The sequence below is a fragment of the Vidua macroura genome, chromosome 1 (assembly GCF_024509145.1).
Source record: "Vidua macroura isolate BioBank_ID:100142 chromosome 1, ASM2450914v1, whole genome shotgun sequence".
NCBI classification, from domain to species: domain Eukaryota; kingdom Metazoa; phylum Chordata; class Aves; order Passeriformes; family Viduidae; genus Vidua; species Vidua macroura.
In genome coordinates, this window is record NC_071571.1 from 115,550,669 (window position 1) to 115,622,757 (window position 72,089).

The following is a 72,089-nucleotide window of genomic DNA, read 5'->3' on the forward strand; positions in this document are numbered from 1 at the left end:
TCAGGCTGAACAATCCCAATTCTCTCAGCCTGTCTTTGCAAGAGAGTCCTCTGATCATCTTTGTGATCCTTCCCTATACCTGTTCCAACAGGCCCATGTCTTTACTATGCTGAGAACCCCAGAGCTGGATCAGCACCCCAGGTGATGGCTCACACGTGGAGCAGAGTAGAGGGGCAGAATCACCTCCCTCACCCTGCTGGCCACAAGTCTTGGGATCCAGCCCAGAATATGGTTGGTTTTCCTGACCTGTGAGCACACATAGTCAGGTGTATGAAGAGGGTGTACAAGGAGAAGCATCTGAGTTCAAATCTGGTACTCAGATCAGACACAATCAGGCACAAGTGCCGAACACTTACACTTGTCTTTTTTCTTCACCTGGAAATCTCATTTAACATTTCCAAACGTCAACACCGCGAAGACTCGGGGGTTTCCTCAATGTCTAGCGCTAAGGGCCCCTAAGAGCAGAACGTTGCTGAAGCACGGGAGTGCTGGAACGCGGCTGGACCTGGACGTGCCCCCGCCACCCGCCGTCCCGTCCCGAGCCCCCGCCCCGCTCACCTGCCCGCGGCGGCGTTGCCGTCCCGGACCCCGCGGCTGAGCCCCGTCCCGGGATAAGCGCACCGCCACCCCCGCAGCCGGGACGAGGAGGCGGAGCTGCGCCTGGCAGGCACAGCAGGCTCCGCGCCCAGATCTCCATGTCATTCTTCAACGATAAAAATCCCGGGACGGGCGTCGGGAGGCCCGCCTGGGCGCGCTGGGATGGAGGAGCCGCTTCCCATCGCAGGGGAACGGGGGACGCCCTTCCCTTCTTGGAAGAAAGAAGGCTCCCTAGGACGTGCTTCCAGCCAATTCATGTCTGTGTTGATAAAGGAAACTTTTCGGCAGTGTCATTGACTGCTAAGTTGAGAAAATGCGCTGGTATTGCAAAGGAAGTAGCCCCTCTAAAAAGGTTAAGAGACTTGGGTGTCACACAGACTTGGGATATAATTAAAGCAGAACACAGAACATGCTAATATGGCTAAATTCAGCAGAGGAAATCTGAAATGTAATACATACCCTTATGTAGTACTGCTGTTCACCCTCTTATATCGTGGAGGTCTTATTTAAACTGATACAAAAAATAGGTATCAATTTTGAAGTTCAGGAAATAGTTAATCCAACCTGTTTAAGGCAGGTGATTGAATTTCATTGATTTGATTTGATGCAGAACAAGAAATGGGCTGCCATGAAGTAAAATGCAAGACTGCAGTACATTGCTTCCCCCATTGCAGTGCTGTAGCTGTGGTCCAGGGAAGGGGACACAAACCTGCAAAGAAACCATCCACCATTGATGCTTTTCTGTTGGCTTCTGTTTTTTATGGCACAAGACAGATTTGTCCAGTAATGCGTTTTCTTGTGAGGGAATAAAAGTCTTGATATTCCTTGCCTAGCATGAAGCAGCAAATCATTGGAAAAGTTGTTTTGCTAGTAGAGACTTTGATATAATGCAGATAGAAAGTATCTGAGAGGCAAAAGTACATTTAGATGATCAGTGCAGAGAGAAAAAATGTTGTATGTAACACTTATCAGCACTTACCAGCACTTACCAACACCAAATGTAGCTGAAATTATTTTGTTTTGTTTGCATGTGTTTTGTTTCCTTTTGTTTCCTTTTGTTCCATCATGTGTTTGCATGATGGTGTACTATCATCCAAAGAGTCTGGATGGAAATGCAAGAACTAAAACTACTATTGAAGAACAGAACTGGAATGAAACAGCAACATGATAATACGGATATTGAAAAACACATTGGAATAAATAGTACTGAATAGCATTGTGTGAAGAAAAAAAAAGAATTGCATTGCTATCTTTGCTTTTCCTTCTCATTATTTTCTTGAGAGTCATCTTGAAGAAAAAGTGGTATGAGGCTTTTTCAGAGTATTTTTAGGAATCTGATATGGGCTTCTATCAGAAGATTTGCATATGAAAGGAGATTTCTAATGGTAGACAAAACTACTCTGAGGAATCCATGACATTACATGAAATCAAAATTTAAGTATTTGGATCTCAGGGAGTGGGAAATTATAATAAATAGACACAAAATCAGCCTGGATTTTTTTAGGTGAAATAATGGTAAAAATTTTAGAAAGTTTCCAAAATTCCTACAGATACCTGGTGTACAATGTATATTATCATGACTATAAAGATTCTACTAGAATAGGAGCAAAAGGAACTGATTGGTGTAATAAACTGTGTCATGTGAATCAGAAGCATGTATTAAACTTCTGCTAAAATAAAAGTAGCAACCAAGGTGAGATAAATATAAAAAATTAATAGAGCTGAAAAAGTACTTTGCTCTAATTTTGAATTAATTTAATGAGATGGAGAATTGGCAGATTGATCATAAAGACGAAGGAGGAGAAATAATAAAACAGAATGAAAAATCAAGGTTCAGACATGGTAAGAATAGAACCAGTTCATTTTCTCAAGCTATGCAAGAACAGTGTCTATCAGATTTCATTCCAGGCCCAGTAGTAAGGAGTTTCTAGTAGCTTTGTGGAGTTTAGAATACCATGTGACCAAGAATAGCAAATTGAACACTTATATTTGAGAAATTAGGAATAATTACGAGTCTCCTGTATTCTGCACTACCCAATGTGTTCCAGACCAAAAATGTTAATAAAACAGGAGTTCAAGATGTAGAGAAATGGTAAACTCATTTCCTTTTCTAATTGTTAATGTTGCCAGGCAGTCTTGCCAATGGCATGAAGCTATGGGAAGAGTAAATATAACCTTAGGGCTTATCTTACAACGTTCCGGGTAGGATTACTGAAGTGTTACAGCTAACATTGAAGGCATGGCTGGAATCTCTGAAATATTTTATATAATTCTATTTCTTCCTTGTTTACATACATCAATTTAGATTGAAACAAGTACAGAAACCGGTCCAAAGAATGAGGCAGAGGCATGTGGCTTTTTTAACCTACCAAAATGAAATTTAAAATGGGATATGCCTATTGCTGTTAAATAATTTTGGGAGTAAGAATGTAAAAAAGTAACTCAGTTAAAGGTCAGTCAAAGCATAGAATAAATGAGAGTTAATGACAGTATAACTTTGGCACATTTTATATTCCAGTAAGTTTTCCAGCAAGAAAAACTGAAGTTATGAATCTGCTTACAAGAGAAGTAATAAAGTTTCTGCTGCTATTTGAAAGTTTCTACTGCTATTTGAAAGTTTCTACTGCTATTTGAAAGAAAATAAATAAGTTACAGAATTTGGCAGTCCCAGTCTGGTGTTGCTTGCATGACACTCCAGGTGAGTTGTGCTAAGAGCTGGCTCTCCTTCATCAAGGATGATTCCAGTAGAACATGGAATGATTAATCCTTTTAGTAGCTGGTCACAAGTGGTGTTCCCTAGGGCTCAGTACTGGGGCCTGTCCTTTTTAATACCTTCACAGATGACCTGGATGAGGGGATTGAGAGCACCTTCAGTCAGTTCACAGACAACACTAAGCTGGGCAGGAGTGTTGATCTGCTGGATAGTTGGAAGGCTCTGTAGAGAGACCTGGGCTGGCTGGATTTATCCCAAATACAAACAGAGGTTCAGAAACGTTTGGAGTAGTTGCACACTGTTTCTGGGGTTGCAACACCCACAGTACCTCAACAAAACCATGCACACATAGTTTCTCTGATAAATCAGTGCCATTCTGAGCAGAATAAACCAAGACCAGTGTGGTGTGAGCAGTCAAAATACTAGTGAAGGCCATAAGTGTACATCTTTTAGCAGGACTGAAGTGTATTTAATGTACTCGCCCTGTGTTGCTGTTACTGAGAGACACATATGCAAATAATACAGCTATTAACTATTGCATGCACCTGAATACATGGTTATTTTCTAAACTCATGTACATATAGATACAGTAGAGTATGGCCTTCTCTCATTAAACATTTTCCATTATGTAGAGTTGTAAGGCTCATGCCATGGCTGGACTCAGGTCTCCCCTTCAGAATAGTCTGATGGTCCCATTTCTCCTGACTGATAGTGCACCACTTCAAGCATTATAAACAGCATTCACCATCAAATCCCAAAATAAACATAGTAATATAATTTAGGTCCGGATTGTCAAGATTGTCAAGATCCTCCATTGTTGGATGACTTTGTTCTAGTTATTACTTCAGTTAAATATTGTAATAATAGCATTCTTTCTATTGCAAGCAGTTGAGTGGGTGTATATGTAGCAATTATCTAAGTGGGTAGAATTTGCACAGATGAAAATGAAGTAGATGAGCTGTAATATCAAGTGTGGGTGACATGCCTCCCTTTATACACCATTTCACCTTGCCCACGCAGGAGGTACACACCAAACAGGGCAGGCTTCGGAAGAGTTGGAAGGTCATAAAACCTTACTGGAGCTCAGGTTTTGCTGAATGGATCTGTTTAGGATGCTTTATGCTTCAGGAATTTAAGAGAAAAGTACTTGTTTTGGACATTTATGATACTGTAACTTCAAATATTCTGCCTAAAATAAAAATTTAAAGAATGTTTTCTTTTGCATAATTAAGAAAAGGTTATGTGAATTATAATCTTGACTAAGCCACAGCAGATAGGAAACACTAAAACCTATTTCAGGAGATTTTTGTTTTGGAGTTTTTTTAGGGGGATTTTGGAGTTTGTTTTGTTTTGTTTTTTTGTTTTTGAGAGAAACCACAGTTTTTCTCATAGGGGAATATATTTAAAGACAAATGAGAAAATATTGTAACATCATTTCAGATTGTGTGTGTGTTTAATTCTTCAATAAAACCAGAAAACTCAGCCTGAAATGAGACAAATGTCACCTGTAGGTTGACAAGGAGTCAGAAGCTGTAGTCAAGTTTCTTACTGAGGCAGTTTTCCTTATGGTAGCAAGTACAACAGATTAATGCCTCAATAACATACCTGGTCCAGTGTCACTAAAACATTAGAACCATCTCTTTAGTAAGCCACTGAACTGGAAAGGACTGGGTCATCTCAAGAGGGGATCAGATCCATCCTCTTGCTTATGGCAGTGCTGCCTGTGCCCGTGTCTTCATAGATGTTTGTCTGTATCAGCCTAAAAAACAATCCAGTGATGGATATTACCCCACAACCCTCCAACATAATAATTAATATTATTATTTTGTTATGAGTCTTCTGTAAAACAAACAGACATTTCAGGAGATAGAGGATTATCTGTTGGAAGGGACTGAAAGACGATAAATTAAAGCACTTTACTATTCCATTAAAATGAGTGGTAATCAGAGATACACATTTTCTGGGTTGCAATTTTAAATGCTCTTTGCATGAGACAAGAAAAAAAAATACTGCACGTAAAATACAGTAATCTTCAAAATTAAACAATAATAAATCATGATTTCAAGTAGTGTTGCAAAGGCAATGCTATTAGCTGAAAGGAACCTAAAAATGGGGAAAAAACTTAAGCTTATATTTTAATAATAAGAAAGTGAATCAAAAGCATCACACTTTCTTAATTAGACTGCCTTAAACCTTTTATCTCCCCTTCGTGTTTTTCAGTCTTCGTTTCCTTCTAGAAAAAGTGTCGATGTGCTTCTTGAATTTCTTTTTTTTCTGGATTTTCAATTTCTAGATTTTCAGTGATCAGCCACACATTGTACCACATCAAATAAGGATTTTTCAATACCTCTGTGACTAGTAATGAATTAATTAGCTGATTTACAACACAATGACTTTATTCTATCTTAGATTTACTGGTATCTAAGGTTACATTGTGTCATGTTTTAACCCCAGATGGCAACTAAGCACCACACCACTGCTGTTGACTCCACTCCCCAGCCTACAGGTAGGATGCAGAGGAGAAGCAGAAAAAGTTAAAACCTGTTGAGATAAGAACAGCTGAATAATTTAAATTAAGTAAATAATAATAATAATAATAATAATAATAATAATAATAATAATAATAATAATAACATCCATGAAAACTGAGTTAACAAGAAGAGATAGAGGAATAAAACACAAGACAGACAAGTGATGCCCACTACTGTTGCTCACCAGCTGCTGACCAATGCCCAGCCCATCCCTAAGCTGGGACTGGCCCCTTCCAGCCAACTCCCCCCAGTTTATACACTGAGCATGACACTATATGATATGGAACATCCCTTGGACCAGTTCAGGGCAGCTGTCCTGGCCAGTCCTCCTCCTGGCTTCCTGTGCACCTGCTCACTGGCAGAACATGGGAAACTGGGAAGTCCTTGGCTTGGGGTAAGCCCTCCTTAGCAACAACTAAGCAATCAGTGTGTTATCAACATCATTTGCATATTAAACCCAAAGCAAAAAACTGTACCAGCTACTAGGAAGAAAATTAACTATATCCCAGCCAAAACCAGGACACATTTGTAGCTGCAGTGGTCACTAATAAAATCTTGTTAAAACCCCAAGTTTTTAACTTTGTTAAAAAATTAATTCAACATGATTCTGAAATAGAGTCATTCAAGAAGGAAAAATGCCATCTTTTACATGTCTCAGAATAAAATCTGAATTTACTAGATCCACGGCAATGTGTTAAATCATGTTCACTTTACTTCATTCACTGTACCGCAGACATATTTAGACTGCTACTGATTCAACAGAGCAGGATCCTTGGTCCTCATCCACATTTGAACTCTTTTTTCTACTGCTCTAGCAGAGTGAGAACACCTGAAAAATCTATTTACTATTCATATATCTCTAGGGCTTCTTTACAGTCTTAGAATCTAAAATAAGGTATCTGTAAAAATATGTAGTTTATATTTTAAATACTGTTCATGTTATGAAAATGTAATCCATTTCAGATGCAGTTCATTTTGAAAATATGTACTGTATTTTCACACATATTCATTCCTATGCCAAACATGGGAATGTGCTTATGCTTGACCACCTCAGATCAAATAATCTGAATCGCAAAAATCCTTCTCATAATTTCTTCTGAGGGTATTTTGTAATAAATTTGCTTTGCTTTGCTTTGCTTTGCTTGGTTTGAGGATTGAACTAGTTTACTTTTTCTGTCTGGATAACTAGAGGGTTTCTTTCCAGAGTTCATGAAGTTCTTTCCTGGAAGCTATTTCTGGATATGGATTCTGAGCCACAGAACAGTCTATTCAAGTCATTGACCAGCAGGAGATAAAATGGTAGGATGCTCCCTTGATCTGGACAAATCACTTTGATGTGGTTGTGGTTGTTTCTTTTGCCCCTTGTTACAGTAATATTGATAGGAGCTAACAAATACTGGCCAAAGACATTGTCATCACTGCTTGCTGGCTGTGCCTATGAGAAAATTATGGCATCTTGGTCAATCCAATATGTTCTTACATGTTGTGATTAAAATTGTGCTTGATAATTTAGCATACATCTGAATGAAAAAGAAGTAAGAAAGTGACAGGAAAATTTCCCTGTCTTTTTCAGTGAGAAATCCCAAGACTTTGCCTTTTTCTTCCCAGCTTAGCACAGAACTCTGTGGTGCTCTTCTATTCCAAACTAGGGATGCCTTACATAAGGATCCATCTGCATTTGTAGAATGCTTTTTCTTTCCTTGTGAAACTATGGCTTATGATATGTATTTGACAAAATACATCAGATTCTCAGTTTAATGTGTTCTTGCCCCTTTCTACCTGCTGATTCTTAATAATTCTGAACTCTTTTACAACTGAAAGATCTACAATATTTCTGGGTCAGTAAAGAACTGTATCATTTGGTAGCTAATATGGTAATTAATTTAGGCCACAGCATGGCATTTCTATATTTCAATATTTCCACAAATATGTATGTATTTCCATATCAAATTACACAACTGTTTAAAGGGATTGGCCAACTTTTTCTCATCTGCAAAAGACTGTCACTTAGTAAAGACCTGATGTCAGTATTTGCAGCCTTCCTGTATTCACCTACTGAGCCCCTGGAAATTTATTCATCATTACAAGCATTCAGGAAGGTGTTTTTCCCAATGATAGCAGTTTCCATGAGGTTGGAAGAGATCAAGACTACTATGGCTGCTTTTTCAAATGTAGTATTCTTTTTTTGGTTGGGTACCTCTGAGACAAATTTTTCCCAGATGTTAAAATTTAATCAGAGAAATGATCTGTGCTCCTACCTAGACCTTGCCATTCTGAGGCTGAGGTTTATGCTGCAGATAGTAAGAAGGCCATCTCTTTTTCCCTTCTGCAACACAATTTTTTCCCAGGTGGACTGTGTATCCACAGAGCAGATTGCACCAAGGCTTGTTATGACACTGCTAAGGTGGACAGAAGTGCACTCTGTCCTCACAGCCCACAGCACCAGTGGTCAAGCTGTATCTGTGGCCCCAGTGTTCTGAGGATTTACTGCCATTCTCACACGGCCCATGTCTCACCTGTAATTTTCTGTAACTGCATCCACACTGCTTCTCACTACCCTGCCACTACTGAGCCCTCCAAAAGGACTTACTCTAGGGATAAAGCCTTCCTCATTCCTTATTTGCCTCCAGGATTATGAAACACATAACTCAGTAACTGTGAACAGCTCCTGAAATTCTCCCATGAAGTTATAATATGAACATAAACAGCCACAAAAAATTTAAAAGAGAATGTAACTACTCCCAGCTGCAATCCTTTAAAGTGCATTGCCTTTATGGATATGTGCTTCTTGCCATTCCTCCTTTCTCTTTCAGAATCTGCTAAGAATCTGGATTCTGAGATTCTGGCATCAGGAGAGAGTTTGGTTGATGCCAGAATTTTCCATCCCACAAACTCATGCAACAGGCATGGAGGGAGCAGGAGAGATTATGATCAATACATTTTAAGAGTAAAAACTCTCCAAGCTCTGCAGACTGGGCATGCCAGCATGCAAACCTGGTTCATACACTTTCAAGACTCTGTCTGCTTTGCTGCTGAGACTGCCTAACAGGTGGCATAGTCTGGCTAGCTCTTAATGCAGCAGCAGCTTTGATACAGGACAGACTCAGGACTGTCTCATGTCAAAAATAGTCTTAGCCTACTGACCTTTGATGGCCAAGGAAGTTTGTTAATCCCTAAGGAGTGAAATAATTAATTCTGGTGGGAGATTATAAAAATATCTATATGTTTTTAAATGCTCTGTTATTACCTCTGATTGTTAGGTAAAAGGCAAGTGCAGTCCCTCACAATCTGGTCACGGCATTACAGATTTAATCTTTAATTATTATCCTCTTTAATCTGCCACCCTAGGCTTTGTGACTGCCTGTGTGTTACATGACTCAATCTCCCAGCTGAGATCATACTTGTTTCCAGCCATCAGGGGTACTGGTAGTCCACATAACTCTAAATCTAAAACCTGAAATGGCAAACAAAATACCATTGCTCCTGGTAAGAGGTTCTTATTCCTGTTATCCTCAGGTAGGAAGCTACTGAAATTTTTACCATTTTTATTTGCAAATATGTGGTTGAATTAATGAGTTGAACAGTACCTGAAAAAAAAATATGTCCTTTTAAAGGTACTCTTTAAAATAGAGAATATTTGCTGAGCAGTGTGTGCAGTTAAGTGCAGCTGTCATTATGCTGATGTTTTCTGTACCATCATGAGCTATAGCTAAATTGCTAGATAGCCTACTGAGTTAACAGGACTTTCAGAAGTTCTGCCTTCTAGTTATAAAGTCCAAAGACCCTCAACCAAACACTTGTCTCCTATACCCTGTAGGGCTTTCAGTACAGTGTCTTTGAATCATTCGCCCAACAAGGCAATTCTGCTAAATGTGCTCTGGAAGTAGTCAATAAGAAGCAAAAACAATATTTGTGTTGATTTTTCTTTTCTTGGTTTTCTTGCCTCAGTGGTGTGCCTCCATACAACAATACCTCAGTGAAAAAGCATCTCCTGACCTTCACAAATGTGGTCAGTATGAGAAACTCCTTAAAGTCAGGGAGTTTTTTGAGATTCAAGATCCCTTTTTATCCTGCTCAGAACTGACCAGGCTCATTAGAGTAAAAGTGAGAGAACAAATCACTAATTGATTGCACATCTGTGGTTAAGACCATTTTTTAAAACAAATAAAACTGTAATTTACCTAGACACTATAACCCATAAAGGAGATATTAAAGTATAACTTCATAAACAGTTTAATCACAGTTATAACAAATAATTAACTCTTGCATTAACACCACCCAGATGTGGAAATAATATTATTAATCATCCTGGGTAGTGCTTGTAAATAACCTTGCATAACAGTTGACATTATATAGAGCCTTTCTGCATCAAAATTTTCCTTTATGTATTTTATATGTCTAGATACAGACTGAGGTTTTGGGGGTTGTTCCTTTTCTAATAAGAATTTCATTAAAATCCCTATTTAAAACCAAGTTTTAGAATAAGAACAATGGTGTTAAAAGGATTTTTACTTCCTTTAGTGTCTTGATACATCTGCACCCACTTGCACCAACTAACATGGGATCCCTATGAAAGGAAAATTATGCCTTGTTCATCTACAAAAGAGATCAGCTAATGTTATAGTATTCAGCCTGAGATTGGCAACTTGTGAAATTACATTAGAAAATCTTAACATCCTTTCTCTTTAGCCCTTGTTTGTATAAGTCATTTGTGCTTGGCACCAGATGCAGCAAGGGTAGCCTGACTCACATCTAGAGCTGGAAAAATCTCGTAAGGGGGTTGCTCCCAGCATAAATGGAGATTTTGAGGGAAGCTGGAGGCAGTTTGAATAAAATTCATTATCAACTGGACATCTGCTAGGTTAGAAAATTGTGTTCTATTGACATGCTCCTATTACTGTGTCAAGTTTGTAGGAGTCCCTCAGGCACTTCCAAAAGTTATGCATATGATGACTGCCACTTTTCTCAATCAGTTATGAAAACAAACCTTAATTTTGGAGGGTAAAATGTCTTTTTCATCTCTGACAATGTATACCTCATGGCTACAAAAGGATCGCCAAGATTTGAAAAAAAAATAGCCAGGTGGTCTGAAACTTTGAAAAAGCCCTGCTGAGACTCATAGCATCCTGATATCAGAACATCCACCCTATTATTGTCCTACCAAATTATCACATCACATCCAAATTATGAGCAGGTTGACATAAAATCCTGTGGAATTCTTGTAAACAAAACAAAACCAAAAAAACCAACAACAACTACAAAACCACACAAAACAAAAAACACAAATAAACAAACAAAATCAACCCAAAAACAAAACAAAAAAACACAACCTAAGGTATTTAAAACTATAAAAATACAGTGCAGAGATCCAAGAGGTCATCCTGTCTATCCCTGCTCTAAAGGAAGTTCAGCCATCTCTCATTTCTCTGAAAGACAGTCATTTCACATGCATTCTAGAGGGGTCAGGATTCAACTCCATGACTTCCCCTGTAAGATCTAGGATCTGCCACTAGACCCCATTAACTGAAAGTATTTCCCTTTATTACCGTACATGCAAGAAGGCTTTTGTAGTTCTTCAGTATCAGCACCTTGGCTGGCAAAATATTACCCTAAATATAACTGGTTTGATTTAGTAAAAGCATATTTTAAAGTTGCTCTTTGACCACCAGTTCTGTGTTGATTTCACAGATTTTTCCGACAAGATTGGTAATTTCCTGATTAATAGCATAGCCATAACACAAAGTTGCTTTGTTTCATTCTTTTCCCCAGAATGATTAATCCTGATTTCTAGTTTGGGGAATTTTTTTTTCCAGTCTTCTTTGTGATTTTAATTGTTTTGTCTACGGCATTTTGGATAGATAGTATTGACTTCTTGAGGTACATGTTCATGAAGCCTCCACGGATGCCCTTGTGGACCTTCATGCAGCTCCTCTAAGTGTCAAGACACTGATCTCAGTCTTTGTGTTCCTAGAAAGTAAAAAGCACTCCAGAAGGTAAGTGGCATCAGACTTTGCAAAATGGACAACACATAGCTTAAAATATTTTTGAGACCATGAGATTTTTGAGACCATCCTGAGATCATGGCAGTTTCTCAAGCAAGGATTGTAATAGAAAACAACTGATAGACTGACCTTACACTCCTTTTGATAAGCTGGTAGAACAGAAACCAAGTGAATGGTTGCATTTTGCATGGATATTTCTTCTCCAACATGTAATTTCTTATCAGAAGTGTGAACACAGTTCCCTAGGTTTTCACAAACTAAATCTGGAATGCATTGTTAACTGGTTTTAATGAAATGCAATTCTAGAACACCTTTTTTTTTTTTAATCTTCTGTAAATTCACATCCTCACTTCTCACACTATTATCTTTCTTTAGCAGTTAAGTGCACGAACAAAACTAATTTCTACTGAACATATCTTTTAAGTTCTGTAATCATTATTTCTTATACTGGCACACTGTGAGGTCACCACATACACCTCCACCTTCTTTTGCTTTCTTTCTTGAAGAACACAGTTTTAATTTTTTTCTCTCTTTCTTGTAACTTAATGATAATGAATTTAGTGCCAAATACTTTTTGTCATTTTTCTTCTCATTAAATAGTAGTAAAGATTAATTGCTTAATAAAAGCAAACACAGACAATTTACTCAGGACTACAGATCAGAGTTTTGAATAAATAAATGCAAACAGAAATAAAAGCTAGCAACTTTTTTTTTTTTTTTTAAAGTGGGCATTTTTAACCTTTGGCAAAAAATTGATCTGGCTGATTTTTTTCCTTCTCAAAGAATATATGTAAGGCAAGTGATTCTTCCTTGGCTTTCCTTTTATACTATTCCTTGGTCTGTAGAGAAACTGCAAGAGACATGAGGCTGCCTGATTCCTCAGAACTGCTTCAAAGTCCAATGCCTCCTGTTCACAGGGGACCTGGGTCACTCTTTCCAGAGAACCGAGATCCAGAACTACAGCTAGTGATTTTCTTTACCCAGGCAAGAGCAGAAATGTCTCTGATAGAATGCTTTTATCTCATCCAATCTTATTCAGATGAGAAAAAGTTTTATAGCTAGTCCAGAGTAGGCGTCTCTTTGACAGCCCCTTAGTATTGTAACATTCTCTATTCAAATTCACTTTTATTCAAATTTAAGCCAAATTGCATACTTTATTGAAAAAAATATCAAAATTTTATCTGTTTTGAAGAGTTGAAAAGCTAGAGGGATAAAATTGATATACACTGTAATTTCATCTCTACTTCTCTTACTCCTTAAAATATCAACTCTTTTAATAATCCATTATCTTTTTCTGGCTAACTACTGCATTAACTACTCCTAATTCTTTTTTCAAATATCTCCCATTTGATTGTCCAGGTATTTTGAGGGACTCAGAATAGTAGTTCACAACTTGTGGATACTGGTAGCTAATTCAAGCAGGAGGTGAGTCAGTAATCAAGCATGGTTGGTTCACTAGGTGACAGCCTTCTTGAGAAATGCAAGATGTCCAACAGGTAGGCTGTATGTCCAAATCAAATTTGCTTTGTTGCAACATCTTTCCCTCCAGCCTTCCCAGTGATTAAGTTATCTTGGCCTGTTTTGTCAAGGAGAGCTGGATCAAACAAATCTAAATGCATAAAATTAGGTGGGATCAATATTTCTGTCTTTCTGTTTCATTTCCATGGTGTTCAGCAGAAATGAAACTTGTACTTTCCAGGGGTAAAAAAAGAGCCATTAGTGTTCAGAATAAAACTCTAATAGGAAGAAGTTACTCGACTCCTGTTTGCAATATAAAAACACAGAACTGAAAAGTTCTGTATGAATCCAGTCTCTAGAAAATTCTGGAACAGGCTACTCAAGAAGCCCATAAAGCATCTACTCTGCTTGCAATGGCACATGATGCTTCCACATCAGCTAGCTTAAGAATTTTAATAGGAGGTCAAGAACCATAGCAATTAAGTGTCACAGGACTAGAACAGGACAGATTAAGGGAGTTGTCAATGACAGACTTATCTGCAACAAGAAGGAATTTGTTGAAGAAAACTCACAGATGGTGGGAAAAATCTGTTGTCCCTGCCAGACTGACTTAAGGAAAGATTCTTTGTTGACTGCAATTCTGGCCAAAGGTGCCAATGCTGAATGTGTAAGGAGTATTCACTAGAAATACACCTGGCAGTTTTAATGTCAATAGAAACACAGAGACATTTTGTCCTGCAAGCCCAGGGTTAGGAAAGAGGTGGAAAGATTAAGAAAGAGGCAGGAAGAACCTTTTGTTCTACTCCAAAGACAAGCAGCAGAAACAGACACATAGATCAATATGTTTGAATTCTCTTACTTTAGAGAATGTAGAAATGTAAATGAAAGTCCCTTTTTCTTACTCCTTCAGAGGCAGTCCCACATGCAATATATAAGAACTTAATTTTCTCCCTGAGAATTTTCTATATAATCTTTTCAAAATGTTTCAAATTCAGTTTTAAACCCCTTTAGGTTTTTCACATTCAGGACATTATTCCAGAACCATGTTTTCTGATACTCTTTCCAAATTACATTTATTTATTACCAAGATAAGCATTTTATCTTGTGACAACACTGCCCTTTAATTGAAACAAATCTCCTTTATGCTTTCCATGTGATGTTTTGTTTTTTTTTTTTTTCTTTATTTTATCTAGGTCAAAGAAAGGGTCATATACTTTAAGCAGATGAAATTCAATTCCTCACCCTTCTTTCTGTTTTATCTCAGCGGGTCTGGTGATAACCAGTCTGGCTACAACTTTCACTTTGACCTGTATGTTGCTATTTGATTTTTGTTATCAATTTGCCTGTATATCTCAGGGCAGATTTTGGGGCAACTTGGTCTATATTTGGTTAGAACATATTTCTTGAAAGCAAGATAAAATCTCACCCGATTCTTTCCCAGCTACTCACCAGCAGTGTGTTCTGTGCGCTCTCCCTGTTCCCTTTCTTCTTCAGGGTCTGTTTTACCCTAGGTGTAAGACCTAATAAGTATCTAAAAAACACAGAGCTGTGAACCCAGTTATGATAAGTACCAGATAATCACAAAAAAAAAAAAGGTCTGCACCTGATCCAGACAGCAAGTGGAAGGCATTCTCAGAGAAAGCAGCAGGGCAAGTAATAACAGAAATAGACATGTCAGTAGGGCAAATTGCACTATGTATTGTTTCTACCTAAGTTAAATCACAAGTTTAAAGCAGAGAAAACCAAAGGAAATGGCTGTAAGCAAAAAGTGTAGAAATGCTGGAATTCTTACCTCTGGCAGAAGTGGCTACAGGGTGTAACGTCAGGCTGGTTTAGGTAACCACACCACAAAAAAATTAAGTCAAAATTAGATCTGATTGCCAAGACAGGATATGGCCAGCTCCTCCAGTGTTAATGGAGTTTCATTTTAATAGTAAGATTATAAGGGAAAGGCTTGTCTTTGAGGCACAGCTCCCTGGCCCTGAGCTTATCCTGGTGCACTCCCACCTGGAGGTGCAATGAGACTGTCATTCCGCACCATATTATCTTGAAGTTTAGGCAATGTTTGTCCCTAAGAGACCAGCCTCCTGCATATGTTTCTTAACAACAGAGCGCATACATTTTTAGTATCAAGATTCCTATCTGTCAATGAAATTTTGAAATGTCATTAGGGAGGTACTTTTCCTTCCGGCAACATTAGTTCTATTTTATTTTATTCTCTATATTAATTTCTCAAAATTTTGGAATGAAGAAGTTCCAAATCAGTTCTAGAGCCAATTCCTTGAATAATTCACATAGATTAAGTAACCACACAGCTCATTTTACTGATAAATTAGAACAACTGAAAATTGTTTGTGATCACTTGCAAAGTGCTTTTGAAGGAAGTTACATTTGACTCATAATAAAAAAAAAAAAAAAGATCCTGGCATTATCATTGGTGGTTGTTTGAAATCATTAGCTGAATGTTTACTGGCATTTAGGAGAAGGCAGAGAGAAATGTGGTTGGGGTTTATTGTGCCATAAGGGCAGCAGGAAAGGTGAGCAGAGAACTCTTCATCAGCCCTGCAGCACAGGAACTAAGGCAAGCTCAATGAAACTAGTAGGAGATTGGTTTAAACAAAGATAAAAGGAAATACTTGATTACACAGCAGACACCGGACTTCTGGAATTCCCTATCAAAGAAGCTCATAAAGGCAGAGTTATCAATGAGTTCAAAAAGGGTTTTGACAAAGTCATGAATAACTGGTCCTTTAACAGGACAGGCAGAAATGTACCCTGTAACACTCCTAATATTTTTGCATGCTGCAGAAATACACAGGTAAAAGAGAACATGGCCAGACTCACATGGTCTTCCTAAATAGCATCAGCTATTGCCTCTCTCAGAGCATATTGGGCTAACTGGAATTTCTGCTCTATTGTAGTACCGAATGTCTAACATTCTTAAGAAAAAGAATTGTTTGTACCCTCTTCTGGATGCACTTGATAGATGTTAATAAGTACAATTTCCCTTCCTGGCATTAAAGAAAATCTTTGTGTGTAAGATAACATAAATTGACTGGTCTACTTTTTAGAGATATTGACTGAAACGGAGTGAAAATAGAATAGAATAGAATAGAATAGAATAGAATAGAATAGAATAGAATAGAATAGAAGTAAATTAGCTATTCTTGATAGTTGTATACTATAAGCATTAAATACTAAATTACTTGAGATATATTCATAGAAGAATTGATAAAGAAAGGATAAAAGCCCAAACAAAACCCAGTTTTGGTCCTAGGGCAGAACTGTAAAAAGGATGGACATGCCAGGTGTAACAGTTGAGATGGAGATACACATAAAATTAAGTATTACTAGATTATCTATGCTTCATCCTGAAATAGCAGTCCAATTACATATCTGATAAGCAGGCTGATAAATAATCAAACATACAAAATTGATAGAGATTAGTGGCACTGTGCCAAAATGTGCAGTGTGAATCTGCTTTGTTTGCAAAATAAAAAAAAGTCTCCTGTAATTCTACAGAAAAGTGGGCTCACAGGATCTTAAACCAACAGGTTATTTCATGTAGGGGCATGGCATGGTTCTAAGATGACATCTATTTGCAAAAGGCAAATACCGATGTCATGCAGACATATGCTCACACTGTAAAAGAGAAGTCTGTTTTGCTCTCTTGAAGAATCACAAGGCAGAATTTGCAGTTTTCCAACCAATCCAACCACTGAGATGGATGAGAGACTGTCTCATGCACATACAGCAGATTATAGAGACTCTCACTCTTTAGGTTTGGTCATATTTCACCATTTACAGAAAGATTTTAGGAACAGTAAATATACAGCTCAAAAATTACCCAGCAATTATTTATTGGTTAACAAAAAGCATGAATAGCTGGGACTACCATACAACACTGTTGCTCACCATTTTCTTTCAATTTCCTAATTTTTTCCTTGCTATTTTCTGTTGTTCAGTTACTAGCAATTACCAACTCAATAATTACACTTTGCCTGTCTTGCTACTTTTTTCATCTTACGTGGCTATTGCTCAGGTCTTGCAGCTCAAAAATAATCTTCTCAAAGCTCTATGTCACCAATGTAAGGCACCAAACTGGAGTTGAGGTCACAGAGAGCTGAACCTGAGTCCTTGGGCTGAGTTACATCTCCTGTCTGGGTCATTCTTTGAGTAAGTTGTCTCTGAACTCTTTCTTCTGCCAAGGCTGTGCTGTCCCCTGTTCCTTTGCACAATTCTTAAAACCTGTATTTGCCTTTTCTGCTTGTACACAGAAGTGTAGCATGATTTAATTACTGTGTATGAAATCCGTTTGTCATGCTGATGTAAAAGGTTATTTAAAATGGTGCTCACCTTTGCTTGCAAATCTGACATCAAATGCTTGTAAAAATAATTAAGTAATTAATTCTCCCAGTTGACAAGTCTGTGTCTGAATTGAGCATAAATGAAATACCAAACAGAAAAACAGGAAATGCATCCTCTGTATAGTGGTATGAAGGCTGGTGTCTGAATTTAGATTACAAATCAAGGCTCTAAACATTTTATTTACCACAGAAGTATTTTCCTAGTATCCTGCTGATAAAGTGGTCAGTTGTGGGGTGGCAGAGGCAGGCTATGTTAATGCAGAAATCAACCATAATCTATAAGAACAGCATCATGGTAATGAGCAATAAGCAAAGGTCCTTCCAGTGTGGTTTCTGCATCATGCTGTTCATAAATGGTCAGGTGCTCAGAATGCGAATTTCAAATCACAGCTTCAGGCAAGGTATCCTACAGTGTAACTCCTCACAACATGCTGAGGACACAGTAACTGAAAATATACATTAGTCAAGATTCAGTGGGCAGTCAAGAATTAAATATTTTTGCAATTATCATTGAGTCTTGGCACTCAAATATTTTAGAATGCCAATGTGGTCAACACTCTGTGAAGAAAAACCAAGAGCATAGCATATGGCATGCTTTGCTTGTGTAGTGTTCATTTTATTACAGAGGCCTAAAAGTTGTTGATTATAGTGCTCCTGTGACACTTATGTAGTTATTACAAGCCAATTCAATAACAGCTTTTTTAGCACCAGTTTGTGTAACTTATGAATACATGAATACATGCACCATGCTATCATCTGGAATTTAAATTCACACTTTAAAATAACACCAAAATAAACAAGTACATGAAGCAAGTAAGAATAATTCTGAAGTCAGAAAATTAAGATGAATATGAAATCGTCACAGGCTGAGCACAGGAAATTGTCCTAGAGTTACCCATTTTTATGATTAAGCTTTTAATTACACTTTGCAAAGAAGCTGCTTAAGAAATTTGCAGCTAAGACTGTATTTCTTTGTTGTTCTATGCACAGCATAGTATTTCTGCATACAATATAATCAAGTGCAGGAAGCTACTTCATATTAGAGGTACTAAAATTCATGGGTTTTTTTTGCTCTGGTCATCATTATTAAAGAGAAAGATGCATTGCACATTCATATCCACAGAGGAAGGTGGCAAAAAATTTACATTTTATTCAGAAATGGTAAAGGAAGACTCCTAATAAAGGAGCAATTCTAAAAGCAAAACACATACACAAAATTTGAAAATTCTTTATTAAGAAAAATGGCAAAAAAAGGCAATTTACCTACAGACAGTCCTTTTGTTTGTTTTCTAGGCAGCACTGTGACTGAAAGCCTCAGGCAAGATTGCATTTCCATTTTCAGCTCAAAAATTCAAGAATTCCCAGAGACTTCTGCAGCATCTTCTGAAGCTTACAAAGAAGCTTGAACAGTTACAGACTGCCTTGGATTGTTAAATTGTCTTGTATTTGTGACAAGCAAACATATCACAGGTGCAGAGGCTTTGGCCAGCTCAAAGAAATACTTTTTCCAGAACAATACCTAATGTACAATACCCTTGGAAGGTAATGTAATAAATAGATGATACCAGACCATCCATTTCCTTTTGTATAAAAGAATCTGTTACGAGATAACACCTCTTCATATTTAATTCCGAATAAAAAACAACCATAAAGATCAGGAAATGTTTTTATTCTTAAATAGCAAAGCTATTTTAAAACAAGTTGTAATCACTCATTACATATCGCTTAATAGTTTAAATAGCAATGATTGAAAGAACATTTCCACAGTTGTTCTTTCAAAACTGAAAGCCTATTTTCTGAGCTGTTGTCATTTAAAATAAGTATGAAAATACATATGTAACTATAAACCTGCACTAATATTAATTTGGAAATTCTATGTCAAAATTATTTTAAAGGCACTCTGCTAACAAAACCGAAGGGATGTTCTGAAGACGTTTATCTTGCAGCAGATTACAGCCCAGTGCACTGCAGGGTATTTCTTTGTCTTTAACTTCTGAACACCAAGTTCAAAGATGCACAGTTCTCCTGCAAGTGCTTTCTCAAAATGAATAAGTCAAAAGTCCTGGAAAGGAGGCCAGGACTGCGAACAGCGATTACAACTAAGAATGTCATTAATAAATAGTAGGATTTACTGTGCTAAGGCACAGGTATGAAGAAGTAAAAAAAAAAAAAGAAGTGAGAGGCAATAAAAGAACATGGCTAAGGCTTTGACAGGTAAAAGGTGCTGAGGTAAATGAATCTCACTGGGAACAGATAAGCAGCAGAAACTATGATCATTTCCCTGCAGTCACTTTGGTAACACCTGATATCATTCCACTATCAGAAAAGACATTGGCAAAACCCCTCCTGCTTGCAAAGGTTCACAAACTACCAGTGCTCTCGTACAGGCAGCCCTAATCCCATTGTCAACAGCGAGGGAGCTGAGTGAACTGCACAGTAAAAAATCACTTTCTAGGATTTTTTTTTTAAGTGCTAAAAATGAAGCACCTTTATGCACAGAACTGCTTTGAAAGGAAAAAATACTCATGAACTACTGTGCTATTTATCTGATGTCAGCTTTATATCTCTTCTTATTCTGGTCTTACTACTACAAGTAGTAATGATGCAAGGGTGGTATTTCCAGAACAGTCTGCTCATGTCTGATTTATTTTCGTTCTAAAAATCAGTTTGGTGCTCTAATCTCTCATCACTTCCATGGGAATCCCTGAAGATTAGCGGGATGTCACTTGCAGGCTTTTATATCAGCTATTGCACTTCCCTGATTCATAAAGATGTCACTGGCTTTAACTGAGACCATAGATTTACATGATACCTTACCCAGAGCATCCCACAGTACTTGCACACAGTGTGAAAGATCCTGATTTTTGTCTCAGACCTTTCCTCTACTTTAAAGTCTCTTATTTATGCACTTGAAGCTGTCTGTTGTGTGCCCAAGTGCCATGGCCCCTCGTTTTTCCCAGAAATCCTCCCATGTCCATCACTTTATCAGAGCCCTCTTGTACTCTGAAGCTGAGCCTCAGAAGGGAGGGAGAGGTCAAGAGGCCAGGAAGGAGATGCTCCCCCTTCAAGGCTGGTAACACCCTGTGTTGAGGGTGTTTCTGCTCAGATCCTTCCATCCTCCACTCTGGCCATTTCCACCATCTGCCACAAAGTTCAGGGGAGCAGCACTGGGGATCCTGATGAGACCTCCCTGCCCAGCCAGTCTCCCTGGTGCTGGCCTGGTTTCAGAATATATGTAATTCAAGTTTATCAGGAGACCTACAATAGCATACATGGCTTATTCTTTTTTTCTTTCCTCAGTTTTGGTTAACTACAGTTGGTCATGGCTAAAGAGACTGAGGTAACACCCCCTTTGGTTTGTCCCTTTATGTCACTTTTTTTTCTTACCAGAATTACTTTTATCCGTGAGTTTCATAAAAATATTTTAATCTAAAATATTTCTTATTTAGCATAATCTCATACAATGAGACTATGTCCCTGGGATTTTAACTGTGAGATGACTAGCTATGGAGTGACAGAGCCTTTTCCTCATGCTGGGCAAACCAGCAATAAAGTAGGAGTCACCAAGGATGTCTCCATGGTGAGTGATAGACCATGTGGTGTTTCTTCCACCCCACAAACACAAAGCTCCTCACCTCTCAAAACCATAAAATGTTATAATAGCAATTTTATAACAGTTGAGTTTCAAAGTAACAAAACCTCCTTGATGGACCTATCTTGAACAGTAACTCATTGTATGAGAGTGAAAACAGCATGTAAAGACAGGACACCCAAAACTGCCTGACCTGAGAGAAGGTTAGCCCAAACCAGGAAATGAATAATGACATTGTCTGCTCACTATAGGGATCTGTTGGATTAAGCAGCAACCAGAGGATTACCAACAGGCTTTTGAGAAAAGAGCTTGAGAAGGAAACTTGTGACTGTGGGGTGACATGGCAGAGGAAGACACTCAGCACAGCAGTTTGATCCCTGGCTCAGATGCTGCCAGGAGCCACCTCACTGCCATCATGTCCTGTATCCTCCTGGAATGAGGTGCAAGAGCAGAAGAACCCACAGCTTGGAGCCCATGGAGTTCCTTCTGTCCAGCACATGGACTAGCAGGCAGCAGAGACCTGCCTGGTACTCACAAAGACACAGGAACGCCGTCTCCAGCAGGAGAATATGCATGGCCACAAGAGAGGGGTGCACTTGTCATCCCCTGTCCTGTAAGAGAGAGGTGTGCACACCTAAGTATGCTCCTGTGGGACTAGAAATGGTGGAGATTAGGGAGTTTAGCAATTTATAGGTTTGTTTTAACATCCTGCAAGTGTTTTGCACTCTGGTTTATCTGTCAGCCTGTTGATATTGATCCAGAAGGTGAAGTTCACAGAGTGTCAGCTAATTATGTGTCATTAATAAATCAGTAAACCACTTAGATCCTGATCTGAGTTAAACCACTTAAGTGAAACAAGTCTTGTCTGCCACAGTCCCTGGCGTTAAAAAAGTCATATGCTATTAAAAACACAATGAGCAATTAGTTTAAGTACTCCTGAATTGCACTCAAGTTACAATAGGCCTTTAACTCAGATGATTGACTATTTCATTTCCTAGCAGAAATGTAGTTAGAAGTTAACATGCTTCTTCTTGATGATCTAATTATCTCAGAGACAGTTGCTGGCTATAGTCCTGTGCATTCCTGTGCCATTCCTCTCTTTATGTTGTCACCTTAATGTGAGCTTATATTACAGAAAGGAAATTTCCAAATAATTTCCAAATTACGTTTCAGTAGGTAGTCTCTTTTCACATGCATTGGTGTAATTTGCAGCCCAGGTGTTGAACCTGGGAAAATACCTCCCAGACAAACAGTCTCTAATTTCTCACAGTTGTCATGCTATAACTAAAGAAATTAAAAATAAATGATGAGCTGAGAGAGTGCAGAAAGAGCAGAATTAAATAAAAGTTTCCTGTTCAACAAAAGCAATGAAAAGTAAAATCTATGTTTGGATCCTCAAGTATGAGCTGAAAAACAAGAGACTTCAATGATTAATCCCAGAGAAACAACACATCCCCTAGAATTTTATTAAAGATATTAATCATGAAACACGGCAAATAAATTTAAAACATATATTTCAAATGTCCCATGAAAGAAATACACACATAATAATTATGAATTTAACAGAAAGAAAATAATAAAGCTACTGGCCACCTAAAGTTTTCAACCTAAAAAGAAGCTCTAGTAAGGGGCCAGCCCACCCAGGACATCCTTGCATCTGCAGATCAGGATCTCAGCAGGAACAAGCTCAGTTTCAGAGGAAGATCCCTGTATGGAATACTTTCTATGATGGAAGGACTAACTTAAACTCCTTTACTTGCAGATAGGCAAGGGCACATCCCTAATTTGCCACCCTGTTTCTTGGGCGGTTATATCCATCACATTCATTTTGTTACCCTGCAGTTACTTAAACCAGCAGGATCTTGTTTTGTGGTTAGTGGTGGCTGCTGAGGTGAAAATTAATGGTTTCTGAAAACACTTGCCTATGGCCATATGCTTTGTATTGTCTTTCTTTGACACTACTTTTCAGCCTGAAAGCATAAAAAGTCTTGCATTCTTCATGCAAAGTTGCTACTCACTCTTTAGATTAGAAACAATCTTTTCAGTGAGATGTAGATGTTATTAAGTATAATGGGTTTATGATTAAGGCTCTCATACAATGCTAAAAAATCCACAAACCCACAAGTAAAAGTTAATAACCAACAAGAAACATGAAGGTATAATTTTCAGAGCTATATTGGAAAACAGAGCTCCAATAAAGCACTATGAAACTTACTTATAGGAATATATATAAAAACCCAATTACATGATCAATATGCTTTATGATGAAAAATAATAAAAGCTACACATCTTCAAATTAATTTTTAAGGTGTGTCTGATGGATTCACAGTCCTTTTATGTGGCCTTCTTTGGCTTAAACTACATCAGCAGCACTTCCAAAGGTGCAAACGAATAGTAGCCATTTGTAAAATAAATTATCTGGCCCATTATCTAGCTAAAGCTACAGAACTGGATATGATTTAACTGTATTTACTACTCCCCCCCCACCCCCCCAAAAAAAAAAGGGAATAAAAAAAGTTAAACCCAAGACTACACTGAGCAGAAACAGAAGCATTAGGTTAACGGTGTCTGATAACTGGCAAAACCAAATAGGTACTGTTCCAATTAATTACAGTTCCCACATGATTCAAAGGTGCTTTGACAGCAGCAGGCACCATCAACTACTCATTTGGGCTGTGAAGACATGGAACCAGGGACAATCAAATCCACAGTACAAGTATTAAAAATGTTATCTGTTAGCTTTGCAGTCTTTCTGGCTTTTGCCTCCAAGTGTGAGCTAGAATATTCTTTATCTAGGATTTAAAGATGCCAGCAACAACCTGTGAGAACCCCCAGAGCTGCATCAAACCAGTTATCTATTCTGTGATAATTTCTCCACTCTGGTAAAATATCATATATGCTTATTTGACCTGGTTTGTGCAGAAAAAGAAACAGAAAAGATATCACAGAATGTGGAGCTGTGGCTGAAGTACCCTTTATTATTGTTTTCCAATAGATTTTCTCTTAAACACTTCTTCTTCTTAAACACTTCTGTTTTGCTCTGTGAAAATGAAGTAATTACTGTTTAACAGTATTATTGTTTCACTGTAATTACAAATACTGAATAACCCATCAATAGCTAAGGCAACCACAATGATTACAAGAACCTGCAGCTCCCACAGATTTGGCTAATAACACAATCTGAGTACAACTACAACAAATTAGAGGATTCTGCCCATTACTAGAAGGCTGAGACTTAAGGGGTCCTTAAAACGGCAATTAGGAAATAAAAAAATGCACTGTACAGTAAGAAACACACTTAAAAGAACCTGTCTGGATACCATGTCTGCTCTGTGTCTTTCTAAACATTTGCTTGGCTCATCTACCATTTAAAAATAATACCCAATCTATCTGGGATGGCTTCATGTTCAAGCTAGGATTTCCTTCATGAGGAAATGGCCTCAAATTGCACCAGGAGAGGTCTAGGTTGCATATAAGGAAAAAATTCTTCATGGAAAGGGCTGCCAAACATTGGAACAGGCTTCCCAGAGAAGTGGTTGAGTCACCATCCCTGGAGGTATTTCAAAGACTTGCAGATGTGGCACAATAGGACATGGTTTAGTGGTGGGCTTGGCAGTGTTAGGTTAATAGCTGAGCTCAATGACCTTTCCCAACCTAAATGAGTCTATGTATTTTGAAATAAAAGCAAAAGCTGAACAAAAATTAGAAACACAAATTTTTCAGGATGATCATAGTTTAATTCCCACTGAGAAAATATTGCCACATAAAATTACTTTCTCATGTGCCAGATCAGTCATATCTAAGTGTCAAAGGGGACTTTGACACACAAAAAAAAAACCCTTTATCACAGATGGTCACAAAATCATATGTAAAACAACCCTGACCTTGTGATTTGCATTTGTTTAGTGGACTCTTAATTTTTACCAAAAAAAAGTGTAAAGGAGATATTACTGTGAGACCTCTAATTCTGCAAGTGATGAATAGTATTTGGTTATTTGTACATTGGTCAATACCTTTTGAGAGGACTGGAGTGTCTCTGAAGATTAATCCAATTGTATGTCTTTCTTGTACATCTGCAACCGGTGAAGTGACATGTGATATACATGTGACATCTTCTCCTCTTTATTAGAGACTATTTTTAAGCTAAAACTCACTTAGCTTGCCATAATTTTTCATACAAGTTCCCCAGATGTCACCATTTGCCACCTTCTGGTCCACAGTTCATTGGAACAATGCCCCTTCAAGCCATCCTTTTTCTTATATGTGTGAAACTAAAGACTGAAAAGGTACAGAGGACCAGGAAGAAAAAATTCAAATACAAAGACCATTATAACTGGCATTTTGATCAGCCAGAACCAGGGCACAGGTTGCAGAAAGTTGTCCAGATACTTCAGCTGAATCAATTCTTTCAATATATGAATTACAGAGATTAGAGATTCTCATGTAGGGAATTCAGGTTTACCTATCCCTTCCTGCTAAGAGAGATGCAATGCATTGAGTTAAACACTCTCAGATATTTCTCTCATCCACAACATAAAGGTGGTAGAATCACTTGTCTTTAGAAGCATGTAAATTAGAAAATTTTACTCTGTTTAAATACTGTTCTTAATTTCTTAATCTTATCATCTGCTTATAAAGGGAGATGTTGATGAACTATTTGATTTTTTTATTATATTCAGATACATATCTAATCCAATAATTTACTTCAAGGCAACAGTGAACACTGTTTTCTGAGAGTTCATAAATAAATATATAAAAAGCTTCATCTTATCTTAGAAATACTTGCCTTATTTGTCCAACACTATTCTTACATGGTAAGGGAGAGGTGAATGTAAGGGTGGAGCTCAGAATGATTGAGCAGGTAAGAGTAACTGTGAGAATATTTTCCATTTTATAAGCATTGCATGTATTTGCTTTTGCTTTATTTTTAATAGCTAAGGATGTTATTCCCAGAATCCTTCATATTATCACTATTTGGTCATTATTTGTCATGGAGGCTAGCTTTGAAAAGGGATTTAAAAAGGAAATAATGAAATGCTTTAAAGCCAGTTGAGAGGCAAGGTCACCTTCTGAGAAGCACAGATAAAAGCAGCAAAGCCAGGATCACTGCAAAGGGGAAATCTTCACTATCACCTAAGAAATATTAAAAAAAAAAGAAAAAAAAAAAAACAAAAAAACAAACAATAGGTCCAAGAAGGGCTTTGAAGCTGAGCCCCAGGACTGTGTGTGTAAGCAAGGAGGAAGAAACAGAAATAGGTGGGGGAGTAGCAAATAAGCATTTCAGAATAGGATGCACCAGAGAGAAGCAAAGGTGGGCAGGGAAGGGCAGGTGTCCTGGGGAACAGGCTACAGCAATGCAGGTTGCTTTGGTGTCATCCACGAGGATCAGGCAAATCATGTCTAGTGGAAGAACATACCAACTCTGCACCAACTCAGTGTGAAGCAGTCCATTATCTTCCTGTAAATCAGGCTCCTTGTCAATAGCAAACTTTTACTACTTTCATTACATATGACTTTTTAAATCAGTAGAATCTCATCAGTGGAAATCTTTTAAGGATGGGTTATTTTACTTTAATTGAAACATTCTACTTGCCAGTGCAATCTAAAGTGAAACAAGTGTTGTCACATGCATTTTTCTGCTGGTATAAGTGCCACATTTTAAACTCATGTGTGCTAGAAATCACAACCCAAGTGCATTGCCCTGCCTAGGTCAGACCTACCAGTGCAGCCTTGGTCCAAAGTGGGTATCTCTAGTAGGGTAAAGTACAACAAGAAAAGGGAATAAGGGGGAAAAACAGGGGTATAGACCAGCTCCCAGAGGAGGAACGCTGGATGTGCCAGGGTTAGTCATCTTGGAAGAGATTATAAGAAAGATGACTGAGATCTATAAAATCCACCAGCACAGTAGCTGAATATGGATCAATTGCTACCTTCTTCTTCTTGTAAGGGAAGCATCATTTGAAGCTGGGAGAAGCCATGTTCAAAATGGAAAAGGTTCCTTCTCATGCAACAGCTGTGGGGTAAATGGGACAAGTATCATGAGAAGAAATCCACTGTCTTACTAAACAGGTAGAAAACATGCCAACAGCTGCAGGTGGCTGGGGAATGGGAGAGTATTAGGAGGCATTCCCACACAGGTTTAGCCTTACCTGATGGTGGCTGCCCCTGCAGGCTGCAGGATATTGGGCTGCAATATTATAAAAGAAGAGGCATCTTGTTCTTACACAATAGTGCAATTCACCGTATTTCACTAAAAATGTAGCATTGTTTCCTTAAGAAGAGGAGTATCATAATTCTCAAAATATTTTCTCATTCACAGTTCAACTTTTACGCACAGCATTTGGCTGTTGCTAAACAATTTGTGTTGAAAGGTTTTCGTTTTACTGCATCTTCCCTTTTGAAATATGAAGGTGCTATATCATCCTAATTGCAGACGCAGTTAGACCCACATGAATGCTAGAACTGGTGCAATCTTTCCCTGTATTTCTAAAGTATTTAATTACTGTAGTGATAGACATATTCAAGTCCTGACTAATGTTGGCATTTCATATTTTTGTTTATATCAGACGTAAGATGGTGGGTGATTCAGGATACAACTAAGATTTTTTTTTTCTGTAAATGGATGGAATTTGTTGTTGTAGTTGTGCTACTTTCACCTGAACATCCTTCTGCATCCGAACTCCTCTTTGCCTATCTTCTGTATGAAATGTCTTGTAAATCCTAAGGACATCTTGCACCCTCATGAGGCTGTACAGCCTTGTTGCCTAAAATACACGGATGCAAACAGAAAGAGACAGCAGAGCAGACAAACTGCACCCTTATCATGCATTGAATGCAGGTAACATAACACCCAGTATCCCAGCTTGTCGAAAACAAACACATTCCAGGGGGGCTGTTGTGCATTAGGAATGGTATTCTCTATTTTAGCACTACTGCAAAAAATTAACCCTGTCCTGCTTTTGAAAAGCAGAGCAGATATGAGGGCTACATTTCTTTCTCATACTCTTTCACTGTCCCATCAAGCAGGTTAGCAGGTAAGAAGAGATCCCAAAGTTTGTAATTTTTAAAGACCCTCCAACTCTGTCATCAGGTCTCTCAATGGTGTTTTCCCAGGTTATATCTTGAGCTATTGCCTGAAGCAAGACCCTACAGTAAAGAAATCTGTGAGCAAAACATGCTTATCTGTATCCCTGTGCCATATCACACATGGCTGCTTCCCAATGGTTTCCTCCCTCCCTACCCAACCTCGCCTCTAGAGCCTCATTCCGACCTTCCTACCTCACCCTGCCTCCTCCCAAGCCCCTTTTCTCTCCAGGCTTTGTTTTCATTCTGACTCCCTCTGCCCATCCTCTCCCCACGCTCACCGTTTTAAGCTCTCCTGTTATTTCTTTACTGTGAGAGTGGTGAGGCACTGGGGTGTCCCAGAGAAGTTGTGGATGCCCCATCCCTGGAAGTGTTCCAGGCCAGGCTAGATGGGGTTTTGAACAACCCGGTTTAGTAGAAAGTGTCCCTGTCCATGGCACAAGGGTTGGTACAAAGTGATTTTAAGGTCCGCTCCAACCCAAACCATTCTGTGATTCTGATTCTGCTCCAGTCACTATTCCAAAAACGCCTTGCTCACTTCTGTTTCCCACTCCAGATTTTGGCTGCCGTATCTTTTATTGCAGATTTTTGTTGCGATGCTCTTTCCCGCGCTCCTTTTTACCCTCTCTGAACCCCACCAGCACCCTCGTACCCCTCGTGCGGCGCCCGTGGAAGCGCAGGCACCGGCTCGGGGCGCCCTCCCGGCCGCAGCGGGGCGGGCGCGGGCAGCAGTTCCGGCGGAAGGCGGCGGCGGGGCCGGGCCCGGCGTGCGGAGCTTCCCGCGGCGATGGTGCAGGAGCCGGGCCCGAGGCTGGTGGCCGAGCTGCTGCTGCGGGCGGGGGCGGCCGGCGGCATCCTGTGCCTCTGCTCCCGCGCCTTCGTCGAGTGAGTAGCGCCGGGCGCGCCCCCGTGTCCTGGTCCCCGCGGCCGCGGAGCGTCCCGCTGGGGACGGGCGGGCAGGGCCGCGCTGCTGCGGCCAGGGGATGCGAGCGCAACAGGGGTTAGCACAAAAGCACCCCGACATGTTTATCACTCGTGAGGGGAGCAGAAAAGGGTGAGAGGAGCTCCGAGACGCCGATCCCTGGGCCGGGGCTCAGCGCGCCCTGCCGCCCCCTTCGCGCTCCCCATCCGCAGGGGAGCAGCCGGTTCCTCAGCGAGAGGAGGACCAGAAAATTTTATTGCGGAGTGTACTCCATAGCTGCAGCGTTTTCGGAACATCGCTCCTATGGGCTTTCCCGTCAGGTTTTATTAAAGTGTTGACTTTTCCAGGTGTTACTTTTTATTTGTTTCGCGTGTCTGGAGTTACAGGGCAGCCTGTGTGAGACGGGACCTGGAAAGGTCCCTTGGTCCAGCCTTTCATGGGAGTGGAGCCTAGAAGAGGTTAAGTACCCCATCAAGTATCATCTCGAAACGTCCAGTACTGGGGATTTTATTGCACCCCTGGGGAGGTTTTTTCCACTGAATGATTGCTTTTACTGTAAAAAAAAAGATTGTTTCTATGGTGACTTTCTGTGTCTGTGTCATTCTGTATTTTTACAGAGATCGAAAATTATATAAACTGGGATTAAAAGGATTTTATGTCAAAGATGGCAATGACAGTACAGGTAAGCTAATACAATGTACCATGTAGTGTGAGGTGCAGTCTCAAAGTAGTTATGTGTGGTTATTTAAGTTGTTCCTAGTTTTGTGTTTTTCAGTACTTTTGCTATGGGGGCAGAAGTGAATAATAACTTAGAACTTACATAGCTTTCAGGTTACCATAATATTGATGTAGAAGTTTGTGTCAAACCAAGTGCAGTGCTTATTCCTGTCCAGATAAACTTTACCAGCTCACATAATACTCATCTGGTGCATGGAACAGATTATATCTCATATCCCTGACCTGGTCTTAAATCATAATTTCAACTTAATTCAGTAATGGAGGGTCTGTGAATCCTAGATGTTTGTCTCCTCTGTCTCTCCTCCAGCCTAGGACATTAGCTGTTGCTAGTTAATCTGCTGAGCCAGAAGTAGAGAATTGCAATAGCACTGATGTGGAGAATAATGATTCACATATATACAATGAATCATGTGAGGAGGAGCAGAAAAGTAAGTCTCTCACTTGACATGCTTGTAATCTAGGAATTATCATGGTATACATTCTAACAAATGCAACACTACTCCATCTCCTGAATTCCTCATGTTTACCTACCTGGACATAATTATTTTGGTATCTTTTTTAATCACTGCTGTGTTGGTAGTTCCAGCAGCATAATATCTTGATTTGAAAGGAAGTCTGTGCAGAAACAGAAGCTGATAAATAATAGCACAGATTAGATTGAGGCAATGTGAGAGGAGTGCAAGAAGGAGATTGTAAACTATGTTTTTGTACATGTATGAGTGATTTGTAGTGAGAATAATCGGTTAAAAATGGAAAGGTCTCATGTTATGTGGTAATTCGGCAGTAAATATATCCTAAACAACCAAACCAAAAACCTTGAATGTTTCAGTATTATCAACTGAGTCAAGAGCTTTTGATTTCGTAATTTCCATCTATATACAGCTCCTACATTCTCAAAATATTTGTAATTTTATATACATATGTTTTTGCTCAACAATTTGATAGAAGTTCAAGCTTGCTGGGGAGGGCAGAGTCGGGCAAAGAGAAGGTTACAGAGGCTGTATGAGTACTGCTCAGCAGTAGCCAGAACATCAGTGTGCTGTCCACATTGTTTCAGCCACAAATCCCAAACACAGTGCCATAGAGACTGCTATAGAGAATGTTAACTCCTTTCCAGACAGACCCAGTCCAGTGCCTTGGCTGTTGAAGTTACATTTTGATTCCTCCTGATAGTTATGCAGAAATTGAGGTGTTTATGAGGAAGGTTTTTAAATGAGAAAGAAAGCATAAGAGGCAGTTCTGCTATCTTTTGTGTGCCATGCTGTGGCATTGAAGTGTCAAAACCAGATTATATTAATGAATGTATCATGTCAACAGGGGAAGAACAAGCATCTGAGGAGGAGAGCCATTGTCCCAATGTGAGATTAAAGGTGGATACTGATCATGCCCTGGACCTGGAAGAAGTTGAATTAGACTCAGAAGCTGAGCTTATGAAGAGTATGGGATTGCCTCTTCAGTTTGGTGGGCAGTCAGCCCACAGGGACTTTGGGGTAAATCTTTACTTGCTTTATTTGTTCAGTTTGTACTGTGTTCCCAGACCTAGGGACATGCTTCCTCTCAGTTATTTCTGAGATGGCAGTTCATGGAAATGTATCTGAGCTGCCTTTAAGCTGCCTGCATTGCATCCTGGTAACAGCATGCAGCACCTTGGTCTGTCCGGGTTGTAAAACCCCCCTGCCAGTTGGACTAAACAGGGTCAAGGCTCTGCTTTATGTGTCCATACCTATACTGCTCTCATGACTAGAGAAACCTGATTTAAAACATCTGTGATAAAACTGATGCGGCACATCAGGACAACTAGTACACTCCAGTCTGAGCATGTATTTTCACACTGTCTGCTTTAACCATTTAGATTTTGAGAGTAATGTAAACAGCTAGTTTTTCAAATCCCTCTTGCAGTTGATAAAGCCAGGCTGTTCCAAAAGGCAGGAATGAGGCTTTGGTGCTCTGCTTCCCATAGGGAGCATTTGGGCTTTAGGAGGGGCCTGAAATCTTCACAGATGACAAAAAGACAGTGCAATAGTCACAGTGTCCACTTTATGGAATACAGACCTCCCTGACAGTGAGACACAGCACTGCATGGTTCTGACCTGATTAATTTGTAAATAAATAGGAGAAACTTGTATGTGATTTTAATTGATAACTTGTAAATAGACCATATAGGCATCTAACTTCAAGCCCAAAGTATGTGTGCAATTTTTGTTGCTGTTTAGTAATATGCAAATAAGTTGAATGGGAAAATAATGCATTTTCTTAGTAGATTACTAGTAATCATTGTGCTTTGGACTGTGTATAATAACATCAGGGATGTGTATGAAAGATCAATGCCAGTTCTTCAGTTTTAACTTTTTTATAGTCCACCTTACACTTTTGTCAGTGTAACAAAACTAAAGATTGCACTTAATGGGGTGTACATTCACAATCCTTTGTCCACATGGGTTTTGTCATCACAGGAAGCCCCTCTGAAACAAGTGGAGTTGTAATTGATGAAACCAACAAGTTACCTTAGTGTTCCTTTCAGGAACAGGTTTCTGTCTTCTGTTCCACCAGATAACTGTAGTAGCCAAGTTTGTTGTAACGAGTGAAATGATTGTACTGCACAAATGAAAGGGCCACCTGTTTGAGCAGGAGGTTGTTTCCTTGTTTCCTATTTCTGTTAGCCAACTTGGAAATTATTATGGGATGGGAAAGATATTACTCCCCTCTTTTGAGTCACTCTCTTCAAGACATACAGAGATTCAGCTGCAGGATTTATAGAGTTTTTGAGTACAGACTGATGTCTCTTTTTGTGTACAGCATCCAAAGATAACAAGGATTTAACATTCTGTGAGGTTGAGCATTATGTTTGCTACCCTAATAAGACACTGGACAGTGTTTGCTGATTGGGCAGATACCAGGTAAAAGTAAGAGTCAGCCACCACAGCCCCATAAAACAAAACCTTGATGATACCAAGATAGTGTTTTGCTGTACAGTGTTTCTTGTTGATGATTATCCTTCTGAATCTTTAAGCTGCTAATGACTTCCCACTCAGCAGCCCCACTTCTATCATTATGCTTTTTTTGTATGTGTGTGTTTCTACAGACTTACTTACAGCTCTTCCTTACACCTTCCTCAGAAGTCTGAGGTCAGTTGAGGTTATGTAGCAGGGCCCTATCAGACCCAGAAACTCTACAGCCTTTTTGGGGAGAAAACTAACGGCAGGGTTGCAGTGAGAGTGGGGGTTCCAATGGAAACAGAAATGTGATTGGAGAGAGGACAAGATTGTGTATATGTTGTGGACTTCTAACTTTTCCATTATCTTTTAGGCAACAGAAAATTATAGAAAGAAAAATAACATGAAGATTGTGAAAAAGAAAAAGAAGAAGAAAAAAGAGTTACAGCAAAAACACGAGGATAAAAGAGGGAAAGAATGCCAGGACGAAGCTTGTGGTGGTTGTATCCAGCCCGTTTCTGGTGAGCTGGCCCTAGCTACAGAGCAATGTGAGATGAGCACCAAACCCCAGGCTGTAATTGAAGAGAACTGTGAAAATTCAGAAAGCCTTGCAAGTGAGACTTTAGCCAGTGACCTTAAGGAAAAATGGGAGAAGTACTGGAACGAGTACGGAGAGGGCCTTCTTTGGCAAAGTTGGTTGGAAAAGCACCAGGAGGTCTCATCGACTGAGGGCACCACAGCCTCTGAGCCTTGGAGGAGTCCAGATACTAAGGAAGAATGGGAGCAGCATTATAGTGAGCTGTACTGGTATTATTTGGAACAGTTTCAGTACTGGACAAGTCAGGGATGGACTACTGAGAGCTCACATGGTGACAAGGTGGAAATTAATGGGATTACACAGGAGACTGGTTTCTTGGAAGAAATGGGCTTAGTTAGCCCAGGACCTGAGGACAGTGAAGTGCTGAGCTTGGAGCTGTCTCCCTCCAACACCAGAAGTGACGAAGCACTCCCTTCAAGTGCTGAGCCCCACAGTGAAATAATCTCTGGGATCTGTAATTTAAATCTGAATTTGGAGGAAGTGGAGCAGAGCAGTGCTGCTCTAACAGTAGCCCACAAGGATCCTGAAGAACAGAGTTCATCTGACAGTGGAAGTCAGAAGGAGCCCTGTGATGGAGGAAGCAGAAAAAGGAGAGCATCTTGTGAAAATAAAAGTGTTAACCAGTCAGGTAATACAAAATCAGATAAAGTTGATTATCAGAATTCTCTAGTTATATTATCAGAATTCTCTAGTAGTTATATGTAAGAAACAAGGGTATGTCTGTATTATGGCATTTTTCAAAAGTCAATTAGGTATTTTGTGGAATGATTAAATACTCGATTCCTTTTTCTTCCCTCTGCTTCTTTGGATGATTTATCTTCTTTAACCTGTATATTGAATGTGTTCTTCAGCCAGAAATGGTTTTAACAGAACATGTATTCCATAAATCTTCAAATGTACTACAGATATTGGTGAGAGATGCCTGTTAGTGCATATTTAATTATTTATCTTAGTCTTGATACTGCAGCTGAGACTTAAGTCTGCTGCTAGTGACTTCCTAAGAGACGAAGAAGCAGATGTGGTCCCAGCTTGATCCTACAGTAGAGCTGGAATGGGAGAGGTGAAAAGAAGATCTCCTTTTGAAAAAGAAATGAGAGGACTGTTTAAATCTTCCCTTTCCAAATCTGTCTGAATATCTTTGCATAGCTAATGAGATAAAAAACAAATTTTACACACAAGGAGAAACTGTTTCAGATTTTGTATCTTGTAGGCATTTTATTTTTTTATGGAGAGATGAGACAATTTGAAGTTGGTCCTTCATAAGATTGTTAACACTACAGTGTAATACTGGAAGTTTTGTTAGTGTGTTGTCCCTCAAACAAAGACAAGTAAAGACGTGTGTTTGGCACTCTAACTAGCTGTAGTTGCAGGGGTACTTTGGGGACAGGAAGATAAGGAATTGATTTATGCAGAAGGAAAATATGCTGTATCTTTTTTTAGGTGTGCAGGAGTCATGTAGCTCAAATTCAAATGAAAAAAAGCAGTTGCTGCTTCCTGACCAAGATGAAGATGAGGATGAAGAGCCTCCTGAATACAGATGTGTCAAAGTCAAGAGAAGGCAAGTCGTGAAATTTACATGAGCTTTTTTCTCATGCGGTCCAGCTCCAGGAGCCTTCTGATTTATACTAACTATACCTTTGATTGAGGATGTTAGTTAAAATGTCAGTACAAAGCCATATAGTCTTCCATCACTACTTATTGCTTTGCCTCACAACAAGCAGTGGATATTTCCTCTTTTCCAGTGCTTTATGAAAACAATGTATGGCCTTGATTACTGTACAATGTGATGGTGCTATTCTTGTGCCACTGAATAAACAAGATAGTTAAATTGCATAGGGCAGCTTGCTTATTTAGGTCTAATTAGTATAGACAATACCAGAACAACAGTAAATAATCTGTATTGTTTAACTGTATTGAATACTGCCAGTAAAATGCTCAGAACTATGGCAGTCAGTAGTGACAGTATCTGCCTTGTCACAGTTTTTTTTCTTTCTTCTCTAAAAATATATAGTCTCAAAGATGGTGAGATGGCTCTTCCTCTCTAATAAATTTGCAGACTGAAATGTGAAGGAGTGGGTGGAATTGTTACCTGCTAATCATGTAGCTGTGTTTCCATTCTAGTATTTTGCTGTTGCCACAGCATTAATAATAGATAGTAATATAGATAACGTGATAGATGATGAAGATAACTTGGAAATAGGGTGGGCAAACACTGTCTTCATCATGTAGGGCTTACCATTAAGTATTTTAAGAGGTCATTTAGAATAGTTGGAATATTATAACCCCAGCAGAAGGGCATTTGTCCATAGAATTGGGTAAAAAAGCCAAACCAACCCAAAAATTCATGCACAAGAATAGAATGGTGTTATTTGCTTGGTTTGGTTTCAGCAGTGTGTGGAGGCACTTACTTGAAGCCCACATTTAAATGTCTTCAATTTGCAAGATTTTTAGTGGTATAGCTGTAAAATTATTGGTTTCTTCACAGTAAGTAACTTTGTCATCTGTATTTTTTCCTAGCCATGAGCTGGATGTGGATGAGAACCCAGTGGAAGATCCTGAGGAAACTTGCTCTGTGTTGGGTTTCAAGTGTGGCACAGGACAAAAGTAATTACTTATAAGGGATTGTGGGGCTTTTCATAGCAAGTCAGCCCTCTTGTTATTATAGAAATAGACCATTCATCTCCATTTCCTTTTTGTTAAACTTTAGAAGCTAAGTTCCAGAGTTAGTCTCTGGGAATCATTTATACAACTTAAAGTATCTTAGATGCTACACCTCAGTGTAAGACATAAGGTACTTTCAGTTGTATGAATGTTGAGTGGCTGGTCAGCTACTTAAATTATAGCATAAAGGCTCTGACAATGAATGGTCCTCTCAGTTTGGAATCCTGTGGGCTGAGATCACGATTTTTAACTGTTTCATATTGGAATGAAGTTCCTTTATACTTGTGAAATGTTGCCTTACTAGTAAAGTGTTGCCAGGTGTTGGCCAGTGAAATTTTTTTAGTTGGTTGTTTTTTTTAATTTCATTTGCCAGAAGGTAAAAGTAGCTATTCTGGAGGTTCTTGACAGCCACCAAAAAGATCTTCTATTCTTCTAATCAAGATTTTTTTTTTTTTCATTTCCTGTTCTTCAGGCTGGCCTGGGAAATTGTTTTAATCTAAAGTTACACAACTATTAGGAAAACAAAATCTAAAGCTAATGAAATTAAACATTTTCAAATCTTTTTTTTTTTAATTTTCATGAAGGTACAATGTTTTACAGCTACACCCAGTGACCTATTTTAAATGGAGCAATAAAAAAATACTTTAAGTCTAAATCATTTTTTTGTAAACATGAACATTCACGTTAAAGCTTCCAATTAACCAGCTAAGTCCTTATGTATGTATGTTTCTGTCTATCTGTCTATTTTCAGGTATGGTGGAATTCCAGATTTCACCCACCGAAGTGTGCAGTACTTGGAGAAAAAAGCAAAACTCAAGTCCAGATTCTTGGATATGCGTAAACCAAGGAAGAGCAAAAACACACACATCTTCTTTACAGAGAAATCTGAAATGACATGCAAAAAAAGCAAAACTTTGAAGAAGGTGTGTTTAGTTGTTAACACTTGTAATTAGTAGGTTTATCTGCTACCTTAGCTGTTGCTGTATTATGAAAACGAAAAAAAAAAATTGATTGCCCAGAGTAGATGGCATTTTCAAATGTCAATCCACTGCTCCTTTTTTCTTTTTTTTTTATTGTTTTCCCCCCCTCTTCTCTGCCTCCCACCAATGTGAAGAGTATTTAGATTAGGATGTCTATGGAAAGGCATTGGTGGACCCTGTCAAGAGGAATGTGAGCTTAAATGGCCAAGTTATGTGAAAGTTATTCCTAGTATCTGGGTGCACATAGCTTTAGAGGTGTGTGTAGGTTTCTGTTGTTACTAAAAGTATCTTTGATTGTAAATTCCATGTGAAGCCAGTTGTTAATGCTGGCATTTCAGCAGGAACAGAAAATCTTTGTGTAGATTAGTGTATTTCATGTAACTCCATTTTTTTTGTAATTTTGAAAGGGTTTTGCTTATACCTCTACCTGCATTTATTTTCATCTATAACTTTATGCAGGTTTTTCTTAAACTCAGAAATTGCTAAGAAGTGGAAACATTTGTTCACTGGAGATTTTACTTGCATCTTTCTAAAAATCTGAGGGCACAGATTTTAATGTTATTTCACCTTCCTCTGGGATGCTTACCATTCCCCAAAACCCAAATGCAAAGCACTGTTTTCTGGTGGTGGTGATGCCATGCATGTTTTATTGCACTCCTGTCACATTGCTATAATTTCTGATTGATTTTTGATTTTGTACCTGAGGCCAATATAGTTTGAGGGTAACTTTAATTATGTGAAGGAAAAAAAAGTTATGAATTTCCTCAGACTTCCAGGTAAGGAACTGCTCCAGGTCTAGAGCCACTCAGAGCAACAATATTGTAAAAAGGAGCATCTGCATTTGCCTTTGAGGAGTTTGGAGTGGTGTCTGTGCCTTGGTTAGGAGCTTATGTCGAACTCTCTGCTGTGCAGCAGAACCCTTTACCACCTGCACCATTTGGTACATCTTGAAGGTGAGGCAACAAATGTGTGAAGGTAATTTTACCTATTTATGCTAAAAAACTCTTCCCTGAGAGGCAGAGTACATCTCTGAATGCAGATTAGAAAAAGATAGTTTTGAAGTAGTAGACTTGGTCACCTGGGCTGTGGCAAGTGTGACTATTTAGATATGAGATGAGAATTATTTACTGTATTTATTAGTGGATCTTTTGGTTGGTTGGTTTTTTGATTCTCTTTTGGAGGTAGCTGGCATCTAGTTCCCAAAGGCAACTTGTTTCCAAATATTTTTAAAAGGAAGCATGGTTAAGGACTACTTAAATGTTTTGAGTCTGGATATTTTAGTGTTTTCAAAATACACGCGGTACAGAGTGCCTGCAGTGGCAGGTGCTTTTGAACTGTAAGGCTTTTAAGCTGTGCTCTGGATAACAGATCATCATCTGATCATCTGTGACATTTGACAATTGCAGGTGGAAATGTTCCTGAAGCAGGTTAGTAAACCTGAGGAGGAAGACACGTCCCAGACAGCCACCCCTCAGGGTAAAGCGGAGGCATCGTCTGTGAGCAGCAGTGACTCAGAGGGTCAGGAGGGTGTTGCTGCCACACTGAGAGTGACGCTGGATGCTGAAATCCAGGAGGCACCGTCTTCCAGTGCAGCCTGCACAGCACCTGGAGGGAATAAGCTTGAGGGGGAGGCACAGGACACTGCGGCCAGTGGCTCCAATGAGGAGGGGGCAGGGAGGCCCGAGCGTGGCGGTGGGCGGCAGCTTGTCCCTCTGGATATTCCTGATTATCTCCAGCCAGAGACGGAGGACATCAGCCAAGGTAAATCAGTTTCCTGCACACTGATGAAATGAATTGGCTGTAGACTTAATACTGCCTTCTCAAGTGACTGTGTTGTGCACTACTTACTTATTTTGTTAATTTGATGGGATTCATTAGGTCTAAGGGTATCGAAAGTAATTGAGAGCTGTGCTAGTGGAATTAGGTTATTTCTGGAATGCCAGAATCCCAGGTCTTGCCTTTAATGGTGACAGTGTTTCTTTATAGATGAACAGTCATTTTTTATCCTCGACATGGTATAACAGATCTGCAATTCATGCCTTTTTTTCCCTCTGCAAGGATGAGGGTGATTAAACCTCAGGTAGCTGCACAGACCATCAAGTTTTAGGTTCAAATGCACATTGCTGAGCTCTAGGGAACATCTGTTGTTAAAATTATTTTCTAGGATTTAAAAAAAATCAGTATTATGAACTTTTCTATTTAACATGAAACAAAGGAAAGCAGGATTATTCAGATTTTTGCGTATAATTTAGTCCTTCCTACAGTAGTTCGTTTATGTTAGATTCCTGGTGTGAAACTCTAGTCTAGATTGGTTTTTCTTCATTACTGATAAAAGGGCATTAAATTGGTCTCTGATCCACTTGTTTGCTTATTACATAGAGTTCATTGTCTCCAGTTGAAGATTCAGGCTCTTAAATAATGGGTGAACAGTGACGATTTTTAGGACTGTGACTAATGCCTTGAAATACAGGATGATATTTTTTAATTTAAAGCCTCTGATCTTGATAATCTGGCAAACAGTAACAAAGAACATTTAGGAGTGTTTTTAAATCTTAACACTCACCTACCAATTACATTCCCTAGCCTACAAGAACAGTGACTGTTAACTTTTGCAGTGTCTTCCAGCTGTAGATGAAAAAATTACTGTGAAGAAGAAGGAGACAAAAAGAAGAAGGAGGAATAAAAATGCACTGAGAACTATACCTCCTGAGATTGCTGCTGATCCTGAGCTTGTCAAGTACTGGGCACAACGCTACCGGCTCTTCTCTCGGTTTGATGAGGGAATTAAACTAGACAGAGGTGTGTTCAGTACTAAGTGTGCTAACTTGGTGGTATATCCGAGGATGTATCCAAATCTTTGGTCCTTCTTGCAGTTTATTACTAATTTTCTTAAAGGAGGAGCACTACTGAATGTGTGTTTGCACCCCTCCCCAGCAGGCAGGTGGAAGTCTTGGACTTCAGGAGTGCTTTTAGTGTGGGACATCCCTGTCTGCATTAGTCCTTATATTTGCTGAAGATCTTGCTGGACCCAAATTATACTTTGTCAGGACTTGTTCAGAAGCTCAGTGACATTTTTCTATTTCTATGTTTTATGAAATAATTTTGTGAAACTTTCAAGTATGCTGATGGATCTAGTTTCATTCTGTTTTGTTCTGACTTGCAGCAGTCACTTGCAAAGCAACTTTTTTCCGTGTTTACTTGCAAAGCACTTCAAATCATAAATTAATAGGTAAAAGAGGAGTTAGGATTACCAGACATTTTTTGTTGGTTGGGTTTGTAAGCCTTCCATTTCTAATGCTTTCCCTCATGAACTTGCAGATTAATTGGCAGACGAGACATTGTGGTGAAGAAAATTAAACGTTGGATATGAGAGAATATATTTCTGGTTTTATTTGCTACAGAGCATAATCATGATGTATAAAGTTTTTCATAGCTGTGCACGTGCACTTCTCCTTGATAAACTAGAATCCTCAGCACCAAGGTCGACAAAGCATGTACTGAGATCGAGGCATATCTGTTTGATTCAGTGAGACTTTGTTTGCTTAGCAAATCTCTGGACTGAGCAGAGTTTATCATCTTCAAAGCCGGTATTTCCTGGTGGAATGCACTAAGCCAAAATTCTTGGGATTAATGCTAAACCATCAGTTTTATGTGGGGCTTGGTTGTTTGTTTTTAAATTAAGTGACCTTGAAATAAGAGGTGAAAATACATTTCTTCCCCTTCCTCTGCAGAGGGCTGGTTTTCTGTTACTCCTGAGAAAATAGCTGAGCATATTGCTGTCCGTGTCAGTCAGTCGTTCAACTGCGACATCATAGTGGATGCCTTCTGTGGGGTTGGAGGAAATGCTATTCAGTTTGCATTGACCTCAAAAAGAGGTAAGTAGGTGTTGTAAACAGTGGATTAGTTTTGTTTCTTCAATCTTTTTCCTGACACTATTTGGGCATGTGCTCTGTTTGTTGATTTATTTTCTTTTTCGGTGCTTCTCTAGCAACAGCAGCTGTTTCCCTTCAAAAAGGACCAATAAATCTGCTTTTCTAAGTCAGAGTTGGATTTGTGTTGTACTAGTCAACGCTACTTTTGTGTGGCATAATACCTGGTCTGTCAGATACTCTGGAGATCACTGGTATAAGTGGACTATTGTCAAAGCTGCTGCTTTTCCCAGTTCTTAGTTGAAGTCTGTGTACTCAAAAACAGGTTCCATGTGAATAGTACTCAAAACACTGAATGGAATCACCTGCAGATTCTGCAGAAAAGTGATGATAACTTAATGTTAGTCTAATGCCAGCTAATGAAATTGTAGTGCAATGTTGAGAGTACTTCCTGTAAAAACATTTCCTGCTAGATACTCATACCAGTTTATCTAACTCTTCTGACTAATGTCTGAGCAAGACATATGGTAGTTTCTACTGCATTAAATTTGGCAGGCTATGATCCAATCTATACATGTCACTTGGCTTTTTGTATTTCCCAGCTAAATTTTAATTTCTGTTATTTTGTACTAATCTTGCATCATCCATCTCTCTTTGGCCGTGTTGGTTGGGGCTTTTTAAACTCCATTTTCAGAACTATGTGGCCAGCCTCAGATAAATGTTTCTCTTTAACAAAGAAGAGTACTTTTCTAATGGACACCATTGAAGTTGTCAGGTTCTTGCCAAACCTGGGGCAAGAGGGGCTTCCTCTCTTAGGCAGGCAGTGCCATGTCCAGTCCTTGAGCCGAGGTGCGGGGTGGTTGCAGCAGCGGTGTCTGACCGCAGTGACCTGCCGGTGGTTGGGCGCCATTCCCGCTTCCCATTAATCCCAGTGTTCGCCGTCTCTCGCGGGCAGTGATCGCCATCGACATCGATCCCGAGAAGCTGTGGCTGGCGCGGCACAACGCGGAGGTGTACGGCGTGGCCGAGCGCATCGACTTCCTGTGCGGGGACTTCATGGCGCTGGCAGCCGGCCTGCGCGCCGACGTGGTGTTCCTCAGCCCGCCCTGGGGGGGGCCCGACTACGCCACTGCCGAAATCTTCGACATCCAAACCATGATCTGCCCAGATGGATATCCTTTCCAAGTTACGCCGTGTGGTGGGCTTCTCTCTTTCCTCTCCTCCTCTCTTCCCGCGGGGTTTGCATGCTCAGTTGGCTGACTCAGTTGGCTCAGTGGATGACATGGCTGGCAGCTGGAGTTCCAGATGCAAACCATTTGTTTAGTCCTCTTCACCACCTAAATTTAAATATTATTACTTTTATTACCAAAAAAACCAGTGATGAGATTTTCCTGAAAGCAAAAAATCCATCAGTGAATTGAGTAGCTCTCAAAACATTAATTCAGCAGTTTTAACTCCTTTAAATTATTTTATTAAAATACCCCATAGCAATCAAATAGCCATGTGGTGTTTGTATAGATAGATAGATAGATAGAGATACATAGATAGATAACTAGTTGTGTGATCTATGACCTTGTCATTAATTCCACTTTTTAATTGATTCATAAAGGGAATATCTTATTTAAAATACCTTACTAAAACTGTTCTCAGTCATAGCACCTGCCTATGACTTGGGAAATCACAGAAGAGTGCAAGCAAAATATTAACTCTTTTAATTAATATCTAGAATTTCATACTAGCTTATTAACAGTGATACTGAGCACTCATTCATCTAGGAAGATATTAACATAATAGTTTCATCATATATGAAGTGTGGGGTTTCTTTTGTCACAGAATAATCTTAATTTGTTCCCTTTTTTTGCTAAAATGTAGCCATATTTGTATGACTAAGAAAATCTTCGTATGCATGCGTGAGATTCCACAAAATGGATTAAAAAACAAATGTAAACCAAATATACTAGCTACAAACTACATTCAGATTTGTCAAATACTTCTCTGTAGTTCAGTCAAACTTTCATGAAAAGTGAGTGTTGGGGTTTTTTCCTACTTTATGGGGAATAATGGTGAAATAGAGTTTCTGCATTTCAGAAAAGAAGCCTACTCACCTACTCAAAAGATTAACTGTAATTTAATTGCATAATAGCTGAAATTGAGACATACTTTCCAAATGAATCAATATAAAGAAACTTTTCCTTCCCCACTCTTGTTTTTTCCTTTACTGGCTTCTACGTTTGAAATTTTCAGGCTCTCCAAGAAGATCACCAACAATATTGTGTATTTTCTGCCTCGGAATGCTGATATTAACCAGGTGTGTTACTGGATGAGGTCTTGGTAATGAATAAAATGCTCAGCTGACTTAAAACATAAGTATTAGAAGCACATACATAAAACTTTTAAGTCTGTTCAGCTGAATGTGGGGTATTTGGGGTTTAATTTGATCCTTGTGTTAAGTGATTTCTGTGTTTGCAGTACTTTTGGTATATTTAGAAATGGGAGTATAAGATTATTTCCATGGTTTTGACACTGTTTCTTCTTAAAGCAACAGAATGGGGTTTCATGTAGAAGTTTCAAAGCCAATTGCCAGGCACATACATCATTATAAAAATATCCAAACCCAATATATTTTAACCAGCTCTCACTGTCTGATAAGTTGGTGAGTCCCAGACTTCATGGCTGTCAGTTTTCAAAGGAGTTGCAGGAAATCACAGCCTGCAGTCACTGCTCTCAAGGATGATACTGTTGATACTGTCCACACAGGTGTGTAGTTCCATATAGGCTGCTTGCATTGAAGTGATGCATGATAAACACAGAATTTGTGACACTCTGGGGTTTTTTGTATTAGAGATTTTTGGTAGAAGTTTTTTTTAAAGCAGTTACTAAATTCCCCTGAGTGTCTGGTTTAGTTTCCTCTGTGTATTTTCTATGTGAATTATGTCTTGTAGCTTTTTGGAAAGAAGGAAGAAGTTCTTACCTGCAAGATGCCACAGGACTTCCCAGGACTTTTTCCTGCTTTTCCAAAAACTGCATCTGACTTAGAGTAGCCAGGGCATGAAGCCATATGGTGGCTTGTGGAATTGTTGGTGGCAAACAGCTGGCTTGAGAAATAGGCTGAAATTCATGTGGCCTGAGTATTAGCAGACTCTCAGCCCATTGCTGTGCACAGTACCATTGCTTTAGCAGGTGAGGACTCAATTCCTTTTTGCTTTTCAGGCTGGTGAAATGTAAAATGAATCTTTGAACAGGGACCTTAATTTTAGGTAGAGTTTCTCTAATTACAGTGTTGTGTCTTAACGCTGCATTTTATCAAATATTTCGTTCCCATGATGAAGAGTGACCTTAGAGAGTTTTCTGCTCTACTCATGAGCACTTTTTACTGGCTTTCTAAATGGCCAAAGGCATCTACATTTCACTTGTGTTTCCACAAAAGTATGCAGGAGTACTCCCCACGGGCCTGCACTTTTTCCTTCAGAAGAGCTGAGCTCTTCTGGGTGATTAGGCAAGGTGTCCTGACATCTCTATGTCTTGGTGCAGTTGGCTCTGAATGATATTAATTACATCCATGGGTTTGGCTTAACACAGATGGCTGCAGAGTAACAGCTGTTGCTCAAAAACATGGCTCAGTTGTTGAAAGTTCATGGCTGAGGTCCTAGGTTCAGTTCAGTGTTCCAGGCTATGGGTTTCTCTTAGGAAGAGAAATCAGCTCCTTGTGCCTTTAGAAAGTGTCAGTATAAGAACAAAAAAAAAAAAAAAAAAAAAAAAAAAAAAAAACAAACAAAAAAAAAACCACAAACACCAAAAGGTTGATGATCTGAGAGGGGGAAAGAGAGTGTTAATCAATTCCACTGTTTAAGGAAGTGGACAAAGGCATGTCAAACATGACTGTTCCAACTATGACCTTGGTGAATATTCTGGTCCACAGAAGACTGTTATGGGTTTGACTACCAAAATTTCCAGGTGTATTTAAGAATGAAGTTTCTGGATTAACTGCCACTACACTTCTAGGGCTGTGAATCTCCAGCAAAATAAAAATTAATAATAATTTTCTAAAAAGCCCAGCAGTTAGAGGCAACCTTACAATAAAATTACTGTTTAACCATTAGTTAAGGTCGTTCAAATTTAGTGGAAAATTTGTAATTTTTATGGAAGATAGCTATCAGATCACTGTTAGATAGCAAACATAAGAGAGGGATCTAGGGATCCTGCTGCTGGAGTGAAAGCAGGGTGGTAGCTGACCTTGACCTAGCTGTGTCAGAGGACTTGGTGTTCATTGCCTTATTGGTGAACAAGATATCCAACCTTGGTCCACATGACTTTATTGCAAAACCAGCATTTATTACTTCTACAGGCATGGCCACGTTGCTGTAAAGTTGATCTTGTAGAGAAAAGTGGGATTCTTTGAATTCCCTTTAAAAAATCAATGGAGTTTAGGTCTCAGAAAAGTGAACTTTTGTACTTCTGCCTCGAGAGGGAGCAGTGAACCAGTGCAAGACGGTTGGTTCATTTACAAGAAATGTAAAAACATTTCCCTGAATTGCATCAAATCTCCTTGTTTACAAACATGTTAGGAAATTTGTAATGTATGCAGGTTGAATTAATCTTTAACAATATTCTTTCTAGCTAGGAATAATGAGGAATAATAATTATGTGTGTGGACATACATTAAAAAATATGTATGTTTATTACTGCCTGTAATTATGTAGTTCATAAATGTAACTTACAAAGTGTTTATCAAGTTGTGCTCTGCCTCATTGGGCAGAATGAGAAGTGTGTACTCACCTCTGGGAAATGAAGTCATCCCAGGTAGTTCAATCTCTTTCACAGACTCTTTTCTGTACCAGATAATACTTCTGCAAATGTTAATATTTGCAGCAAAGGAGGAGGAACCTGTAATTTGTTGCTGTAGGACCTTCTTGCTAATGGTGGAATCTGTTTTTTTCATCTCATTGTAGAAATTGTACACAGTTACTGTTGGTCTCTCACTGGTGCTCAGAATGTTGTCAGGATGCATGATGGCTCCCTCCAATAGACTGGTGAGCCTGAAATGTTGGTGACCTGGTCTGTTGTGAGACAGATAACCGCATCAACATCTTTACCAGCCTAGACAGGTTTGGGATATGGAGCAATGGGGAATTGGGAGTTTATTACTTACCCTGCTTGTGTGTGGTTAGCAGCTCAGATACTGGATTGTGCCTTAGTGATTGTTTAAAATGTAAACATTTTTTGAAGACAGGCATACTGTTGTTTGTGGTAGTTATGTCTCATTTTGTCAAATTGTGCTGTTATCAGAGCTTTTGCTGTCCTAAATGTTGGTGTCTCAGACCTGGCTTATATTTCAAGTACTGCCAGAATACAGGAATTACTTTTTGTTTCTTGTCTAGTGTAGAGTGGTTCCATGAGCCTAGAATTAAGCAGTGTTCTGGACCTTGATAGTCCTATAAAACATATACATTATGCTGGTACTCTTCTTTTTTTTTCTGTTATCTTTGTTTCCACCTCATCTCCATCAATCACTTTGAGAAAATCGTGAGTTAGACGCTGAGGCCTTGTTCTGTCTGCAACATACTGCCTGGATGGAAAAAATGTTTGCTGTCTTTCTGTCTGTGAAGGTCCAGTTGTTAAAAATGACTGCTCAATGAAGGGAGTGTAAAGATGGGTAAAACCCATTTATTTATTTGAATTCTTTCTTTTAGCTGTGATTGTAAATGGAGAGTAGCCAAATAGGACTTGCCAAGCAGAGTCATCTTTATTTAGGAGTAAACAGAACAATGAGCAAAGCAGGGAATGAAAGGCCAGGAAAGGAACAGAGGTTGATTTGGTAGTATTTTTAAGGTGCTTGGGTATTAGGGGAGTTGGCAGGTAAAAGACCATGGGTTGATGTGTTTTGCAGGCTGATAATTTCTAAGGGAATGTAATTGCATACACTTCAGCTGTGACTATTGTGTTAATAACAACAGCTTTTAAGCAGCCCACTTTAAACTCATGTGTGTTCTCTGTCCTTGATAAAAGAGAAAGCCAGAAGTTACCCACAGCATACACCAAGCCAGAGTGATACCTCTGAATGTGAGTCTTCCTAAAGGTCATACTGCTTGCATTCTGAATTGTAGTTTGCCTGCACAAAGTAAGAAAAAAATAAATAAACGTCTGGCCTGTTAAAGGGTGGCAGCACCACTGTGATGGTGTCATAATTCACATGCATACCTGTACATTTTCAAAAATGCTGCCTGAGAGCATTTTATTTTATTATGTTCAGCATAAAGAATACCTTTTTCTTCTTTTTCAAGTGGGTTGGGTTTTGTTCTCCTTAGATTTCAGATTGGTGCAGGGGGAGGGGATTCTTCATTTTAGTAGTATTCTATACAATTAATTGATTCACAGTATCCTTGTGTGACTGCATATCAAGTCAAAAAACTTATATTTCTCATACCTCAGAAAAGTTTCTAGGAGGGGAGAAAAGAATATGATACATTTTTTGTCCACGGTTATGTTAGTTGGTGGCTGGAACAGATAGGAAGTTACTTTACTAAACGAGTTTCAGTATGATTTTAAAAATGTAGAAAAACCCCTAAGACCAGTAGGAAAGCCTTCACAATCAAAAGTACACTTGAAGAATGTAAGGAAGTTTGCACCTCAAGCAACTCGTGCTCCTGAAATAATCTTGTATGTTTTTTTCCCTTTTCATCTTTTCTGATGTCTCCTTTTCAAACCTGTTGGCTACTTTTTTTGGTATGTTTTGGCTGTGGCTGTAGCTGTGAACTCTTTTTAGCAGTAGTCACTGAATTGAAGGATGAAGGTGAGAGGTGAGAGGGATGCAGGGAGGTATTAACTGAAGCTGCAACCTGTACCTCTGCCTAAGGACAGCAGCACAGCAAAGGAGGTAATATCTGCCCACCCAATTTAATGTAGGTTTGGGCTAAAGAATAAACCAGGGTAAGGAGAGTTGCCAGCAGGGAATTATTGTATGTACACAAGAAAGTGCAAAATAAAGACATTTTGGACTAGTCAAGTTTTTAAAAGAAATTAAGAAGCCTTTCTGTATTCATTGTTGTAGTGCACTGCAAAAACAGGAGATGTTTGTCGGTATCTCTAAAAATAGCTGAGCACCTTTGTTTTTCTCAAAGCATCGTTCCTCAATCTGCTGTTATTTTTAGAGGGTGTCCCTCTGCCAGGCCAGACCCTTTTGAAGCTTGGTTTGTGGCAGCCTTCCCTCACTACACTTGTCAGGGCTGACTGAGCCCTACTGAGGAAAACTTGGCAACTCCTACGTAATTAAATTTGCAACCTCCAGCAATTTACAACGAAGTGTTGTCACAGAGGATTTACATTTCTCTCCTCTGTGTATCGGGTGGGTTAAAGAGTGTACAGTACCAGATCTGTCACAGCACAGCTTATTCCCATGTGTTTATTTAAATTTTTTTTCACCTTTGGGTTTATCAAATACCTTTAGTCATTGTTTGAAATTAATCATAGTTATCCTGGGTTTAACACTTAGACACCAGACACAGCATATGTAAATTTTCAGGTGTCCCTTGGTGGACACCACCCGTCAGTGTAGGGGCATCTTGTTTTACTTAGTCTTCTAAGAGAAACGTTTAGTAAACACTAGTGTTTAATATCAATACATTAGTCATACTTAGATATGCTAGTGACACAAACCGTGCCCAGACACTAATTTCAGTATTCTTATAGTGACTAATCCAATTAATATTTTAGAATACGTAAGTGACATCAGCTATAAGGTGCAAAGCCTCTTAATGCTTTTTGGAAGGGACATTCCAGCTGCTGTTTGTAAAAGATTAAAAGTTAACATCTTCCTAGAAAAACTATGGATCAACCCACAATGCTTTGTGGATTTCAAGTAAGGACAGATAAGTTGTAAAATTAACATTCCTGATCACTTGCCAATTTTAGATTCTTGTGCTATTTATAAGTCAGCCAGCCTCTGGTTTTTTACTTAAGTGGCAGGTTCCTCTCTGACAAGAACGCGGAGTGTTTTTCCTATCACCAGAGGTTGAAGGATGAAGAGACTGCTCACACTTTTGTTTTTGTTTGCAAAAACAAAAAAATTAAAAGGGAGAAAATCAAAACAGAAAAGTAAATGCTTTATTTAGATAAGTGTGGCAGTTTTCTGGACAAGTCAATAAGGGTTCAAAGTGTAGTTTAAATTAATCTGTTATTTTCTCTTGATAGTAGGCTGTTTTTTTACTCAGGATAAAATAGAGGAAGTTCAGCATGTTTATATTTAAACCTGCAGGCAGAGTCAAGTCTCAAGGGGCTTTAGAAGTGTTAGTAACACAGCTTGAACTCAAAGTTTCAGCTGCTAACATCATCTCGGCTTAAAGATCAGTTAAAATCTACTGCAGGCTTGTTGACCCTGATAACTTTACATCTTCCTGGGAAGTTTCCCTGCATGGCAAACTATAGAAATATTTTTCCTGCAGCAGCCTGGGAGAATGGCAGCATGGAGCAGAACTGGCTGTGGAGCATGAACCCCACCACAGGATAGATCCTCAGGGTCCAAAGTGGAGGGGAAAGAAGCAGACAATGTTCAGTTTTGGTGTTTGTCCTTCTGACTGTGCAGTCTCTCCTGCTGAGGAATTGATGGCCTGTAAGCTGTTATCCCTCAGAGGCATCCTGAGTGGGAACAGGAGAGGGGAGAGTATTGCATTCTCCAGTCCAAAATGCAAAGTCCTGTAATCATTAAGCATTAAAGGTGTGCAGCGGGCTCAGTCCAACAGAGCATGAATGGTGAAATTCTCACTCCAGTGATCATAAACACAAAGCTGGGACTGGTGGTGCCTGACAGGCTCCCCCAGCCTGCAGAGGCACCGCTGCCCCAGCCTTGCCCTCAGCACTGCCTGCAACTCCAGTGCATACAACAGCTTTTTCTTTGGTTGCAGTAGCAAAAACAATTAACTGTGGCCTTTTTTCATGAGTTTCTCTGTGTGTTTGGGGCTTGGTTTTGTTTGGGTTGTTCCCCTCCACCCTGCCACTCTTCAGAACAACCTTATTCTTCCTAATTCTAATTACTAAAATTGGTTTTACTCTTCCGCCAAAATTTGGGATGTGACATCTTTCAAGCACAGTTTACAGCTTGCTTTTTCCTACACTCGTGTGTCTCAAATGCCAAGTACCATGCAAACCAGAGTTTAGCATCTCTTGCTTCAGCACAGCATGTCAAGTTCTGAGGATTTCTCTTTGGCTCTGAAATCCTCTTGTTTTTATGATTTGGGTGAGGAGGATGTTTCAGTCACAAGCCACAAATTGCTTCTGTGAGTAAAAGGAGACAAAAAGAGGATCAGAGGCATTAACTGCCAAGGAACGTTTTCCACCAGTATTAACAGAGCAGAGATTTTTTTTTTTTTTTCTGATTGTGCTTTAGAAGGTTTGGGGTTTTGCCTCTTTTCCTGTACATTGAGTGGTTTATTTTTTATTCTTTGTTTTTCAGGTGGCTTCCTTAGCAGGACCAGGAGGGAAAGTTGAAATAGAACAAAATTTTCTCAATAACAAACTGAAGACAATAACAGCTTATTTTGGTGATCTAATAAGGCATGACATCTCCTGAACTCCATGTGGATTCTTCCAAATCCAGCCTTCTTGACTTCTGCTTTGCTTAAGCTTTTGTACAGCTGGCTGGTCAAAAATGACTTAAAGCCATTTTCCACTTTAATTTCTGTTTACAGAAATTTGTTCTGTTTATTGCTACTGTCAATAAATGTTTTATAATAATTTTGACAAAAGTGTCAACATAGGAAAGCTGTGAATGTATGAAGAAAGATCTTTATAAAATGCAGTCTTGCATGGTTCGAGCCCAACCCATGGAAGTGGGGTTCAGAATTTCTTTGTAACTCTCACATGTGCTACTTCTGTGCTTGCTCTGGTTTTGAGCACCCAGAGAGTCAAGAAAAAATAGCCTGAAAGCCACAGGAGCTGCTCTCTGTGCTTGAGAAGCAAAAGCATCTGAACATCAGGTGGAACTAGAGGGTCGGGTGCACCACAAGAGGTTAACCCCAGTCCACCTCTCTCACTCCCTGCTCTCTGAGAAACCTTTACAGGATGAAGGTTCACACGCTGATTCTAGCAAGTGCTCTGGCTTATTGCAGCTCGAAGAGAGAGCTGGCTGTATTTGAGTCTGGAGGTGGGACTCTACCCTCTGGGTATTGTAATTTTATTTTATATTTTATCTCCCTGGCATTCCTCTTCATTGTAAAGATATTTTGAAGAAACCTTCTGCCTGGAGGTTTGTATCAGTAAGCAGAGGGGTTTCTGTCCCCCTTCTTTTCTAGGCCTTTGGAATCCTCACACAGGCTTCAGGGAGGGCAGAAATAAGCCAGCTTTTCTTGGTGAGGGCTGTCTGCTCCCACTTAGAGTTTGGAGGGGAAGAGTGGCCTTTGTGCAGTTCTCCAAGTAGAAGAGGAAGCAGGTGAGAAATGCCTAGGGCATGGCTATGGTGCTCTCACTGAAATATTCTTATATTAAGTCCTCAAACTCAATTTCGAGCTTGTTTTTGATGTAAGAGTGTAGGAATAATAATTTCTAAGATAAATTAATTCTGCCTCTCCTCTGAGTGCAGCAGGATGCTGAAGGCAGCAGAAACTAAGCACTAAACCACACATCAGTGCTATCCAAGAAAACTAGAATAACTGTAGAATACCTGAGAATCTATTCTATATGTAGAATAAGAGAATCTATTTTCCCCATTAAGGAATGAAATCCAACTCTTCAAAACAGTTGAAGAGACCAAAGTGTTTATGTGTTTATGGATTGTTAAGACTCAGTGTGAGTTTGCAGTGCAGTAAAATAGCCCTTGGGAAATAGCTGTTTTCTAACTTTGCTGTCTTTCCAGAACCAGACAAGTGCTAAACTGTTACTGTCACATTCATGCTTCATGGAAAGTATTTTATGAAGATACTTTGGCTAATTTGGATCACTACTTTGCCACAGTGCTACAGCACTGTGCTAATGCTTGCTACAGCTACAGCAAGGAAGAAGTCTTGTGTTGGCTCTGCATCAATATTTAAAGGGAATTATTAAGGAAATAATATTTCTTAGAAGTTTCCTATTAGTTCGTTGGGGAATTTGGCAAGAGTGCTAATACTACAGGAGCTCTAAACCTACTGTGGCAGTGGCATGTGAATGTAATAATGCTGTTAGACTTTCACTACAAATTACAAACAAAAATCCAAGTCCATGAGGCTGAATGAAGGATACATTAATTTATACTGTGTATGTCGCAGTACTCTGTACACTAAAATTTTACTATATTTAGCTTATTGCTGCTTGTAGAAATACCCTTGTCTTATTACTTGGTCCTCTTTCTCTCCTTAAGGAGATGCTTTAGAAGCATTTTGAGATCTTGCTGATGCTACTCCTATAAAAGGAAGCTCTGACAGTGAAATGCCTGTGAATTTACTTTTACCTTCTGGAAAGTAGTTAGATTTTGTTCAGTGTCCAGTATACAAAATGTGGAAGCTAAAATATAAAAGGTACAACATTTACCCATTTGAATTTTTACTTCCAGTGTAATGAACTTAGTGGTAAAAAGGAATAATTTCTCAAAAGTCTCTGCTGAGCTCTGCAAGCACATGAAGTATCAAAAGCAGAAGAATATCTTTGTTCATAGCTGTTCCTCTGTCTAACCAAGAAGGACAAAAGGGGGTTTTTTGGTGTTTTGTTTTGGTTTTTTTTTTTTTAATTACAACTTGAAGTCAGAATACACTCTTCCGGGCTGTGATAAATGTTTGCCCTCACTTCCCACTTGCACAGAACTGGTGAAGTTCCCCAGGGCTTTGAATCTACCAGTCTGTTAAGCCTAAAGTACATCTGTGAGTACTTTTAGTTTTTTGTTAATAATTCAACCAACAAACTCTTCATGGAGGAGAGCTTCAGACATGACTTGTTATAAAATGTTATTTTGCTTTATATTGGAGAAAAAAAGTTAACATGGGCTAAGACACTGTTAAATTTCTGGACAGCTCATGGCCACTGTTTTAATACCCTTCCTGAATTTAGGTAGTATTTTGTAAATGATACATTGGGCAACAAAAAAGTTACATTCCTACTGTAAATACTCATAGAAGTTTGATCTTTTACCCATTCTAAGACACAAAATAAGCTGCAGGAAAAATGCAGATTTTTGCTTTCTAAGGACTAAATGCAGTAAACACATACTGAGTTCTACTTTCCAGTACGCTCTTGAGCCCTTAATCTCTTTAGGTTTATCTTAATTAAATCCAACATTGAATCAAGCCCATTAGTTTCTTTTTCTGGTGCGTGGCATGAAGAAAAGTGATACAAGATGAAGTTAGGTGATACAAGATGAAGTTAGGTGCATTGCAAGGCTGAAGCTTAATTGCGGGTTCAGGGGGACCTGGTGAGCAGAGCATCAGCAGGGCAGAGCAGCTACCTCTTCATGATAGGACATCGCTGTGCCCTTCTCTGAATGAGGCCCCATTAGTATTAAGAGATAAACTTAACTGTTCCATGGATTTTTCATGTACAAGTTTTAGAAAACCTTCCCCAAGTGTACTGTTTCTGAAATAACATCTGGGTCTATATGTGCAACTCAGAGGTTATATAAGCAAATTAATGTTACACCACAGTGACCATGGTAACATTTAGCAGAGGGAAACCCCGTAAATGGCAGAAGGAAAAAATTACTTGCAATAACTCATTGAACAAATCAGTAGAAAATTGGGTTATTTTCACTTGGTTTGCTCTCTCAGCTTTCATATGCCTCATAGTCACTTGTTTACTTTAATTGTCCTCTCCTCATACACAAACCTTCCCATCTCCAAATACCAAGAAAGGGGGCCAATCCTGTCACTTAATGATTTACTGCTGCTGGTGTAGCCTTTCCAACACAGGCATCTTAGTATTCCTGCCACTTTAATATCTTTGTGAGGTCCAGAATACCTATAAAAAGTTGATTTTCAGTGGTGAAGAAGTTATTTCTTTATGAAGACAGCAGAGATATCTTTGTAAGTGTGTGTGCAGTGGCAGAGGAGTAAATGCTGTAAAACCAGGCTTGAAATCAATTCAGACCCTGTCCTGTTTCAGCTGTCACACGATGAAGCTGTCGAGTGGCTCAGCCTGGTCCCTCTGGATGGAGTATTAGGAATATGCACACTCCAGCAAAGTACATGTAAGAGCAATGCTGTGTTGATTCAGTTAAATGAAATCCCCCAAACACCAAAATTAATTCATACCAAAATAAAACCCACCCAAAACCACAAAAAATGTCAAAATAACCTTATTACTTGGCAGGCTGCAGGGAGCTGCAGAAGCCATCAGTAGCTGAAAGGAATCAATAGGGCTGGCTAAAGCCAGCTGAAGTGAGGCTGGGCATTCACCTAGGCTCTGAAAATCTTAGCTGCACACATGCAGGGAGGAGGCAGGAGTGAAGGCTATCTGCAAACAGGACTTGTCCCCCACAGGGTCAGGCCTTGATTTCTGCCTCTACTCAGCATGGTCCTGTGGTCCTGTGGTATATCTTAGCAATGCCAAGGGTTTTGATGGTGCCTGTTGATGCTGAGAGCAGGGCTACTGCCCAGGGCAGAGGTGTGGGGAGCAGCAGCCCTGGGAGCCCTGGCAGCTCTGCTCAAGGGTTTCCTCACGCAGGGGAATTCCCAGTCGAGCTGTGCACACAACTCTGCAAAACACTCCCTGCAACACCCCTGCAGCCTAAGGGGTCAGCCCTGGATTTCTCCACATAGAGACCCAAGGATCGGTGTCTTTTTAGCATGTGTCGCAACAGAGTGTCAGGGAGTGTGGTTTTGCTGCCAGCCCCTTGTGGACCCTTCTTCAAGTCTCATGCAAATATATTTTCTGAGTTCTTGCTTTCCACACATCTCTGAGGTCTTGGCCGCCACCTTGCAAAGTTCCAAAACCAGAGCAAGTTTCAAGATGCTTCCCCAGCAGCTTTACTAAAAACCCAAAACATTGCTCTGGGTTTCTGGGTTCTCAGACTGCTGAGGAAAAAATATGCTGTTGGAGGCAGTCTGGGGTTGATGACAGCACAACTCTTCCTGTCTCTCTGTGTGCCTTTGCTCATTCTCTTCCTTTTTTTCAAGACTGTGCTTCAACCTTCTTGTGAAACTCCTGTGGTTTATTAGAGGAGTGCAGTGGCAGCAGCAGAGCTTTAGCACTGTGTAAATATGAGTACAGGGGCTCACAGAGCATCTTCAGTGTTTTGGAACTAATGAAATGCCTTTCCCTAGGATTTTATCCTAAAATCTGGCCAAAGAATGGACATCAGAGAGGATATGCCTCTGCATAATCATCCCAGGTTGCTGCAGGTTGAACAAACACTTTTATCACATCAGTGCACTACTACCTAGACCTCTGGGGGGTCTTTCACATTGTTGCAGTGTCAGATACAGTTATGGTAACAGTGGCAAGAGCTTTGGGGAAAGGCAGTATTGTGATCTGACAGCAAAACCTGTCCTAAGGTATTCATTAAATTGTTCCAGGCGCCAGGACAGCCTATGATTATGTCGAACAGGGGAGCAAATTGTACGCTCTGCTTTCCCGGTATGCACAAACTTAATCTGAAAGTCTGCCTGGGAAGGTTAAACACAGACAGCTTTGTTTAGGAGAACTCCAAACTGGCAGAGCCCATCACCCCAGAAGGTCACCTGTGGGGGACTGCGTGTGCCAAACGTCTGTGCTGCTGCAGGAATGTTTTCCATGGGTGCAGGTTGCAGCTGAGCTTGTCCAAGGGGTTCCCTCAGATGTCAGAACATTTGGATGTTCCCAGCAGATGCAATGCTATCTGTAGCTCAGGCTCTCATCTGTACTTCTGGAAAGTGGTCCCCAAAACAGAAGCTGGAGTTCCCCAGGGAGCAGCTGCGTGGGGAACTCTGGGCTCCTCCTGCAGGAGAAACCACACTCCAGGAAGTGTTTAGTGTGGGGTTTTGACACAGAAAGGGCCAGTTCTCACAACAGTCATGAGTCTTGTGGGAGTTCTAGACTTTAGACAAAATTTACCCACCAGGCTATTCCTTAACCCTGCCAGGAAGATGTGCTGGTAGAGTCAGGTTTGAGAACAACCCTTGTGGTCATGTAATGCAGAGTGGGACACCAACATGCAGGGGCTCCTGATGGCTCAAAGAGTGAGCCAAGTGCTGGGAACAGGACAGAGCAAAGGGCCCACAGGGCCATGTTCAGGCTGCAGAGCTGAATGCCATAGTGCCTGGGTTGTCACTTCCATATGACACAGTGCTTCTGACCACTTTTGCTTCTTACTGCCAAGTTTTATGACTTTCCTGGCAGTCTTTTTATTTTTTTTCTCCAGCTTGTAAGGAGTATTGTTAAAAAAAAAAAAAACCAACCTTCATCTAAAAATAAATCTATATTCCTTGCAGTTAAAAAAAAAAGGAAAAAAAAAAAAAAACAAAAAAATCCCAATAAAACAACTGACATAAAAACAAGACCTGCATGCATTATGATAGTTCAGAAATCAGATAAGAATGTCAAAAAAGGTCACTAATTTTAAATTGCTTTGTAGGCAGGTTCACCTCATGTTTTGGCCTGGGACATAGAGATAGCAGCTGACATAACTTTTCAGTATTTTGGGTTGACCACACTGCTTGTCCCTGCTGCTGCTCCAATTTATCAGCTTTGTTTAAAGATCAAAGCATTTAGTATAAACAAGTTGAAGTTGGAAACAGTCTGACTTCTTGCATGTTTATTTCCTCTGTTAATGAGAAGAATTACCTAATCCAAAATTGTTATTTTTTCTAAAAATTCAAAGAGGAGAAATAATTTTGTTGCTTTGCAAGTAGAAAAGCAGTTTAAAAATGGATGCAGAGGCTGCAGAACCAAGGCCTGCCAAGAAGGATCCAATCTGGCTCAATTGGCAGAATCAACAGTCCAGATAGCTAAGAAAAAAGAAAGAAAGAAAAAAAGAGCCATGCCAGCACAGAAGATGCAAAACCTCCTAGAAGCTTCATGATCTCAATTCAGTCCAGAAAAGGAACCAGCAAAGAGCAGCTGTTTGACAGCTATGAACCATGAGGGAAGTGAATGTGAGCATCTGGCCAGCTCAGAGCATGTTGAAAGACACGGTGAGTGACAGGGATTAGTGACCTGGGAAAACTTCCAGGGGAAGAAATTCCAAGGAGCACTGGATCCCATCTTGGCAGTCACCTGTTTGGGTGAGAAATAAAAAGAGCCAGAATTTACAGATCATAGTTTATCTGGTCCTGCAAAAAGTTTCATGGGTTTTAAGAGAGAAAGAAGCAGCAGATTGTTGTGCCCAGGGTTCTGCAAGTGCTTGAGGGATTGCCTGGGAGCAGACTTGGATTACTGCACAGTTTTTGCTTGTGCTAAAAATGCTGCTGCCCTGCACTGCTGCAGGACCATCGTCAGCAAAGAGGGATGGCAAAAATCCATGGTAATTTGCAGTTACTTAGATAAAGCAGAATTAAGGAAAGATCAAATTCCTGCTGGAGTCCAGGTTTTGTTAAGCAAACACTGCCTCTTCCTTTCCTCTCTTCATCTGTAATAAGAGTTTTTTATGACCTTTTGGGCTGTGAAGGTATCTTTATTTTTCATTTACTCAAGAAAAGGAATCAGATGACCTTGGTGACAGCTTTTGAGACCACATGCTGAGTGGCAATGCTAGGATCTTCACCAGCACTATCAATTTGCACATCTTATTGCTGAGGAAGTAAGTACACAGGCTGCTCCGTGCTGGCCACAGCAGGACTCTCAATCCCTGTAGCACACCAGGCAAACTGCACTTTAAAGAAAGATGCCACAGATGCTTCAACTGGTAGGCCTGGGAGCCAGCTGTCCGATGCTGGGGGTAAAGAATAACTGGCCAATGCAACCAGAAAGGCAGCAGGATGGTACCAGCTACCATATTTACAGCATCTGAAACACTTCAAGCTCCCAATGGGTCTCCAAGGAAAGCCAGGGGAAGGAGGCAGTGGAATGAGTGGCCAGCCCCCATCTAGGCAGGTAGCACCTACACTGTTCTTTCCTGGTTAGATCTTCATTAAAAACAGGTCAAAATGTGTCTGGGCCTTAGGTGATGTCACTTACCTTCTGGGGTGTGAGAACTTCGTGTTCTGACCACAGGAGAAAAGAGCAATGCTGCCGTTTGCTGCTTGCACTATAAAGTGGATTTGCCAAGAGCACGGGGGGCTAACGTGAAAGAGCTGCAAGTAAACAATTGTGTAGTAAGTAAGAAATGTATAAACATTTTTGAATTCATGACTTCTTGCTGATACCTAGTTATTCTAGCTGAATGCTTACTTGGTAGCATGAACGGTGTGAGCCCCAAAGCCCTTCCTTGTAGCCCAGGAGAGATTCTCAGTCTTCTCTCTGTCATGTTGCCTTCCTATGAGGGCAACACAGATTCCAATCCCAAAATCAGTGTCCAGCCATGTTGCAGAAGTTACTACAACAAGATCCATATAAGGAAGTCATGCAGCACCCTGGGAAGGGAACCTGCAGAGGAAAACAGCCAGTGCAGCCACACATCTCGGTGGTTTTACCACAGCCCAGCTGTAACTCGGTCCTGTGGGTAGCATGTGTGTTGATGGTTGGAGGAATCTCACTAAGTTTCCCTTGGCAGAAAATTGGACTGCATGCTCCAGGGACTGTGCTGCAGTGGGAGCCACAGTAAAGGGGGCAACCACAAAATTATTTTAAAAATGTGTTTGTGATCCAAATTAAACTACCAGGCTGGAGATACTAGAGATTACAGGTGCCTTGCCCAGTGCCTTAATTCAGTGCCTTATTCAGTGCCCTACCCAGCTCAGTATCCTGACACTTTCTAGCTGGGAGAACTGGAGGGCCAACTGCATTTAAAAAAAAAGGAAGAAAATCACTGCTAGCTATCTGTCCTTCTCCATATTTCTCTGTCTGTCTGTCTGTCTCTACAAGCAGCAACTGAACTCCTCTATTTTGCATATAAATATAATTTCATTTTTCTTTCACTTAAAATTTGGTTTGAGGTGGCTGATGTCAGCCTGGCTGGCAAACTATCAGTGTCTCATTCTCTAGGGAACAGCAGTCCCAGATGGGACTGTGCAAGCAGGCAAAGTCCATGTGGATGCAGAGCATCCTGCTCCAAGCTGTGAGGGCTGGTTTGAACCATCAAAAGGCAACTGGGAACTGGAGTAATGCTGGCATAGCCTGGGACAGGGAACACCCAAATCCTAGCTGCCTCCAAAATTATAATCCTTTCCTTTCCTTTCCTTTCCTTTCCTTTCCTTTCCTTTCCTTTCCTTTCCTTTTCCTTTTCCTTTTCCTTTTCCTTTTCCTTTTCCTTTTCCTTTTCCTTTTCCTTTTCCTTTTCCTTTTCCTTTTCCTTTTCCTTTTCCTTTTCCCTTTCCCTTTCCCTTTCCCTTTCCTTTCTATGGACTAAATATATGGGTCACCTCATGTGAGGGCTCCAGATATCCTTACAGGTGTTGGCTGAGAGATTAATTTGCTAATAAATATTATTCTGTTAATTATATACCTACCATGGGTTTTCCCAAAATACCAGATGCTGCTATGTGAACACCACAGTTATCTAGATAGGTTATCTCACACCCTGCCTCCCCCTCTTTCCCATTTGTCTCCATTTTGTGATGCCCCAAATGCCTGCAGATGCTGGCCATCCTTACTCCCATGGATGCTTGGGACAACAGAGTTTTGGAGCTGCAAGGTAGAAGGGGAGCTACGGGATGTAAGTCAGAAAAGAAATTATGCAACCCTTAGAAATGAATGACATAGAAGCAAGTAGGGCAAGACTGTTTTGAAATAGGAATTAATGATAATTGCATACATAGCTGGTTATGCATCCAGGTTGAGACGTACAGAGTGGGTGGGCTGCACTCAGCTGGGAGGAGTGGGGCATACAGCCAGCCCTGGACAATGTGTGTGTTTGTGTGCTTGGTGGCAAGCAAATCCGTCACCCTTTTCAGAGAGTAGTGCAAATGGGAGTGGGGTCTGCCAGATGGCAGACATCCGGAAAGGCACAGGGAGACAGCCCAGCGAGATCGCATCGTGCGTGGCAGTCAGCACACTGGGGCTGTCCACAGATGGAAATGTGCAAACTACAGCCCTGGGCAGAGCCTGGGGAACACTGACAAAGTCAGACCCCTACTGCCCAGACACCTCTGAGAAACTGAAAAATCAGGACGACAGTCCGGATCGACCTCATCTTCTAAGGTTGCACAAATCTGGAGGAAATGGCAAGCCTAGATGTGGCTGAGCTGATCTTGGTGCAGGGCACACAGAAGGGCTGTAGAAAGACAAACTGATTGCCAGCTCATTAGATCTGGAGCTAATTAGAGTCTGGATTATATTCTGCAGCATTTCCCTCTCTATAAACCTATCTATGCACCAGACAGAATAAAATTCCAAACTGAGAAAGCACAAGGAATGCAAATACGTTCCCTTTTCCACCCCCAGCCTCCTTTGCTAGTCACTCTCCCTCAGCAGCCACAGGATAAGGTATCCTAGAGCAGCTGAATGCCAATGTGGAATAGGGAGGGGGAATTTTTATGTAGCTGTTTTCTCAGTTGCATCATGCTACTACTCCCAAAAATGGAATTCCATGAAATGAAGACAAGAATGACTGGAAGGAAAGAAAGCTTTTTCTTTCTTTCTTTCTTTCTTTCTTTCTTTCTTTCTTTCTTTCTTTCTTTCTTTCTTTCTTTCCTTCTTTCTTTCTTTCTTTTTTCTTTTTTTTTTTTTTCTTGGTTTGTTTTTTTTTTCTCTAAAGTATCCACTCTGTATTTAGCTACGTTTCTTGCTTCTTTACAAAACCTTTTGTCTTTTTTTTCCTCTCAAGGCAGGCTGAGAAAATAGAGAGCAACATGGGACTCGTGCCTGTGTCCTTCTCCCCTGCCTGGCCTGCCTCAGCTCAGCACACAGGTGGGCAGGGATGAGCTGCAGCTCCCTGGGGACAGGGTATTTACTTGAGACTTCTAGCTTAAGCAACGAGCCTCTGTGCTACACACTGAATCACTGCTCTGTGTGATAAATTGGGCCAGTCTTTTAGCTTCACATGTCCTTTAGTTTTGTTCTTATCTCATAAGAGCCCAAATAAGAGAAGGCTGAGACATCTGTCTTGATCCAAGCAAAAACAGATAGCTTAGAATAGTTGATTTAATTTACACCAAGAAACAAATCTGATTAGGCAAACCAGTAAATGTTTTTGAAGCCAGCTACTGTTAAGTTTTTCTGAGTTCCACCTTATTCCAGAAACAAAAAGACCTTGCAGAAACACCACGATTTGGGTGTTGGTCTGTGACATATTTTAACATCTTCTGTGCAGCAGCTCTTGAGACCACATTGGGGTGTGTGTTTGTGTCAGAGATCGACAGAAAGGTGCTTTGTAAAGTTACAAGGCGCTTCCACGCTGCCATGATATAATGGGTTGCTAGTGACTTGTCAGATCATGTTTTCAATTACTGTTATTACTATTATTCTAAAATGTGGGAGTTTCTAAAATTGCTTTATATCAGATAATAAGTATACTCATTCTTCAGTTACACTAATTAGAGTTCTGAGTATGATTCTGCCACCTCGATGGCTCCAAAAGCTGGGACTGGTTACCATATACACAAAGCTCTTAGCTCTATTCCATAAATAAATTACAACCTTAAAGTTTTAACTCTCGATGTCCCAAAGACCATCTTTCCTGCCTCTGGCTTTTCCATGGCTCATTTCTTTAGAGTGTCTTTATTCTTATTATTTCTTTAGAGTTTTTCTCCTATCAAATGATGTATCCCGCAAAAAAAAAAAGTGAATATTTTTGTCCAAAATAAAAGTGCAATCCCTAAGCAATACCCATCCCATGACATGTTGCTGTAGAGCACATTTCTTTGAAGCTTCCTGAGTGAACAGCTCCCGTATTATCTTCTCCTGGGCCACTCTTGTGTTTCCTTCCAGTTGTGCATGCATTTCCCAGCCCTGGGAGGGGACACTGCTGACCATTGCCAGGCTACAGTCTGGAGCAGCCTGAAAATGCTGCGCATGCCCATCTAGCTGAAAACAAAGCTGAGAAAAGTCTTGCTTTTAAAAACTGCCTTAAAAAATATATCTGAGTCTGGCCTAAAAAGAAGCAAAATAGCAGAGCAAGTCAGAGCAAAGAGAGAGGGGGATTCAATAGTGTGGCACTACCGCATGCAATAAAGCTTAATGTAGGTTATTACACCCAAAAAAAATGTTTTCCTGAAAATGCTATGGTGTTCCACAGGACAGACCTCTCTAAAGGAAGAGAGGAAAGGAAGAACAAACTAAAGAAAGAAAATAAAAATCCAGACCATATGAAACCTTGTAAGATGGTCTACAAGGTCTTGCATTAAAGTAGGGAAAAGGGACTAGGTTAACTAATAGAAGTGGCTGAAATTTTTTTATAGCCTTGTTTAGGAGACTGTGCATTGCATTTTATGGTCCACCTCCTGTCTGCAGAACGTAATTTTCTCAGAGAAAATCTAAATCTGCCCTTTTAATGATTTGAAGTTAAGTAGAACCCAGAAACTGTGGCATAACCAGCTCTATTCAATCAGGTAAACTGTTTTGCTCCTCACTAGACTCTTACATGCATGTCATTCCCTTTCCTGATTACCTTCTCACCCAGAAATTTGCTGCTCTCCTATTTCCAGATGAAACATCTCAGTTCATTTTCTTATAGTATGAACATAAAGGAGCTGCTGGCAGATATCCATTATGATGCTCACTTCACACCTTAGGTTTGCCATCAACCAAGTGCCTTCACCATCCAGGCCCATTACAAAGCCAATCTTTTTCTCATCACTGAGAAGGAGTTTCCTATCTGCAATAGCTTAAATTGCTCAGGTAGCAAACGCATCCTCCATGGAACCAGCAGCGTGGGGAGAGATGAGATGGCCCTCTGGGAGCTCAGGGCAGAAGCAGCCCTGCTGATGGCTGCCTGTGTGTGCTGGCACACAGGACACCTCACTCCAGCTGTGAACTGGTATGTGGCTTTACTGAAGATGCGGAAAGAGCCAAAAGGACTCTTCCTTTAAACATGCCAAGGTCAGAACATAGTGGGTTTATTTCAAGGAAAAAATATACAAATTCTCCTTTTTCTAGGACATTTCTTTGATATCTAGCAGGTCTATTTGTAGCAAGTATTTCCATCAACACTATGAGACAGCTCCCCAGCCTAACCTATCAATGGTCTACTTACTGCATAGATTCAATACACTCTTCTTTCTGAGGTAATTGGATGTATTAATAAAGCAAACAACAACCAAATCATAAAAGTGAGCTCAAAACACTGCTCCTGGCTTGGTTTCTGCTAGGGGCCACATTATAGATGTGACGAACTCAGATCCTTTCCCTTGGTTTTTTACGTGCTGAGAACACATGTCTTGGGGTGCCAGAAATGCCAAAGAAGCTGTGTAAGTCTTCCTTGAAGGCTGCATCCCAAAATAAACCCCCTGTCTTCAGGAAAATAGTACCAACCCATTACACACTGCTGTTGAGGGAGATTTTAGGTCATTAAGATTCAATGAGTAATACGTTTGAAAATGCAATTTAAAAGTTTTTCAATCATTCATGAAAACTCTTTTGATGCAGAATAAAGCTTGATAACGTCTGTGATTGTGCCTTGACTGATGAAAGATCTGAATGGAAACTTGTACAGTAGGTAATATTTATTCTGGCAGTGTGTCAGTAGGCAATGTCTACTGCTTTTATTGCTTTGTGGAATAAAAGTTTTGAATTTTGCTCAGCACTGAACCGCTTATTGTCTTGAAATTGGCAGCAGTAACACCCAGCTGGATGCCGGTATGTTTTGTGTTTGTGAACAGACTGATCCATGGGAAACAATCTAGCAGACAAATCAACTTTGTTATGAATTAAACAAAATCTTTACTTGGGTATGAGACATTTGAGCCTGAGGGAGCTGTTATTTTGGAAAAGGCCCATAAAAGGACTTTTTTAAGACAGGGACTTTGTGAGTTTTTAGGATATTCTTTAGACTGCCTTTAGTTATGCCTTGCTTTGCATAACACAGTGGATTTTTATAAAACAATAACTTCTATGTAAATTGTACTGGTGTCCAAAACTCTGAGATGAAAGTCAGAACAGTGCTCAGTGCCTGGCCAAACCAGTGAGATGCTTAAATTGTTCTTCTGCCTGTCCCCAGGACAGGAACTGTCGTTTCCTATCTGTATCTCTATTGCATAGCACTGAGAAAATCCTTTTCATAAGCAAAGAGAGAGGTAGAAAATTTACCCAGAAATAACTGAGTGCTCAGTACCAAAACTAAGAATAGTATGAAGAGATAGTTCTGTGTGTTTAGAGCTGGTCCTATCAACTCTCAGCCTTGTGAATGTCATGGCATCTGATATTTTCTTAATTCCCCAGCTGATGGTAATCAATGAACCACATGATAACCTTGACTTCATTAACATAATGAAAAAAAATCACATGTAAATAACTCACTTTGTGATTGCTGAGTAAATATGAAGCCAGTCTTAAATCCTGAAGGTAAATAAAATCACCTGATCGTAATTTTGACCCTTTATTCACTCTTCATGGGTTATCATTCCCAATGTTTCTTAGCTGCCTCTTAGACACGACCACACAAAAAATTGGTTCTTCATGAAATATCCTGTAACAGTCTTTGCATTCACCTCCAGTCAGCAACCTTTATGAATAATTTTTTTTTTCTCCTTTCCTGGTCCGAAAGAGTGTGCTGACAATCAGCCTACAGCAATGTGCGTTGGATATTCTCACAATTTACACATGATTTGTTCTCTCTGTAGCTTTCATGAAGGCCTCGTGTGCTCTTCTCTGAAAGTATTGTATGCCTCTGCCATTACACATGTACTTTTTGGAAGTAGTTTCCATTCTCACAGACATCCCACATGATTTTGGGGAAGTCACCCTAACAGTTCCTCCACTCTTTCTGTATAAAATGCGGATAATTGTATTTCCCTTCCTGATTTGTTTTGGACAGGTTGTTTCTTAGTACAGGTATGTTATATAAAGCCAGGCTTTATAACTGATCTCTGTTTACTTTCTATGTCCCTTGGAGCAGGGACAGGGATTCAGCCTCCCCCACTGCCAGGCTGGGCCAGAGGAGATGTGACAAAGGGAGGAAGCAGACATGACTTGTCCCCACAGCTGTGCACAGGCTGGGTGCCAGCGATTACAGTCTGGACACTCACAGGTGAACAACCTTGCACTGGGTTACATAAAGCACTGACTGAGAAAGAACAGCTTCAGGCTTTTAATGCTGCTCTGAGCTGGGCTGGCATGCTAACCATTCAGGGACATTTTTAAATTTAAAAAAAAAAAAATCAGGTTCAGTCTATAACCCATGTCAAAGAATTTGCTCTGGGCAGGACTTTTGCCAGTGATTGGGATGATACCATTTGCTCTCTTGTAGCACAGCTTTCAGAGATGGGCAAGCAGATTATTGTCACATGACTTTCTCTGGACTATGGTAAGCTCCAAAGACAACGTTTCCTTATTCTTGCCTTGAATTCATATAGCTTTAAGATGCTGCTTAACCATAGCTTTAACCATGTTTCAGAGTTTGAATGCTTGATATTTGCAGGAAGAAACGTGAAAAAGAATGAAAAACATAATAGTTTCCGATCATCAAATATTTTGGGTGAGTCATTCGCCTGCATCGCCAGATAAATGCAACAGGACATCCTGTGACCGTTGGGCAGTTTCTTTAACTTCTCCCTTTTTTTCCCTACAACATAAATAGTGAAGTAGGAAAGAAAGTGGCAGTAGAGTCCTGTCTAGGTGCTCCTCTTTGCTTGGATTCTCTCCTGCATCAAGAGAGGGAAGTCAGTCACCTCAGGGGTTACTACCTGCACTGATGCTAGGATATACAGATGGATTGTGGTCTGCTCCTGGCCAGCAGCAGGTAATTCAAAGGCAAAGCTTCCATGAGTGAGTTTAGAGAAGCTGATGTTATTTTCCTGAGCCTTTTGCCTTGTGGAGGAGTTTCTTGACTGGAGCTCTTCTGGAAAGGACCTGGAAGGGGCATTTCTGTGCCACAGTCCTTTCCCTCACCCCAAGACTAATCATCCCCAGCTAAATTTTTAGGTCTTGCATGCCTAGTAGAAGAATTTTAAAGAGATTTCACTAATTTCTTTTGGATGCCAGTAAAGGGATACAGATGACCAGAATACCAGTAAAAGTGATGTAACTGAAGTCAAACAAATGCTGCTCCCAACAAAAGAAAGCAATAAATCAGAACACCATAATTCTGGTCATAGAGTTGGCATATTTAAAGAGACACAAGGAAAAGCTGAATAATTGGAAAAATAAAACACTTCTTTCTACTCTACATGCAAGTACAAACAGAGCTTTGAACCTTTGATCTATAAAAAGCCAATCTGATCTTATGCAAAAGCCTTGGAAAAAAAAGATCTGATCCAAGGAAGATAAACATCTAGTCAGAAATCTTAGAGTAAGCCTGAGAGACAGTTTGCATATGTGTGAGTATACATATATAATCACCAAAAATTAAACAGACAGCTTTATGTTCACTGTTCAAGTGAGAGGGAATTAGTGGAGAGAACAAATCAATAAAACACAACTTTCAGTAATGGTTCTTGGCAGAATTTTGGAGGCATGACTTCACATGAAATAACTGGTATCTCCTGAGATCTATCTCCCTCCTCAAAATCCCTTTCCCAAACTTGTCACTACTATTACTGTTAGAAGTTGATGAAACTGGGATTGTCATGTATTAAAAAGGGTTTTATTTCATTTTAAGTTGTCTTTTATTATATATTTCCTTTACATCATGTCAGGAAACATTCTACTTTGCTTATACAGTACTTAGCACGGTGGTCTTCTGTTGTGGCCATGGTTTCAATTAACCCCACTAATAATTACCAGGAACAAATCTATCAATAAATAAGTCTCATAACTTCATGATCTGACAATGAAATGAAGAAACATCAATGTCTAACTGCTATCATGTGTGTTTAATTGTGGCACTGTTCTTCCCCTCTCTCCCATATACACAGAGCTTCACCAGGCAGAACAATAAAGATGAGGCTCCTCGGTTTTATTTGTTATTTAATCACCATTCTTTTCAGGGTGAGAAGTTCCCCATAGTTCTTTTACACACCTCTCATCTGGACTTCTCCCACTCCCTCATTCTTCGAGTGTTTTCCTGATCTGGTCACAGGTATGCTGGCAGCAGGCATTCTGTTTGTTGTATTGGCAAACTTTTTTCCCCCCATTTTTCAATCACTGATTCTTTTCCTCTTCCAGTTCCATCTATTTCACAACAGTTTCTGTCAACAACACACCTTCTACTCCCTATCTGCTTTCCACATCAGATTCATGCCTTAAGTCTAGACTGGAAGTCTTTAGGGCAGGGACTGTCTCTAGGTTAACATTTATATCTGTTTACTTATCCTCAAAAAGCCCCAGCTTCAAACCTCAAAGTCCAATTACAGTAACTAATATTGGTGTGGGTGAAAAGGTTTTAGCCTATTAATTTTAGGAACCACTCTAAACAATAGTTTCTAGCCTTAACCAAAAATTGCAGGTTACTATCCATTTCTTCCTGGCCCTCCTAACCCCTGGGCTCTTCTTTCACCCAGCTTCAGGCTCTGCAGCTTCTCTTAGGATTGTTCAATATTTGTAGTATCAAGCCTTTTCTTTTTCTCTCTTTATTTGCAATAGCCTTCCTGAATCATTTGGGCTTTCCCAGCTTTTCTTCAAATATTACCTGAACCATATCTTCCTCTTCTAATTGTTCTCACACTATTGTTTTCTAAAGCCTTTGATTTAGCTGGCTTAGTAAAATATGCTATGAAAAAGATGCCACGAGAAAAAAAAGTGTTGCTTTGTCCCAGATGTTATTTGTATTTCTGTAATAGCTGGGAACTCTATATATAGTTTACCCACTAACCTGCTTTCAGTGTTTGTTGTTGGTGATTGTGGTATCACTTTTCTATTACGTCTTATCGCTTAGTCTGGTGTAATCACTGTAATCCTTTACTGCTCTTTGTACTTCAGAGCACACCTAACACTCCAGTTTAAAGTTGTACTTGTTTCCTTTATCTTTGATGACTGACACAAGTTGAACCAGTTCACAAAAATAGTCTTTTCTGAGTAGTTAGTTGCAAAATTTTTGTTTAAATCACCCCGGGAAATAAACAGTGGAGCTGGGAAGGTTAGATTTTTACATTTACATTTATCATTTTGTTTATTTGTTTGTAAAGCCTGCTTCAATGTAACCCACTACTGGATAATGTCAAATATTAACACTCACAAAGTGTGTGCAGCAGCATGTTCAGAGGTGACATACTTGTTTTTGTATGAGGAATGGGTAATTCTCCACCTACTGCCTCTGTCTAGCCTGCTTTGTCTGGCCAAAATGCACCTCTGTCAGGGAACTGGTGGATGGCTTACATGGAGGTCACACTGCCCCTTTCCTTTAGTGTGGCACAAACCGTCCTCAAGGTTCACGGTCTTGTTTGCAGGCAATACAAGAGAATAATAAAGGAACAAAGGAAGCTGCCCTTTCATGGCTTGGCTTTGTCCCAGTCTCCTGGGGCTGGAAGTCTGGGTGATGGAGCTTGCAGCTGCAGAGCAGGGGCGTCCCAGGAGGTGACATGGCCTCCCAGAAGCGGTGGCCTGTGCCTGGGGCCGCCTGAGGCTCTGGCAAATGCTGCGTGACCGCTCTGCACAGGAGCTGGACCCCAGCTGATGCACTCAGCCTCAGAGTGCTGCAGACAGCTGCTGTCAGAGGCAGGTGCACAGAGCGGTGGTCCTGGGCAAGGTGCTTCCTGACCACCTTGGAGCTGAGCTGAGGCATAGCCTTGCCTTCACCCACCCACTCAGCTGAAAAAGAGCTATCAGACTCTCCTACAGACATCTTTGTGCCTTGCAAACATCTGCCTCTGCTCTGTTTGCCTTCACATCCTTCCACAGTCCAGTGTGGCCGACACATTCCTCCTCTCTGTGAATTCACACATACAGGTAGCATGAGCAGCCCTCAAACCACAGCCGGAATGCAGAGTGGATTTATTTCATGACCTTGCTAACGAGGCCTGGCCACAGAGACACGGGGACACAGACTCCCTTTGGCTTCATCCTAGCTGGCAGCAGGGACAGGGGCTTGCTGCCTGCCTCACCACAACAAAAGATGTCTGCATGTCCCTGACAGGAATTCTCCTCAAAACAGGCACGACAACAGTAGCCATAAGATGAACAATAGTAGCCATAAGAAATAGTGTTTTCCCACATCAACAGTTTTTGTGTTCCCAGCTTCAAGGTCACGTTGAGAAAACCATTTCCCCCTCGTCAATCTTTCTGTTTTAACCCTTTTCTCCCAAGAGCCTCACAAGTGCAACACCCAGGAAAGCAGTCCTGGAATACTGAGTGAAGTTCACCCCCATTGGCAAGGAGGCTGTTGCTCACCCCAGGCCTCCTCATATTCACACACTCCCCATTTGAAGGTCCAAAATGCTTTGGGATCTCTTTGGCAGTTCCCTCCTGGCACACGCCACTGAAGTGTGGCTGTTCAGTGGAGAAGTCCTCTACAGTACTGAGTTCCTCCTTCCTCTGTCTGTCTCATGCAGCCTGTCAGTTTCTTTGAGCAGTGGCAATCCCATGGGACTCCTCCACAGAGATTCACTGTTTCTCTTTTTAAAGAAGTAGCCCATGCTGGTTCCTGTTTGTCTTCATTTGTAGTCTCCACTGTGCAGATAAGGGAAAGCCACGAGATCAAAAGTAAATGGGCTGCTTAGTCCTTGAAGGCTTTATGTGCTGTGCCTGAGGGATCTGTCATTTCAACGACATTTCTAAGTGCCAAAATTAAATATTTTTATCACAGAGTCAATTAGGCTGGAAAAGACCTCTGAGATCATCAAGTCCCATCATCTTGTTCTAAGCAGATTGTGTTCTGGGCCTATTCTTTCAGGAAACATGAGTTTGCAAGGTTTCTTTATGTGTTTACAATTACTGAGCAGCCTTAGCTTTGCTCTGCATGCCATGAAAGCAAGTTAATACTGCTGTTGGTAGTCAAAGCCAGACTCTTGCCAAAACTGCTATTCATAACTCTCCTTTCAAGAAACAACATATTTCAGACTGCAGTCACCATGCAGTTCTCAGGTATTTGCAACTTGGATTTTTGTTTATTTGCAGTTACTATATTTATTATCATTATACAGTTATAACTGTATTATTGCAATTATTGTAATTTTGTCCTTTTTTTTCATACACTTTGCCTCATACTTGGGACAGATGTTTCTTAATATCTCTGCTGGTTTTGTGTTTTTTTCATCAAGATTTTGCTATTCTTGTCATTATAATGTAATTATTGGATGTTAAGAACTATATTTCTAAATCTGACTTTTAAATATCAAGTAGGGAAATAGCTGCACACGGTGGAAGTGCTGTCCCATGCAGACATTGGATACAGCATCAGGGTACAATTTCAATGGGTGGGCTCAACCTCATGGGCACCAAGTTGGCTGTGACTCTTCCAGCAGATTTCTTGGTCAATAGATTTCTTCTAGCCACTATCTGCAAAGAGCTAAAGCAACTTCTTCCTGTTCAAAGACAACCAGGCATGGAAGACCATGATGAAAAATTGTAGAGTGGAAGGTATGCACATGGATAAAAAGCATGGTCTCACAGAGCTGCTGATGGCTGACCAGGTGGGGACAAAGGCTTGACTGGGGTGGATTGAAGAGAAGCTTATTTGAGAAGAAAGCCTTAAGGAAACAGATTAGCAGATCAAAGACATTTAATGTTCAACTTTCCACTCAAATCAGGGCTAGCTTCAAAGTTGGATCAGGTTGCTGAGTGTCCTGTCTATGATTTCTGAGTATCTCCATGGATGGAGATGCTACAAGCTCTCTGGGCGCTTGTTGGTTTAACTACTGTCATGAAAAAAACCACTTTTCCTTAGATCCATCTGGAATTTTTACAGCTGCATCTTTGGCCATTGCATCTTATCATTTCATTCTGCACATCCAAAAATCTGGCACCTTCTTCCCTATGACACACCTTCAAGTAGCCAAAGATTAAAATTAGACCTTCATCCAGCCATTTTTTCTCCATGATGAACACAGCTGTCAGCTTTTCCTCATGCATCATGGTGATGCAGTTCTCTAACCATCTTTGTGGCCCTCTGCTGAACCAGCTCCAGTCTGCAAATTGATCACTGGTGAGGAAGGGGTGAAAGATAGTAGGGTAGGTGAAAAGCTAGGAGAATAAAGAGAACAAGGAGGTAAACCTTCAAAAAGCAAAGTCAAGAACAATCAGGATACTGCATGCAAAAGAAATGAGAAGGTAGGAAGACAAAAAGATAGCATGAGAAAAGTGGCCACATAACTCCAGCTGTGCTCTGTAGTAGCTCTTTTACTAGATTACTAGAACATCTCAAGACTTTTTTTCAAAAGTTCCACTGATTCATTATAAAGGTTAGTGTTGATGTGGTTTTCTCTCAAAAATGGCTTACTAAAAGTCTAATTAATCTTGCACTAGTGTGCATAAATTATGGAGACTGTGAAGTAGGAGGTTATTCACCTAAGGAAGTTGCCCAGAAAAGTGAGTGATACTGGTTTTTGCACTAGACTTGTTTTCTTACAAACACTCATGCCAAAGACAAACAACCCTTAGAAAGAGATGTAGGAGTAGTAGATAGTGATTCCCAGGTCCGGATTCCTTTATTTTCATTATGAAAAAAGCACGGCCATGAACTTGCTGTGCAGCCACAATTCCCATTCGTTTTGAAGAATCCTCATCTTCTGGAAGCTGATTGCAAAAGAGTCATGTGACAGTGTTTGCTCAAAATGGGCTGTAGCTGTCACTAATAGAAATATCTTCTACTGTTTTGGGACTACTGTGAGCCTTTCCTCTGATCATGAGCTTGACAGATCAACTGGCTGTTGTTTAATGACCCCATTACTGTAGCTGGCAGACATTGATTTGACACATCAGGGCAGGCAGGTTCTTTGGAGGCTGGGTAATGTCAGTCCCTGACAATGCACTACATTCATGCAGAGATGATGGCAAAGCAGAGCAACATTTCAGTAATGTCCCCAAGCAATGGGAAAACAGCCCCCATGAT

The 72,089-nt window shown here is 40.0% G+C and overlaps 1 protein-coding gene across 1 annotated transcript; it reads left to right on the top strand.

Moving 5' to 3' along the window:
* The first annotated feature begins 29,130 nt into the window (after positions 1-29,130).
* On the top strand, positions 29,131-50,770 carry TGS1 (trimethylguanosine synthase 1). Its single transcript, XM_053994364.1, has 13 exons — positions 29,131-29,228; positions 29,883-29,947; positions 31,321-31,493; positions 33,310-34,162; positions 34,975-35,092; positions 36,052-36,138; positions 36,947-37,118; positions 38,582-38,936; positions 39,801-39,974; positions 40,907-41,050; positions 42,000-42,216; positions 43,274-43,352; positions 50,490-50,770. The coding sequence occupies exons 1-13, from the start codon at positions 29,131-29,133 to the stop codon at positions 50,604-50,606; spliced, it is 2,652 nt and encodes an 883-aa protein (XP_053850339.1). The 3' UTR covers positions 50,607-50,770.
* Positions 50,771-72,089: the final 21,319 nt, after the last annotated feature.

Coding starts and splice junctions, on each gene's coding strand:
- TGS1 (XM_053994364.1), top strand. CDS start 29,131: ATGGTGCAGGAGCCGGGCCCGAGGCTGGTGGCCGAGCTGCTGCTGCGG. Junction 29,948..31,320: donor AGATGGCAATGACAGTACAG/GTAAGCTAATAC, acceptor TCATGTCAACAG/GGGAAGAACAAGCATCTGAG. Junction 38,937..39,800: donor GACGGAGGACATCAGCCAAG/GTAAATCAGTTT, acceptor AGTGTCTTCCAG/CTGTAGATGAAAAAATTACT.